Genomic DNA, 72,089 nt, shown 5'->3' with positions numbered 1-72,089 from the left:
TAGGAGCAGAATTAGGCCATTCAGCCCATCAAGTCAACTCCTCCATTCAATCATGGCTGATCTATCACTCTATCCCAACCCCATTCTTCTCCCTATAATCCCTGACACCTGTGCTAATCAAGAATGTATCTATCTCTGCCTTCAAAATGTCCACTGACATGGCCTCCGCAGCCGTCTGTGGCAAAGAATTCCACAGTTTCACCACCCTCGGACTAAAGAAGTTCCTTCTCATCTCCTTCCTAAAGGAGCGTCCTTTAATTCTGAGGCTGTGGCCACTAGCCTACACTCTCCCACTAGTGGAAGCATCCTCTCCACATCCACTCTATCCAATGCTTTCCTTATTCAATACGTTTCAATGAGGTCCCCCTTCATTCTACTGAGACTGCATTTAAGTGTTCTTTTAACTGTGCCTGCATGATTTTTGTTTAAAATTGTTAAATATTTCAGATTGTTTTTTTTAGCTTTAATGGTTCATTTGATTACCGTGAGTTTACGAAATTGTCTGCATGCCGGGGATGTTTAGAAATATTGAAATGGCTTATCCGTTTTGGCACAAGGGACAGCTAAGTCAATGCTGGTCGTCAATGTATTTATAGCCGTGCGTGAACAAGTCTTGACTGGTCCATTCAGATGTCAATAGCTATGTATTGCAGTTGTACAGGGTCTTGGTGAGGTCACACCTGGAGTATTGCGTACAGTTTTGGTCTCCTAATCTGAGGAAAGACATTCTTGCCGTAGAGGGAGTACAGAGAAGGTTCACCACACTGATTCCTGGGATGTCAGGACTTTCATATGAAGAGAGACAGGATAGACTCGGCTTGTACTCGCTAGAATTTAGAAGATTGAGGGGGGATCTTATAGAAACTTACAACATTCTTAAGGGGTTGGACAGGCTAGATGCAGGAAGATTGTTCCCGATGTTAGGGAAGTCCAGAACAAGGGATCACAGTTTAAGGATAAAGGGGAAATCATTTAGGACCGAGATGAGAAAACCATTTTTTGTCTACCTTTGATTTTTCCAGCATTTTTCACACAGAGAGTGGTGAATCTCTGGAATTCTCTGCCACAGAAGGTAGTTGAGGCCAGTTCATTGGCTATATTTAAGATGTGGCCCTTGTGGCTAAAGTGATCAGGGGGTATTGAGAGAAGGCAGGTACAGGATACTGAGTTGGATGATCAGCCGTGATCATATTGAATGGCGGTGCAGGCTCGAAGGGCCGAATGGCCTACTCCTGCACCTATTTTCTATGTTTCTATGCATTGAATGCCCTACCATTTAGGATGTTATTAGAATGGGCAAGTTTAGAACATAGAACATAGAAAACCTGGATCAGAGAAAACCATAGAGAACTTGGATAGTGGAGGAAGGAACTGCAGATGCTGGTTTCCACAGAAGAAAGGCACAAAATGCTGGAGTAACTCCAGCGGGGCAGGCAGTATCCCTGGATATAAGGCATGGCTGTTTGTTCTATGCACCTTTTCATATCTCTCGGGACCCTCTTCCCTGAAGAAAGGTCTCGAGCCGAAACTTCACCCATTCCTACTTTCCAGAGATGCTGCCAGGCCCGCTGGGTTACTCCAGCATTTAGTGTCTATAGTGAACTTGGGATAGGACAGGTTTAGAGGGAAGATAGACACAAAGAGCTGGAGTAAGTGAACGGGCCAGGCAGCACCTCTGGAGAGAAGGAATGGGTGGGACGTTTCTGGTCGAGACCCTCCTTCAGACTGAGAGTCAGGGGAGAGGGAACCGAGAGATATGAAAAGATACATCGAACAAATTAACGAATGATATGCAAAAAGACAGAACAATGATGATCAAGGGAATGTGGAGCCCACAATGGGTAGGAAGCAACTGCAGATGCTGGTTTAAACCGAAGATAGACATAAAATGCTGGAGTAACTCAGGCAGTAAAACAGACCGCATCTCTGGAGAGAAGGAATGGGTGACGTTTCCGATCCAGACCCTTCTTCAGACTGGGAGTCAGGGGGGGAGGGAAACGATGTCCACAATGGTCCATTGTTGTCTGTGAGGATGGTGATAACGAGCAATGCAAATAGTGAAACTCAGTAGGACGACAGTGAAACTAGTACGGCGACTATAGGATGGTGGAGGGGCAGAGAGAGAGGGGATGCAAAGTTCGAGGGACATGAGCCAACGCAGGAAAGAGAGACTAGTGTAGAATGGACATGTCGGTCGGTGTAGGCAAGTAGGTCCGAAGGGCCTGTATCCACACTGTATCACTCCGTGACTCTAAATGCACAGCATAGAAACAGGCCCTTTGGCCCACAATGTCCATGCCGTACATGGTGCCAAGCTAAACTGATCACTTCTGCCATCACATGATCCATGCACGGCACCCCCTCGCCCCCCCCCCCCCCCATATCCACGTGCCTATCTAAAAGCCTCAGGGCAGTGGGCAGGTGCTATAGACCTGCACGGGAAGGTAGGCGCTCCCGCCCCCACGAGTCTCGGGCAGATGGGGCTCGTCAGCCTGGGAAGGCAGTCCATCTAGGAGAGGGAAAACTCTGATTTAAAACCTCCACTGCCTTGTGGCCATATCCAGTCATGGAAAAGGCTCCAGGAGTAAACCTCAAGAAAATCCGGAGTCGGAGCCCCTAAGGCAGTTCGTCGTTGTCTACAACCTCGCTCTGGCAGCTCCTGCGACGGCGCTGGTGCCAAACTGTAACGGCCCTGCTGTTCCTTTGGATCGATCAGCGACGTGGAGAGGGGGGACGTGCTGCATGGGCAACAGCCTGTCCTCCATATGACATCGATCGCCCAGGCTTGCATCCGACCACACATCACCTGCAAACTAGGATGCATCACCCATGGTCAGTCATGACCGAGGGGGGGCCTACTATCTAAAAGCCTCTCAAACACCACTATTGTATCTGCCATCAACATCACCCCTGGCAGACCCAGGGCACCCACCACCACCCCTTGTGTAAAAATACTTGCCCCTCACACCTCCTTTAAACTCTGCCATTTCCACATTACAGATTTTGCCCTCGTTTGGCCCATATCCCTCTAAATCTTTACGATCCATGCACCTGTACAAGAATCTGAAGAAGGGTTCTGACTTGAAACATCACCTATCCGTTTTCTCCAGAGATGCTGCCTGCCCCGCTGAGTTACTCCAGCATTTTGAGTCGATCTTCTTCAGCTGTCGGACAGGCTATCGTATCCCGAACAGCAAATGTATGAAGAAGGGTCTCGACCCAAAACGTCACCTATTCCTTTACTCCGGAGATGCTGCCTGACCCGCTGAGTTACTCCAGCTATTTGGCTCTGTCTTCGGTTTAAACCAGCATCTGCAGTTCCTCCCCGCACGAAATAAGAAAATATCCTCTCAGATGTCTAAATTTTTCATACATGGGCTGCGGTGACACACAACTTCCTGTTACCGTAAAAACATCACTTGTTGCCTGGTGACATGAGGGGAAGATCAAAGGCTGGCCGGCAGGTCACGCTGAGCCTTGAGACTTACTGGAATGAAGTCTATGTCTGATGCGATAAATAAATGAATGTAAAGTGATTCCGTGGAAAAGTTTTGAGAAACTTGGAAGGATTTTGTAATTATCAACTACAGTTTTCTAAGTATAGATTTTGTTTCTCGTGTACACTTATTAAAAATATCTTTGGGTTCATTGGACCTGTTTTGACATTGTTTGCGATAATGATGATACACATTGATTAATACTGGTAACTGATTACTGTTTAAATAGACAGCGTCTCATTTTTCATATCCTCTAGGGTATTAGTGTTAGGCTAAGAATGGTCAGATCAGTCAGTGTACATGCTGTATCAAACAATGGTAACAAGGATTTTTGGAGACAGAGAGCTGGAGTAACTCAGCGGGTCTGGCAGCATCTCTGGAGAAAAGGGATAGGTGACGTCTCGGGTTTAAGAATAATGCCCCTGTCCCACTTAGGAAACCTGAACGGAAACCTCTGGAGACTTTGCGCCCCACCCAAGGTTTCCGTGCGGTTCCCGGAGGTTTTTGTCAGTCTCCCTGCCTGCTTCCACTACCTGCAACCTCCGGCAACCACCTGCAACCTCCGGGAACCGCACGGAAACCTTGGGTGGGGCGCAAAGTCTCCAGAGGTTTCCGTTCAGGTTTCCTAAGTGGGACAGGGGCATTAGGAGTAAGCCATTTAGAACGGAGATGAGGAAACATTTTTTCTCTCAGAGAGTTGTGAGTCTGTGGAATTCTCTGCCTCGGATGGGCAGGGGAGGCCGGTTCTCTGGATACTTTCAAGAGAGAGCTAGATAGGGGTCTTAAAGATAGCGGAGTCAGGTTGATATGGGGAGAAGGCAGGAACGGGGTACTGATTGGGGATGATCAGCCATGAGCACATTGAATGGCGGTGCTGGCTCGAAGGGCCGAATGGCCTACTCCTGCACCTATTGTCTATTGTAAATTGTCTATAGACACAAAATGCAGGAGTAACTCAGCGGGACAGGTCTGAAGAAGGGTCTCAACCTGAAACGTCACCCATTCCTTCTATCCAGAGATGTTGCCTGTCCCGCTGAGTTACTCCAGCGTTTTGTGCCCATCTATACTAACCTCATTTACAAGCACTTGGTCCATGATTTTCCATTCAGGTGTCTTGTTGACTCAGGTATTTGTCCAGATACTAAATGCTGTTGGAATACCAGCCTCAGTAACTTACTGAGACGATGCATTCTAGATTCCAACCACTCCCTGGATGAATGAATTCTTCCTTAGATTCCCTCTAAACCTCTCACCCTTTATCTAAACCTATGCCCTTTAATTTGAAGCACCTCTGCTCTGCAGATGATATTCCTACTATCTACCCAATCTATACCTCTGATAATTTGATATACCTCAATTAGACTCAACCCCCCCCCCCCCCCCAAGCCCCTTCTACCTCAAGAAAAATAAATCCACCTAACCCAGTCTCTGAATAGGTTGGGTTTACCTTGATAAGAAGAAGGGTCCCGAACAGAATGGGTGCCTATCCATGTCCTCAAAGATGCTGCTTAACCTCAGTTTATTAGTTAATTAAATAGGTAACTAATTAACTCATCAGGTCATCAAGCAACTAAACCATCCTATCGAGAATTAGAGAGCAGTCCTGAGCTATCATCTACCTCATTGGAGACCCTCGGACTATCTTTAATCCAGCATGACTGGACTTTATCTTGCACTAAACGTTATTCCCTTTATCATGTATCTGTACACAATGGATGGCTCAATTTTAACCATGCACAGTTATTCTGCTGACTGATTAGCACGCAACAACAATCTTTTTGTTGTACTTCGGTACACATGACAATAAACTAACCCAAACTTAATTTGGAGTGACATGAAATGCTGGAGTAACTCAGCGGGAATGGCAGCATATCTGGAGAAAAGGAATGGGTGACGTTTCAGGTCGAGACCCTTCTTCAGACAGAGAGTTAGAGGAGGGGGAGATGAGAGATATGGTGGGGTAAGGGGTGAAAACGACAGGTCGAGGCATTCGATGATCAAGGAAATGCAGAATGGTTCATTGTTAGCTGGAGGGGGAAGTGAAAGCGAGGCATACAGTCAGTCAGTTATCAGCGAAATGAATTAGGAGGACAGTGAAACTAGTCGGAGAACTAATATGGAGGAAGGACAGAGAGAAAGGGAAAGTAATGCCCCTGTCCCACTTAGGAAACCTGAATGGAAAAATCTGGAGACATTGTGCCCCACCCAAGGTTTCCGTGCGGTTTCCGGATGTTCCCAGAGGTTTTTGTCAGTCTCCCTACCTGCTTCCACTACCTGCAACCTCTGGCAACCACCTGCAACCTCCGGGAACCGCACGGAAACCTTGGGTGGGGCGCAAAGTCTCCAGAGGTTTCCGTTCAGGTTTCCTAAGTGGGACAGGGGCATAAGGGTTACTAGAAGTTAGAGAAATCAATATTCATACTGCTGGGTTGTAAGCTGCCCAAGCGAAATATGAAGGTAGACAAAAATGCTGAAGAAACTCAGCGGGTGAGGCAGCATCTATGGAGCGAAGGAAATAGGCAAAGTTTCGGGCCGAAACCCTTCTTCAGAACGTTGCCTATTTCCTTCGCTCCATAGATGCTGTTGCACCCGCTGAGTTTCTCTAGCATTTTTGTCTACCTTCGATTTTCCAGCATCTGCAGTTCCTTCTTCAACAAGCAAAATATGAGGTACTTTACTTAACTTAACCTAACTAAACTTAACAAAGTGCACAGTTTCAGTAACAAAATCTAAGCTACCATGATCAGACAGCCACAAAAGTTCATGGATAGACGCAAAAAGCTGGAGTAACTCAGCGGGACAGGCAGCATCTCTGGAGAAAAGGAACGGATGATGTTTCGGGTCGAGACCCTACTTCTCCCAAAACGTCGGCTATTCCTTCTCTCCAGAGATGCAGCCCGTCCCGCTGACTTACTCCAGCTTTTTGTGTCTATCTTCGGTTTAAACCAGCATCTGCAGTTCTTTCCCATGCACTAAAGGTCCTGTCCCACGAGCATGCGACTCCACGCGGCAAGCGCGACCTAACGTGGTCGCTTGAGCCGTATGGCCTCGCGGGGCCGGTCCCACTTCGATCGCCAGAGCCGTATGTAGTTGTGCGGAGCTGGTCCCGACATCACTGACTGTGTTCAAATTTTCAGTGCGGCAATGGCCTGCCGGCCTGCAGCCGCCTCGACGCCGTACGTCACGCGCGAACTTCCCGCGGACTTCGCTCGAACTTCATGTCACTCACTCGACCTCCGCGCGGCCCTCGCTTCTGGTTTGGTCGCGCTTGCCGCATGCAGACGCATGCTCGTGGGACAGGCCCTTTAAGTCACGCTTGCCGCATGCAGACGCATGCTCGTGGGACAGGCCCTTTAAGTTCATGGACCAGTTTGAAAACAAATCTAATGGATATTTTAAAGTTGATGATGGAGGTAACCAAGGCCTGGAGAAGGTTGCAGGACAGCATTAGCCATCACTCGATACATCCGATGTTGGAGAGGTGAATGTTGTTATAAGAGTGATATGCAGTGAAGCTCTGTTTGTTTGTACATTCACCGCTCATAAAGACTCTTTGCTAGTAGTGTCAACGTAGCAAAAGTAAGTCTGATGAGTCTTTGATCTGTAATTGAAAGTTAAATATTGGCTGAATGGCATTGGTCTGCAAATTCAATATACTTACTGAAATTGTTGCCACATGTACCGAGATACAATAACAAACGTTTTTAGCGTGCTATCCAGTCAGCAGAAGGACAAAGAAAGACAACACATGATTTTATCATGTATTGATATTGAAATCGATGTATTGAAATTAAATACATATTTTATTTAATCACTGTGATTGGAGGTAACTACAAATCCTGAAACCAGGCAGCCACGTTTCAATTAAACATACAAGGTGTCAGAAAACGGGATGCTGAATCATTTTAAAGCATCTGATTTTTTCCCCCCTCTAAATGCACATGGGAATCAGTCCGCACAGCCATCCTGAAATCCATTTTCTTCTCCCCATTAACACTGGCTGAACTTGGAGCATGTCCTACGATCCTGTCAGGGGTGAGGGGTGGTGGTGGAGGCAGATGTGACAGTGGCATTTAAATGGGTATGCAGGGAGTGGAGAGATATGGTCCACGTCCCAAGATGGCCGCCAACCCAGGCGACTATTTGCCTGCTAGCCACAGAAGCAGATTTACAATCACATATTACAATCGCTCCACACTCTTAAATCTCTACTCCTCCAGCATCATTTCCGGCTCTACCTTGCACTAAACGTTATTCCCGTATCATGTACGTATACACTGTAAAGGCTCGATTGTAATCATGTATTGTCTTTGCGCTGACTGGTTAACACGCAACAAAAGCTGTTCACTGCACCTCGGTACACGTGACAATAAACTAAACTGAAACTGAGATTATGTGCTGGCAGATATGAGTTGGTCTTTGTATCATGTACGGCACAGACATCGTGGGCCGAAGGGCCTGTTCCTGTGCTGTACTGTTCTATGGTACACAGAAATGCTGGAGAAACTCAGCGGGTGCAGCAGCATCTATGGAGCGAAGGAAATAGGCAACGTTTCGGGCCGAAACGTTGCCTATTTCCTTCGCTCCATAGATGCTGCTGCACCCGCTGAGTTTCTCCAGCATTTTTGTGTACCTTCGATTTTCCAGCATCTGCAGTTCCTTCTTAAACACTATACTGTTCTATGTTCTGTAATAATTGACTATACATCCAGGAGAATCTCCACTTAGGACCGAGGGAAGTTTCTGAACAAGTTGGTAAGATTATAATTTAAATGAGGAGAAAGTCATGAGAAATGGTAGGCTTAGAGTCTGTGGCCGTTCAGGTCTGCTCCACCATTCAGCAAGAGCAAAGCTGATCCTGCTTCTCATTCACTTTCCTGTCCAATCTCCTGTTGGTTTTGTAAATCTGTAAATCTATCACTGACTTCGATGGAGTCAAATGTGTAAAAGAGAAAACCGCCAGCCAGCCAATGAGTCTGAAGAAGGGTCCCGAACTGAAACGTCGCCCATCCTTTTTCTCCAGAGATGTTGCCTGGCCCACTGAGTTACTCCAGCACTTTGTATCTATCTTCGATATCACACATGTGTACGATGGAACTGCAGATGGTTTACACTGATGATGGACACAAAATGCTGGAGCAATTCAGTGGGACAGGAAGCATCTCTGGACAGAAGGAATGGGTGACGTTTCGGATCTGAATTTCTGAAGAAGGGTCTGTCCTGCTGAGTTACTTGGATATGCAGTGAACTCCTGTATCACAAATTTCTCTCTCTAGTCTTAAGTGAAAGACCATTCATCTGGCAATGCAGCATTTTTTTCAATATTAGTTTTCACAAGATGTGAGGGTCTTATGAAGAGTTTGAGCTAAGGCTCTGCTGAGGTTCTGGAAGAGGCATTCATGAAAGTTGCGAGGAGTTCCATCACTCGAGATTTGGGGACAGAGACCAAATGCATCTTTCCCAGGAATAATAATGGGAAAAGGGCCCAATCTCTTCCTAAACTGCTGTCAGAAGATGCTTTTAGTCTAAGTATGATCTGTAAAGCAAAACTGTCACAGAATCTTCAGCGTACATCTCATATTTATAAATCAATGAAAACAAAATTCTTCTTATTTTACCAGGAAGGTAAAGCACCTTTTAGAATGACATTTTGCAGAAATAGTCCTACATTCCAAACAGAATAATATTTAAATTGGCCGCATTTATGAATAATGAGCTGTTAAGTTGATTTGCTTAAAAAAGTACATTCACATTACGAAGCTGAGACACGGCATAATCCATCTACTCTGAAGTGTGTATCTACATCCTATCCAGAAGAGAAATGGTGTCTAGGTTTTAAAAACAATTTGTGGTGCAAGTTATCAATCATTAATGGTCAGAAATAGTAAGAGGTTTGACCTGGGATTGGCCATCATGCATTATAGAGTCATAGAGTGATACAGTGTGGAAACAGGCCCTACAGCCCAACATGCCCACACCGGCCAACTTGTCCCTGCTACACTAGTCCCAGCTACCTGCGTTTGGCCCACATCCCTCCAAACCTGCCCTATCCATGTAGAATGGATTAGTCAGAATATTTATCCATGCAATCCAATGCATTAGTTAGAATATTTCAGATATTAGCTGTTCAGTCCAGGGGCGGCACCGATGGCACAGCGGTAGAGTTGGTGCCTTACAGCGCCAGAGACCCAGGTTCGATCCTGACTATGGGTGCTGTCTGTACGGAGTTTGTACGTTCTCTCCATGCTCCGGATGCTCCGGTTTCCTCCCACACTCCAAAAACGTACAGGTTTGTAGGTTAATTGGCTTGGTAAAAGTGTAAATTGTCCCTAGTGTGTGTAGGATAGTGTTAGCGTGCAGGGATTGCTGGTCGGCGCGGACTCGGTGGGCTGAAGGGCCTGTTTCCGCGCTGCGTATCTAAACTAAAAGTAAAAAAAATTACAAAGAGACAATTTACAGAAGCCAATTAGCCTACAAACCTGTACGTCTTTGGAGTGTGGGAGGAAACCGGAGCACCTGCAGAAAACCCACGCGGTCACCGGGTGAACTTACAAACCCCGTACAGACAGCACCCGTAGTCAGGATCGAACCCGGATCTCTGGTGATGAAAGGCAGCAATTATGCCGCTGCCGCCACCGTGTCGGCTTTTTAACGTTACTGCCAATTTTATGGCTTGGCCAAAATTGGAATTGGACAGCCAGATAGCTGAGGAGTTACCTTATTTCCCTTAAACCATCTACTAACCCACAGGACAAACAAACATTTGCAATCCTCTTCCCACAGTTGCTTGAATTAGGCAGATATTATTGTTGAGTTTCGCTCTGGGGTTTTTTTTTGCTCCTGGTCACGTTGTTTCCGCTGGCAGCTCACACTCAGAAACGGATTCTCTTGGAGTCAGTCGGCTCTTTGACCCAGGCCCACCACGGGGTCAGATTCTGTTTTCCACAGACTCAAACGTCCAGTGATGCCAAGACTGGAAACAAGATCCCATCTTTCATGACGGACGATTGACTTTACCATTGCAACACTGTACCCACTAACAATCAAACATCTGTCTGCAGCATTGTACATCTCTGCTGCATCTTAATAACACCAGGTGAGCTAACACAATGCCAGCGACATAGTACTACATACAGCATGTACTAAATCCACAGTTTGTTAAAGGAATCTCTTGATGCAGAGGAAGCATTGATTCTGTTGGTTCCCATAAACTCTATCTCAATTAACTTCAATGAACCAAGTCACTGATTCAGACGTGACAGTCACTAGAATGGAATTTCCGTTTACTTAAATTTCAGTAAGGGCACATTTCAATCTAATAATATCTGTCCTTGCTATCAAACTCCACCATTGTCTCATTACTCACGCTCTCTTCTGCCCACCCCAACTCGATTCCATGTAATTCCCTTATAATGCATATTTCCATAATGCTAATTGGATATAAACACAATTGACAGATCAGAGATCACTATTTGTACTACACTTGCCAAATTGGTCATAATACAATTTCGATCAGTAATTGGAGGATCACTTAATAGTTACTTTGAAAATTGACAAGCAGAAAAAAACCTGCTTTGGGGAAAAAAAATCAATCAAGGGGAAAGAACTGTTCCGTGTAACTTCACTTTAGTAATCAAGTCCCACTGGCTCTGAAGAACATAGTCTGCCAGTTTCACCAAAGGCGGCAACTGAAATTGACCAGCGAATGCTTCTATTGAGACTTGAACAACGATACTCTATTTAACCATTGTAATATGCAGCCTTTAGTATTCTTACCTTGCAGTAACAAACATAATCGAATAGCTAATGAAAGGGACCGTTAATTCTGAAAACCATTTAAAAATAGTTGAAGGTCTCCCCCGACTCTCAGTCTGAAAAAGGGTCTCAACCCGAAACGTCACCTATTTCTTTTCTCCAGAGATGTTGCCTGACCCACTGAGTTACTCCTGCTTTTTGTGTCTGTCTTTGAAGGTCTTTGAATATGGTTTAGTGTTGAGCACATTGAGCTGAGAACAGTTTGTAAAGTGAAGTGACAGGGCCCTCTTGTGATGAGAGGAAATATTTCATGATTGAGTATGCAAGGACTGAAGGAAGAGAATTATTAAAATGCGCGTTGGGTGACGTATCTCTGCGAATATTGTTAAATATTGTAAATTTGCACTACACTCCCTCCAAAGCTGACGTGTTCTTCATGAGCAATGACATCAGGCTTGGTCATGGTGACCCAGATGAGAACCATCCATCTATGGCGTAAGAATCACTCCTTGTTACTCCAATCATAGTTTCGTTTAGGGACACAGCGTGGAAACAGGCCCCTCCGAGTCCATGCTGACCAACGATCACCCCGACAACACTGGGAACAATTTACAGAATCCAATTAACCTACAAACCTGCACGCCTTTGGAGTGCGGGAGGAAACCGGAGCAACGCAGAGAAAACGCACGCGGCCACAGGGAGAACGTACAAACCAGTACTTGTACAATGCAATGATCTAGAATGGTAGCCGGGAGATACAGAGGCAGAGGGCAAGTGTTTGGTGAAATAATTGCCTTGTGTTATATATCATTTTATGCAGGTATCTATAATCTTACACAAGATTATACATTACTGTTTCAATGAAGAGTGGAGGAAGTGTCCTTGGTGTACTGATCAATATATATAGTTCAATCAAAATCACCAAAATAGGTTATCTGGGCGTTATTAGATTTCTGTTTGAGAGATGACACAAAATGCTGGAATATCACAGAGCAACACCCCTGGAGAACATGGATAGGTGACGTTTCACAGAGTGACAATAGACAATAGGTGCAGGAGTAGGCCATTTGGCCCTTCGAGCCAGCACCGCCATTCATTGTTATCATGGCTGATCATCCACAATCAGTACCCCGTCCCTGCTTTCTCCCCATATCCCTTGACTCCGCTATCTTTAAGAGTTCTATTTAACTCTCTCGTGAAAGCATTCAGAGAATTGGCGTCCACTGCCTTCTGAGGCAGAGAATTCCACAGATTCACAACTCTCTGGGTGAAAAAGCTTTTCCTCATCTCCATTATAAATGGCCTACCCCTTATTCTTAAACTGTGGCCCCTGGTTCTGGACTCGCCCAACATCCAATCCCTTAATAATCTTGTATTTTTCAATAAGATGCCCTCTCATCCTTCTAAATTTTAGTGTATACAAGCCCAGTTGCTCCATTCTTTCAATATATGACAATCCTGCCATCCCGGGAACTAACCTCGTGAACCTACGCTGCACTCCCTCAATAGCAAGAATGTCCTTCCTCAGGTTTGGAGACCAAAACTGCACACAATACTCCAGGTATGGTCTCACTAGGGCCCTGTACAACTGCAGAAGCACCTCTTTGCTCCTATACTCAAGTCCTCTTGTAATGATGGCCAATATGCCATTAGCTTTCTTCACTGCCTGCTGTACCTGCAAGCTTACCTTCAGTGACGGATGAACAATGACCAGGGCCGGCCTTAAGCCGATTTGACCGATTGCTCCCAATTGGGCCCCGCGCCTAATGGGGGCCCCGCACTAATGTTCCGTATTTTGTACGAAATACGAATTCTCTTTTCCGGATTTTTTTTAAACGAACATGTATAACAACCGCTGCACGGCCATCAGACACAAACGATTTGTTAACTCGTACTGTTAGCACTTCTTAACATGAAGTAGTTAACAAGTTGTTATACAATGCCATCAATCTGCACCCATCCACATTTCCTCAGTAAATGTTATTGTGTTTTGAATGGGTATTAATGACGTCATGTTCCTTTGAATAAAATTCACGCGGCGTCAATAATACTTGTTTAAAACACAATTACATTTACAGAGATATGTAGATCGATGACACATTGAGAATTTTTTTAAACTCACCATCATGAGTGAGGGCCCCGGACCGCGAGAAGCGGCTTCTTCTTGGTGTGCAGGTTAGTCATTCACCTACCGACCCACGTTGTGTCTCTCTGTGTTTTGCTCTCTCTCTCCCTCCCTCTCTCTCTCCCGCTCCCCGTCTCGTCTCTCTCTAGCTCTCCCACTCCCTCTCTATCACCCTGTTGCCTCAGCATTCCCGGAATCATTGACGTTTAGCGGTAGACAAAAATGCTGGAGAAACACAGCGGGTGAGGCAGCCGCCTTGCCCGCTGAGTTCCTCCAGCACTCTGTGTTTTTTTGTTTGGCTCTGAAGTTGAAGGTGGCTCAGCGGGACGGGCATGGGCTCTGGGGAGAGGGTTGCGTTTCTGGTCGAGACCCTTCTTCAGACAATCACAAGTACTCTCACCGACGAGAGTTCAATTCAGTCTGAAGAAGGGTCTTCTCTCCAGAGTCGCTGCGCTGCCTGTCCTGCTGAGTTACTCCAGCTTTATGTCTAACTTCAATATTAGAGGAATACAATTTCTCACGGGTAGCTTATAACGTCTCTAAACCCCTCTGGGACCCTCTGAACACCCCTAACCCCCCTCAATTCCCCCCTATTTCCCTCTATAACACTTCTGAACACTTCTAACCCCATCTGAAGCCCTCTAAACATCTCTAAACCGTTTAAACCCCTCTAAACTTTGAGGCTACAAGGTGACTTGGATAGGCTGGGTGAGTGGGTAAATGCATGGCAGAAGCAGTATAATGTGGATAAATGTGAGGTTACCCACTTTAGTGGCAAAAACAGGAAAGTAGACTAATATCTGAATGGTGGCCGATTAGGAAAAGGGGAGATGCAACGAGACCTGGGTGTCATGGTACACCAGTCATTGAAAGTAGGCACGCAGGTGCAGCAGGCCGTGAAGAAAGCATTCATAGCAAAAGGATTTGAGTATAGGAGCAGGGAGGTTCTACTGCAGTTGTACAGGGTCTTGGTGAGACCACACCTGGAGTATTGCGTACAGTTTTTGATCTCCAAATCTGAGGAAGGACATTCTTGCCATAGAGGGAGTACAGAGAAGGTTCACCAGACTGATTCCTGGGATGTCAGGACTTTCATATGAAGAAAGACCGGATAGACTCGTCTTGTACTCGCTAGAATTTAGAAGATTGAGGGGGGATCTTATAGAAACGCACACAATCCTTAAGGGTTTGGACAGGCTAGATGCAGGAAGATTGTTCCCAATTTTGGGGAAGTCCAGAACAAGGGTTCACAGTTTAAGGATAAAGGGGAAATCTTTTAGGACTGAGATGAGAAAAAACATTTTTTACACAGTGGTGAATCTGTGGAATTCTCTGCCACAGAAGGTAGTTGAGGCCAGTTCATTGGCTATATTTAAGAGGGAGTTAGATGTGGCCCTTGTGGCTAAATGAATCAGGGGGTATGGAGAGAAGGCAGGGATGGGATACTGAGTTGGATGATCAGCCATGATCATATTGAATGGTGGTGCAGGCTCGAAGGGCCGAATGGCCTACTGCACCTATTTTCTATGTTTCTATGACTGCGTCCAACTGCTGTCTGGTTCGTTGACCGGTTTGCTAGATATGAACTGTTTTGGGAGAGAAAAATGCTCACGGCAGACCAAACGTGTTAAACAGAAATTGGTCAGATATTGAGCTTTACACAGTGAGAAATCATGTGAAATAATCACTGAATTTAATTTTAAATGAATGTACCTGCATGTTATACTAATTAGTTTGGAGTTTGATTGTCCACTGAGTTCGCACCGACCAGCGATTTTTGTTTTCCTATTTGATAATTTTATTTGGCGGCCAATCAAACGCTGTCTCTAAGGGGGTTGCATCCAATCACCAACCAGCTTGCCTTAAAATTCCCGTCCATTCAACAAATAGGTCTCCTCCCGTCCAATCAGCCGCTGTCTCCAAGGGCATTGTGTTCAATCACAAATTGCAGTTTAATGGAAATTAGCTGCTACTGTAAAGGTTGGAAGCCAGCGGAGCTACTGACAGTCAAACGGGAGGGAGCAGGAGAGATTCACACAGTGTAGAATCCATAGCACCTAGTGTACAATTTCATAATATAAACTAAATAACTGGGCTGACAGACCTTGGCTGGGAATCTGGGGTACACCAAAATTGTTCCCAATTGGGCCCCGCACCCCCTAAGGTAAGCCCTGACAATAACACCCAGATCTCGTTGTACTTTCCCTTTACCTAATTTGACACAATTCAGATTATAATCTGCCTTCCTGTTTTTGCCACCAAAGTGGATAACCTCACATTTATCCACATTAAACTGCCCACTCACCCAACCTGTCCAAGTCACCTTGCATCCTCATAGCATCCTCCTCACAGTTCACACTGCCACTCAGCGGGTCAGGCAGCATCTCTGGAGAACATGGACAGGTGACCTTTCGCTGAGTGCTGGAGTAACTCAGCGGGTCAGGCAGCATCTCTGGAGAACATGGATAGGTGACATTTCACAGAATGCTAGAGTAACTCAGCGGGTCAGGCAAAACCCCTGGAGAACATGCATAGGAGGTGTTTTGGGATCAGTCAGAGAGGTCAGTCAGACTCAGTGTGTAGAAGGGGCTCGACCCGAAACGCCACTTACCCTTGTTCTCCAGGGATGCTGCCTGACACGCTGAGTTACTCCAGCACGCTGTGTCTTTTCCTTGGTAAATCAACATCTGCAGTTCCTTGTTTCTATTTCTGTTTGAGGGAGTTTGGTTTGCACAAATGAGTTACTAATCTTCCTACATGACCACACATTAGATGTACTTCACCAGATCTAATGTGCTTGGGGTTTACTGAGCCTGGGAGTAAGGTTTTGATTTATATAGCTTATATAAATCATTTTATATACGCTCAATGCAAACCCTGGAAATTGATTAGACTGCTCTGAAATGAATACACTGCACTGTTCTTGAATAAAAATCAATGAATAGTCCTCTTCAAAACCCTGCAAGTTATTTATTTTAAAGGAACTAATCTTCTTCTGAAAGCATTGATAACTGAGTGAGGGCTACATGTATATATGTATGTAGTCTGTTTTGTTGTGCTATTCTTATAACAAATGTAAAGCACTTTGGCCAATTAGAGTTGTTTTTTAAATGTGCTATATAAATAAATGTGACTTGACTTGACTTGACTAACTCTTTTTTTGTGAGTCACACCAGGCAGTGTTTCCGATTATTGCCACACGTTGGTACAGTGGTGCAATGGTAGAGTTGCCGCCTCACAGCGTCAGAGAACTGGGTTTGATCCTGACTACATACAGGTGCTGCCTGTATGGAGTTTGCACGTTCTCCCTGTGACCACGTGGGTTTTCTCCGGGTACCCCGGTCTCCCCCCACATTCCATCGACGTGCAGGTCTGTAGGTTAATTATCTTCGACAAATTGTCCCTAATGTGTAGGGTAGAACTAGTGTATGGGCGATCGTTGGTCAGCATAGACGAGGTGGGCTGAAGGGCCTGTTTCCATGATGTATCTCTAAGCTAAATTAAAGTTTAAAGATAGAGATACAGCGTGGAAACAGGCCATTCGGCCCATCGCATCGGTGCCGACCAGCGATCCCCGCACACTAATGCCAGTCCGACAGACGCGAGGGACAATTTACAACTGAAGGCAATTAACCTGCAAACCTGTGTGTTATTGGAGTGTGGGAGGAAACTGGAGCACCCAGAGAAAACCCATGCAGGATACAGGGAGAACGTGCAAACTCCATACAGACAGCACCCATAGTCAGGATCGAATCCGGGTCTCTGGTGCTGTAAGGCAGCAACTCTACCGCTGTGCCACCATGATCAAACTAAATTAAACTTCACTAAAATGCATTCAACGTTCATTCTCAGCCTGTGTTACATCAATCCCTTCTGTAATCCCCCACAGCCCCGCAATCCTTTGTAAATCCCGTGATCAGACTATTCCAGACGGAGGGAATTTCCCTTTCACTCCGTTCCAGACTGAGGAATGTTTCGCTATTCAGAAATCTGTGCTTCGGAATTTCCACCTTAAACATCTCTGATCCTCTTCTATTGAGGCACCCCATGACATGTTTTAGACAAAGCTTATGAGTCACACCTTGATCAGGAAACTACAGAGTTCTTGAAAATCTAAGACAAAAACAAAACAAATATGCTGGAAACACTCAGCTGGTCAGGGTTCTCACAAGGAACTGCAGACGCTGGTTTACCAAAAAAGACACAAAGTGCTGGAGTAACTCAACAGGTTAGGCAGCATCTTTAGAGGACATGGATAGGTGACCTTTTTAGGTTGGGACCTTCTTCAGACTGGGAGAAGGAGAAATACTTCGAAATAGGCATAGCTTGAGGAGATTTTGCAATGAAGCAGTCAAGAAATGTAGAAACAAGGAACAGCAGATGCTGGTTTATACACAGAAGGATACAAAGAAGGAAACAGTGACAACTCTTAAGAAGGATCTCGACCTGAAACTTCATCTATCCATGGTCTCCAGAGATGCTGCCTGACCTGCTGAGTTACTCCAGATCTTTGTGTCCTTTTTTTGGTCAGAGGGAATGTTTGTGATGGGGCGGAGATACATAGATACATAGAAAATAGGTGCAGGAGTAGGCCATTCGGCCCTTCGAGCCTGCACCGCCATTCAATGTGATCATGGCTGATCATCCAACTCAGTATCCCGTACCTGCCTTCTCTCCATACCCCCTGATCCCTTTAGCCACAAGGGCCACATCTAACTCCCTCTTAAATATAGCCAATGAACTGGCCTCAACTACCTTCTGTGGCAGAGAGTTCCAGAGATTCACCACTCTCTGTGTGAAAAAGTTTCTTCTCATCTCGGTCCTAAAGGATTTCCCCCTTATCCTTAAGCTGTGACCCCTTGTCCTGGACCTCCCCAACATCGGGAACAATCTTCCTGCATCTAGCCTGTCCAACCCCACAAGAATTTTGTACGTTTCTATAAGATCCCCTCTCAATCTCCTAAATTCTAGCGAGTATAAGCCAAGTCTATCCAGTCTTTCTTCGTATGAAAGTCCTGACATCCCAGGAATCAGTCTGGCGAAATGTCCTGGACCTCCCATGCTTGCTACACTCTCTCCATGAGGGTGTAGAATCTGTGGAGGCCAAGTCAATGGGCAATCTAATGGTGGAGATTGGAATGGCGATTGACAGATTCTTGATGAGTGCAGGTGCCATGGGGTTGTGGGGAGAAGGCAGGAGAATGCGGTTGAGAGGGAAAGATAGATGAGTCATAATTCAATGGCGGAGTAGACCTGATGTGCCGAATCAGGCCTAACTCTGCTCCACAACTTATGCACTGAAATGTTGAAGATATACACAAAATGCTGGAGTAACTCAGCCGGACAGGCGGCATCTCTGGAGAGAAGGAATGGGGTGACGATTCGGGTCGAAAGCCTTCTTCAGACTGAGAGTCAGGGGAGGGACAGACTAGAGATATGGAAGGTTAAGGTGTGGGAATGACAGATCAAAGTAGAGGATGGTCTAGGTAGGAAATGTAGAATGGCTCATTGTTAGCTCAGGGGAAGGGGACTGAGACCTTTGGTTCAAACAGCATCTGCAGTTTCTTCCTGCACACTTCTTCAGCATCTGCAGTTTCTTCCTACACACTTCTTCAGACCTATCCGGAGTCTTCAGAGATGCTGCCTGACCAGCTGAGTTTTTTTCTTTTAATCAAAATATGAGTTCATTTCAGTAACTCTCTTTTCTTGTGTATGAAAGATAGTGAGGGGGGGGGGGCAGACAAAAGGGGATGGAGGAGTTTAATCAACTAATACAACTGTAACTTGAACCCTCCCCTGACTTGTATCAACTTGACCTGAGACTTCGCTGACTGACAATTCCGTTGAGCAATGAAACGCCTCGAGAGAGAGCCCAGCCCAAACCGACGGCCAGTGAGAGGCAGAGAGGAGTTACTAAGAGGGAGAAAAAAAAAGTTTGAAGTATGACCAGGGATCAAAATTCCCCTTCGGCGCCGTGACGCGAGGAGTGATCTCACTGTTTCACCGGCACAGGCGGAAGACGGGAAGGGTTTTCCTTGTTTGTTTGGTTTAGTTAAGTTATCGGCGACGCTTCCTTGTGTGTGTGTGTGCGTGTGGAGCAGCGCTCGGGTGATGGCCAGCTTCAATGGGGCGAGTGCGAGCGGCCAGCAGAGAGCACAGGGCGCCGGTGAGTAGAGCAAGTGTCCTCGGCAGCAGGAGAACTAGCCTGAGCTGTTCCCCCACCCAGCCTTCTACATGGCATTGACCCGGGCGGCCCATTCTGCCTGTGTCTTGAGAGTTGAACCTTTTGTGTATTAACCAGAACTCCCTTCACGAGAGTTGTTCAGAAGTTGGAGCAGAAAGTCTACTCCACCATTCAATCGTGGCTGGTTACCTTTCCCTCCTAACCACATTCTCCCCATTACCCCTGACACCCTTACTAATCGAATCTATCTCTGCCTTAAAAATATCAATTGTCTTGGCCTCCACAGCCTTCTGTGGGTTCTATATCAGATTGCAGAGTATACTGCATCTCTGGGCTTCCCAATCAAGTAAATTTCAACATCTAGATACATTTGGAATTGATTTCAAAGCCAGTGAAGGCAACTCTACCGCTGCGCCACCGTATTCAGCTGTGACATTGTTCCATATTCTATGCTGACCAAGTCTAGGTTATATGTGACAACAGATCAGATAAAGAGGTTCTCTTAAAATGCCCGTACAATATGCAAGCCACAGAGATCAAGAGGTAATTAGGAATAGACAACAAAAGTCGGCTCTGCCAGAGATGACCAGAAACACCAAGGAACTGCAGGTGCTGGAATCCTGTGTAAAACACAAAGTGCTGGAGTAACTCAGCGGATCAGAGGAGTTGAGTTTAGTTTATTGTCACGTGTACCTCAGTACAGTGAAAAGTTTTTGTTATGTGCTAACCAGTCAGCGGAAAGACAATACATGATTACAATCAAGCCGTCCACAGTGTACAGATATATGATAAAGGGGTTAATTATTAAAGCTTTATTTCAGACACAGGTCCAAATAACACATCAAACAGTACAAAGAATTACAAAGATACATTAAAAAATTGCATATTAGCCTAAAATATATATAAGCTATTGCACCAATGCCATCTTAGCCTAGAAGTGAATCTATAGCAGCTTTTCAGAGGGCTGACTAGGGCTTCAATTATATGGTTCTCTGATTTGTCCAGGCGACACATAAAACTAAACATCAGCTGTCTTAAGAGTGCCTCACAGGTTGGCACTCTAGTGGACACAAACAATTGACTGGCACTATGCCACCTAGGGACACGAAGTAGCAACCTTATTGCATCATTGTATGCAACCTTAAGCCTCTGCATAATCTTTTTCTTATAATTAGACCACAATTGAGCAGTATATAACGGTGTGATGTAGGTTCTGAACAGGGAACACTTCACAGAATCAGAGCACATATAAAACTTCCTTATAATATGAATAATAATTATTGCAAAGTAATATCCGATCAATGATTGTCCGAGGGTCTCCAATGAGAGATTGTAGCTCAGGACTGCTCACTAGCTGTGGTAGGATGGTTCAGTTGCCTGACAACAGCGGGGAAGAAACTGTCCATGAATCTGGAGGTGTGTGCTTTCACGTTTCTGTACCTTTTGCCCGATGGGAGAGGGGAGACGGGTGGAGCAGAGTCACAGGGCCGAATTCTCCTCCTATGTCTTATGATAGTACACTGAATAGCCACCAAGTAGACACAGGAGTTGAAGGCAACCTCATCTCCATTAAACAGCTACATCTCTTCACCAGATGAGAGCTGTTCAGGATTTGACCTCCCCAGAGGAGCATGGGTGAAGCTCCACAGACTTGGTACTGGAGTTGGGCGTTTCAATGCCGGAATGTGGAGATGGGGGCTCCATCAGAGCCCAGCCTGTGAATGCGGAGCAGAGCAACAGACAGCCAACCATGTCATCTCTGGGTGCCCGCTCTACCACCCACCAAATGGAGCTCAGGGCCTGGCAGACATTGACGCAGAGATAGGCTGCAACCTGGCTGCCCAACACCCGGCTTCAGATCTAACTATTCCTTTGGTTTATTTACGTTTCATTCGCAAGAAGAAGACGATGATAATCTGATCAAAGGGTAAGGCAGAATAAGAAGTCCGCCCAGCTATGGAAGGGGTGGGGATAGTTGTGGGGGGAGAAAGTGATCAGATGAAAGTACACCTTGTCAATGAAGTGAAACTGAATTACCAGTGACTGTGCAAATATAGTCAGTCCTGGGTAGCACTTAGGCTGTGGGCCGAGGAGCTTTATTCCAGTGTTTCATGCTCAGAGACAACAACCACCACCTTTACTCTTTCCATTGCTATCTCATTGCACTAATAAAAGGCCTGTCTGAGACTGCACCCTGATTATTGTGAAGATAGACACAAAATACTGAAGTAACTCAGCGGGACAGGCAGCGGCGTTGGATAAAAGGAATGGGTGATGTTTTGGGTCGAGACCCTTTACTTTAGTTTCGAGATACAGCTCAGAAACAGGCCATTCGGCCCACTGAGTGCGTGCCAACTAGCAATCCCTACACACTAAAACTATTCTACACACACACACTAGGGACAATTTCATACAGTTTTTGGTCTCATAATCTGAGGATAGACATTGTTGCCATAGAAGGAGTACAGAGAAGGTTCACCAGACTGATTCCTGGGATGTCAGGACTTTCATATGACGAAAGACTGGATAGACTCGGCTTGTACTCGCTAGAATTTAGAAGATTGAGGGGGTATCTTATAGAAACGTACAAAATTCTTAAGGGGTTGGACAGGCTAGATGCAGGAAGATTGTTCCCGATGTTGGGGAAGTCCAGAACAAGGGGTCACAGTTCAAGGATAAGGGGGAAATCTTTTAGGACTGAGATGAGGGGGGGGGGGGGGGGGGGGGGGGGGGGGGTATAAACTGGAGGTGAGAAAAGGCCAGAACAAATCAAAACCGGCAACAAATGACCTCAGGAAAGGTGGAGCCCACAATGGTCCATTGTTGGCTGGGGAAGGTGTGATAACAAGAGGGATACAAGGATGCGACCAGTGGAACTGGCAGGACGACCAGGGTGGGGGAAGGGGGAGAGAGGGGAGGGGGGGAGGGGAGGAGAGCGAATACAGGAATGCTGCCCAGGCGAAATATGAGGTGCTGTTCCACCAATTTGTGTGACAATGGAGGAGAATGTCTATTCCCAATGACCTTGATCTCTGTGGCTTGCTTGCCCATCGTGAAGGCATTTTAAGTCCACTCTGGCAATGGAGGAGGCCCGAGACAGAAAGGTCAATGTGGTAACGGGAAGGGGAGTTAAAATGTATGGCAAAACATTTTGTCTGTGGAATTCTCTGCCTCAGAGGGCGGTGGAGGCCGGTTCTCTGGACACTTTCAAGAGAGAGCTGGATAGGGCTCTTAAAGATAGCGGAGTCAGGGGATATGGGGAGAAGGCAGGAACGGGGTACTGATTGGGGATGATCACATTGAATGGCAGTGCTGGCTCGAAGGGCCGAATGCCTACTCCTGCACCTATTGTCTATTGCAACCGGGAGATTGGGTAGGTACAGGTCTGGTCTCTCCCTGCCCAAGGAACGACAGATGGCACAATGGGCTAAGTGTTCGGCTGGCAACCGGAAGGTAGCTGGTTCGAATCCCGCTTGGAGTGCATACTGTCGTTGTGTCCTTGGGCAAGACACTTCACCCATCTTTGCCTGTGTGTGTCCTTGGGCAAGACACTTCACCCACCTTTGCCTGTGTGTGTGGATGTAATTATGTGAAGCACTTTGGGGTCAATGCAAGTTGACTAAAAATGTGCTATATAAATAAAGAAATTATAAATTATTATAAGGAGGGAGATATACCTATGATGGAGCAATGTTTACCAGGTTGCACTGGGTGGAGCCCGACCCAGGTGGCTAATATTGATTTGTTGACGCTGATTGGAAATATTCCTGGAATTTTGACCACGCTCTATGACTTAATTGTCCGTCATCTGCTCACAGGGCCTCTGTTCAAATAACGTCTGGCTATGCTGCCTACAATTGCTGTTGACGTTACTGTGCCTTAAACATAGAAACATAGAAAATAGGTGCAGGAGTAGGCCATTCGGCCCTTCGAGCCTGCACCACCATTCAATATGATCATGGCTGATCATCCAACTCAGTATCCTGTACCTGCCTTCTCTCCATACCCCCTGATCCCTTTAGCCACAAGGTCCACATCTAACTCCCTCTTAAATATAGCCAATGAACTGGCCTCAACTACCTTCTGTGGCAGAAAATTCCAGAGATTCACCACTCTCTGTGTGAAAAATGTTTTTCTCATCTCGGTCCTAAAAGATTTCCCCCTTATCCTTAAACTGTGACCCCTTGTTCTGGTCTTCCCCAACATTGGGAACAATCTTCCTGCATCTAGCCTGTCCAACCCCATAAGAATTTTGTAAGTTTCTATAAGATCCCCCCTCAATCTTCTAAATTCTAACGAGTACAAGCCGAGTCTATCCAGTCTTTCTTCATATGAAAGTCCTGACATCCCAGGAATCAGTCTGGTGAACCTTCTCTGTACTCCCTCTATGGCAAGAATGTCTATCCTCAGATTTGGAGACCAAAAACTGTACGCAATACTCCAGGTGTGGTCTCACCAAGACCCTGTACAACTGCAGTAGAACCTCCTTGCTCCTATACTCAAATCCTTTTGCTATGAATGCTAACACACCATTCGCTTTCTTCACTGCCTGCTGCACCTGCATGCCTACTTTCAATGACTGGTGTACCATGACACCCAGGTCTAGTTGCATCTCCCCCTTTTCCTAATCGGCCACCATTTAGATAATAGTCTACTTTCTTCTTTTTGCCACCAAAGTGGATAACCTCACATTTATCCACATTATACTGCATCTGCCATGCATTTGCCCACTCACCCAGCCTATCCAAGTCACCTTGCAGCCTCCTAGCATCCTCCTCACAGCTAACACTGCCCCCCAGCTTTGTGTCATCCGCAAACTTGGATGAAAAACCTTGGGCGTCCTGTCATCAAAAGCCTTGGCTTTCTCTCTACTCCCTTGGCCTCTTCCATTTCTTAAATGGCACGGTGGCGCAGCGGTAGAGTTGCTGCCTCATAGTGCCATTAACCCAGGTTTGATCCTGACTGCGGGTGCGGTCCGTACAGAGTCTGTACGTTCTCCCTGTGACCGTGTGGGTTTTTCCGGGTGCTCCAGTTTCGGTAGAGTTGTAAAATTGTCCCCAGTGTGTAGGATAGTGCTGCTGTCTGGGGATCGCTGGGCCGAAGGGCCCGTTTCTGCCACGTATCTCTCAAACAAAACTGAAATCTAAATTTCCCCTCCCTCTGTCTCCTCAACCCAGATTCCCATTTTTTCCTCTCTTAATACCTGGTCTCCATACCCCTCATTACAACGCTAATGTGCAGAAGAGGCTTACCAGAATGCTGAAGAAGGGTTTCGGCCCGAAACGTTGCCTATTTCCATCGCTCCATAGATGCTGCTGCATCCGCTGAGTTTCTCCAGCTTTTTTGTGTACCAGGATGCTGCCTGAATTAGGCGGTTACCAGCTACAGGGAGAGGTTGGACAAACCTAGATTGTCTCTGGAGCGGCGGAGGTCCATGGCAGACTCGACAAAATTATATAAAGTCATGAGAGGTAGAGAAAGGGTAGACATTCAGAACCTTTTTTTCCCAGGATGGAAATGTCAAAGACTCAAGGGCGTAGGTTTAAGATGAGCGGGGCGAAGTTTAAGGGAGATGTGTGGAGCATGTTTGTTTTACATAGATGGATGCCTAGAATGCACTGCCAAGGTTGGTGGTGGAGGCAAATACGACAGTGGCATTTAAGGGGCTGTTATAGAGATACCTGGATATGCAGGATTTCAGGTCAGGTTGGGGTGAGTTCCCCCCGCCACGGGTACCATGTAATCCCGTGCTACCCGCTCCATGGTCGGATAGTCGGCGACTAAAACATCTCCCCCACCTGGTTTGCCAGGTGAGGAGGGGGCTGTGGACCCCCAGCCGGACCAAAAACAAGACCTGTCAATGGGCAGACGAGCTTCTAGCGAGCCAACACTTCAGTAGATGTTGTGCTCACTGTCGTACACAGCATTGTAAGGAACGATGATAAAGCACACACACACCAAAATCCAATACTTCCAGCAGCGGAAGTCGGCAGGAACTGGAGGACAGAGATGTGCGGTGCGTCCGTGACCGTTCCCGTCGGAAACCAGCACCACTGCGTCGCTAATGTTTTCAGCGATGATGATATGCAGGGAATGGTGGGATGTGGATCACGTGCAGGCAGATGGGATTGGTTAATTCTGGTATCATGTTAGCACAGGCATTGTGGGCTGAAGGGCCTGTTCTTGTTCTGTACTGTTCTAAATTCTCATCAATCACTGGTGAACTTGCACATTCTCCCTCTCATCTCTTTCGCTTCAGTTTAGTTTAAACATAGAGCGCGGAAACGGGCCCTTTGACCCGCTGAGTCTGCGCCGACCAGCGATCACTGTGCTCTTGACATTATCCTACACTGACTCTAGGGACAATTTTGAGTCTATACTGAAGCCAATTAAGCTACAAACCCCTTTGTGTTTGAAGTATGGGAGGGAACCAGAGCACCTGGGGGAAACCCACGTGGTCACAGGGAGAACTCCTTCTTGCTATTGAGGGAGTGCAACGCAGGTTCACCAGGTTAATTCCCGGGATGGCGGGACTGACATTTGATGAAAGAATGGGTCGACTGGGCTTGTAATCACTCAAATATAGAAGGATGTGAGGGGATCTTATAGAAACATATATAATTCTTAAGGGATTGGACAGGCTAGATACAAGAAAAAAGTTTAAGAATAAGGGGTAGGCCATTTAGGACCTTTTTCAGTTGTGAATCTGTGGAATTCTCTGCCACAGAAGGCAGTGGAGGCCAATTCACTGGGCGGTTTCAAGATTTAGCTCTTAGGGCTAACGGAATCAAGGGGTATGGGGGAAAAAACAGGAACGGGGTACTGATTTTGGATGGTCAGCCATGATCATATTGAGTGGTGGTGCTGGCTCGAAGGGCCGAATGGCCTATTCCTGCTCCTATTGTCTATATTTTATGTTTCCATACAGACAACCACCCTCAGTCGGGATCGAACCCGGGTCTCTGGTGCCGTGAGGCAGAAGCACGACTGCTATGTCGTTGTTCTATACTTTTCTAAATTCTCATTAATTACTGCTCAATTATCAATTCTTCCTCTCATCCCTTTTACTTCATTCCTTCTTCTCCCTCTCCGTCTCTCTCCCATTGAATGCCTTTAACAATTGTTGAATCTTCTGAATCTGTAGTCGGCAGGGCAGTACACTGCATGTCGCCAACTTGACATAAACCTTGTCATCTAACTGTAGTGTTCTTGCGTGTGTTTATTTTCAGCCTCGACGAGTGAAACTTTAACCAGACAATCAGGAGCAATCGTGCGAAGGTTTGTAGCTTGCTTTATTTTACAATTCAATTTGTATCTGGGGCGGCACGGTGGTGCAGAGGTAAAGTTGCTGCCTTGCAACGCCGGAGACCCGGGTTCGATCCTGACTACGGGCGCTGTCTGTACGGAGTTTGTACGTTCTCCCCGTGCCCTGCGTGGGTTTTCTCTGAGATCTTCGGTTTCCTCCCACACTCCAAAGACGTACAGGTTTAATGTAAATTGTGTGTGTGATAGTGTTGGTGTGCGGGGATCGCTGGTCGGCGTAGACTCGGTGGGCCGAAGGGCCTGTTTCGGCGCTGTATCTCTAAATAAAAAAGTTTGGTGTAAATCTTTGTAATCAGTTAATAAAGAAAATTTACTGGAATCGCATTACTGCTCTCTGCATTCTATTGGAAAATTAAAATGCAGCATAAACAGTAATTATCACGGATCTATAAATCACTTCATAGCATTAACCATCAAATAGGTCGCACCATTATTTTATTGATGTTTATGGTGACTAATATAATGGTCCGTAATCAATAGTCAGATAAAGCACTATTGATCTAGTCACATAAACATTATTTTTTAAACTTTTTTATCTGTGAAAGTTCATAATATGAGAAGCAAAGGCTGTTTTAGGTCTTAGCATAACCATGTGCTGGTATATCTAGAGTCAAGAATGTTTTATTGTCATATGTCCCAGATAGAACAATGAAATTCTTACTTGCAGCAGCACAATAGAATATCTAAACAATATAATAAAAAATTTTAGGACCGAGATGAGGAAAATATTTTTCACACAGAGAGTGGTGAATCTCTGGAATTCTCTGCCACAGAAGGTAGTTGAGGCCAGTTCATTGGCTATATTTAAGAGGGAGTTAGATGTGGCCCTTGTGGCTAAAGGGATCAGGGGGTATGGAGAGAATGCAGGTACAGGATACTGAGTTGGATGATCAGCCATGATCATATTGGATGGCGGTGCAGGCTCGAAGGGCCGAATGGCCTACTCCTGCACCTATTTTCTATGTTTCTATAATACACACACACACACACACACACACACACACACACACACACACACACACACACACACACACACACACACACACACACACACACACACACACACATATATATAGGAACTGCAGAGGTAGACACAAAATGCTGGAGTAACTCAGCTGGTCAGGCTGCATCACTGGAGAGAAGGAATGGGCGACGTTTCGGGTCGAGACCCTTCCACAGACCGATGTCAGGGAAGGGGGGGCGGGACAAAGATAGAATGTAGTTGGAGACAGTAAGACTAGTGGTTTTGTCATTTTGTGTCCACCTTCGATTTAACCCAGCATCAGCAGTTCTTTCATGAACAAGGAACTGCAGAAACTGGTTTAAACCGAAGATAGACACAAAGAAGGGTCTCGACCCGAAACATCACCCATTCCTTCTCTCCAGAAATACTGCCTGTCCCGCTGAGTTACTCCAGCGTTTGGCGTCGACCTTCAATAATAGTGCAACCCCCAGGTCCATGTGGTTCAGAGCTTATTTGCAAGTTGTAGCGTTTATTAATGTTTTGTAGTTGTAGTGACTTGCTGTAAGGAAGCCACTGTCACAATGAGGAAGATGTCAGAGAAAATAATAGCTAGCACCGTGGTCCTGATCAGAGTGTGAAGTACTTCTGAAGTGAACCTGCTCCTCGAATGTCAGAACCATCATGATAAAAACACAAAATATTACAACAATGTATCTTGCAGCAAGCTAAGATGTCCCATTGTTCCTAGAATAGCTGTTGGAATAACATGGGAGAAATGTCTTGACCCTGAAGATCACTTTTCCATATTCTCCAGAGTTGCTGCCTAACCTGCTGAGTTACTCCAGCACTTTGTGTCCTTTTGCGGAATGATATTGGAGATTGGAAAGTGTGGGGCAGCATCCACATCTTGTTGCCTTACAGCGCCATAGACCCGGATCCTGACTACGGGTGCTGTCTCTGCGGGGTTTGCACGTTCTCCCCATGACCGAGTGGGTTTTCTCCAGGTACTCCGGTTGCCTCCCACACTCCAAAGGCGTGCGGTTTCGGAGGTTAATTGGTTTCTGCAAATTGCCCGCAGTGTGTTGGATAGAACTAGTGTACTGTGGGTCGATTCCATTTACTAGTGTAAACCAATATCTGCAGTTCCTTCCTTCACCAAACGTTTACACCCTTGGATCAATACACTAGATCGCTGGTTGGCGCTGACTCGGTCGATGGGCCGAAGGGTCTGTTTCCCTGCTGTAACTCTAAAACTAAAACTTGCTTTCTTCCTTTCTACATTTTTGTGCAGATTTGTTCTGGATACTATCCAGGAGGAGAACCCGGAAGTTGAACTGAGCCCAGAGGATCTTGGTGGAGCCTCGAGTGAGATTAATGAGCCTGACATTAAGGATATATGCAAAAGTTTGAAGAAAATTGGGGATGAATTGAACCGAAATGCTGAACTTCAACAGTACGTAACTGAGCAGTATCTACTTGTGCATTTTCTTTATCTCTGTGTGGTGACTGATTTAAATTAAAAAACATGTAGACTTCATTAGATCATAAGTGATAGGAGTAGAATTAGGCCATTCGGCCCATCAAGTCTGCTCCTCCATTCAATCATAGCTGATCTATCTCACCCTCCTAACCCCATTCTCTTGCTGTGGTGTATATAATGGGAACTGTAACTTTAAGGACTGTGTACCAGAATGGTGTTTAAGAAAGAACTGCAGATGCTGGAAAAATCGAAGGTAGACAAGAATGCTGGAGAAACTCAGCAGGTGAGGCAGCATCTATGGAGCGAAGGAATAGGTAACGTCTCGGGTCAAGACCCTTCTTCAGACGGGTGTGGGGGGGGGGGGGGGGGGGGGGGGAAGAAGAAAGGAATAGGCAGAGACAATATGCTGTGGGAGAGCTGGGGAGGGGAAGGAGGGAGAAAGCAAGGACTACCTGAAATTGGAGGTCAATGTTCACACCGCTGGGGTGTGAATGGTACGATTTATCTGTCATGTGATACATTCAATATCTTATGGTGTCTGGTGAATATGTGTGAGTATGCGCAGTGTACCTTTGTGAAACATTGAAGACCCACACTGGCAACAGCGGGTACTGAAAACCTGTCCTTGTTTCTATCTACATGCTGAAGCCGTGATATCTTACAATGGCGACGAGGATCGGACAGAGTTTGTGAACTCAACCTTTAAATACAGTGCAGGACAGTTTTGCAATATGCAGTTTTGTTTAACATTTTAAAAAGCAAATTGAGGGAGTGCAGCATAGGTTCACAAGGTTAATAATTCCCGGGATGGCGGGACTGTCATATGCTGAGAGAATTGAGCGGCTGGGCTTGTTATGGGCTCTGTAATTTAGAAGGATGAGAAGGAATCTTATTGAAACATATAAGATTATTAAGGGTTTGGCCACGCTAGAGGCAGGAAACATGTTCACGATGTTGGGGGAGTCCAGAACCAGGGGCCACAACTTAAGAATAAGGGCTAAGCCATTTAGAACGGAGATGAGGTAACACTTTTTCCACACAGAGTTGTGAGTGTGGAATTCTCTGCCTCAGAGGGTGGTGGAGGCCGGTTCTTTAGATACTTTCAAGAGAGAGCTAGATAGGGCTCTTAAAGATAGCGGAGTCAGAGGATATGGCAGGAACGGGGTACTGATTGTGGATGATCAGTCATGATCACATTGAATGGTAGTGCTGGCTTGAAGGGCCGAATGGCCTACTCCTGCACCTATTGTCTATTGTCTATTCAATACATTATCAGTCTCGTGAATAAGTGTGAGTATATGCAGTGTACGTTTGTGAAACATAGTAGTCCCACACTGGCAGCCGCGTGTACTGAAAACCTGTGCTTGTTTCTATCTACATGCTGAAGCCGTGATATCTTACACTTGCCTCTCCCCGTAACCTCTGACACCTGTAGGACCTGTCTTGACTGGAGATATTGGACAAATGGTATGCTTCAGGGATCAGTGCCGGGCCCATTGTTGTTTGACACCTACAATATGTCAACGGTTCGGATAAGAATGTACAAAGCATGATTAGCAAGTTTACAGATGACTCTAAAATAGGTGTTATGGTACACACATGGCCATAGACCATGGTGGAGGCCAAATCATATTAAACTCTTTAATTAAAGCTTTAATCAGCTCCCTTCATATTTTGTTTTAAAGTTCTGTATCAAATGTTGTCTGATAATATTATGTGAGTTGATTTGAATGATATAATTGGTTGAAAGTTGTAAATAAGTGAAAATGTTTTAAATTAGATATCAGATGTTATATAAATTATCTCTCTTACACACGCACACACACACACACACACACACACACACACACACACACACACACACACACACACACACATATATATATACACACACACACACACACACATACACACACACACATACACACACACACACACACATACACACACATATATATATACACACACACACACACACATATATATATATACACACACACACACACACACACACACACACATATATATATATACACACACACACACACACACACACACACACACACACACACACACACACACACACACACACACACACACACCACATTGAAGCACTGCAGCAGTAACACCCTGCTGTCTCTGCAAAATCCTCCAAATCCACTGACAGAAACAACAGCCCCAGGCTAACAAGCCCACCATTGAGTCCCTAATTCCACATTGTCAGCTCCATTGACACTGGGCACATCATTTGCACTGGACTCCCAAAATACGCCCGGTATTCCAAGCTCAGCCGTGGTAAGCGCTTACGAGGTAGACACGGGAAAAGATTCAATAATGTTCTTAAAACTTCCTTGTGAGGGGTGGGGAACAGCGATATCCCTGGTTCAATGCTGTGTTTATTGTCACACGTGTGAAAGACACAGTGAAATTACTTTCCTACAAAGGGCCCAGTAGATTATTGCCATACCTAAGCACATCCCCGATTAGCAATGTGTAAGAAATAGTCCACTCGGCCGCATGCGAGAAACGCCATGTTTTGGCGCCATTTTCCAAGTCGAGTCCGCGCTCTAGTTGCTATGAGCGGTGCCCGATCCAGGCGAGCTCCAGGCTGCTGCGGGGCCTCCAGCCGTCACCTTCCTTCGACGTGTAGATCGACTTCAGTCCTGACCCGAAACGTCAACCATCCTTTTTCTCCAGAGATGCTGCCTGTCCCGCTGAGTTACTCCAACAGTTTGTCTCTATCTTTGCTATAAACCAGCATCTGCCATTCTTTGTTTCTACATGTTGATTGACTTTGAAGGGGAAATAAAAATGGAACCAATTATTAATTAGTAAACATAGAAAATAGGTGCCGTTCTGCCCTTTGAGCCAGCACCACCATTCAATATGATCACGGCAGATCATCCAAAATCTGTACCCCGTTCCTGCTTCCTCCCCATATCCCTTCATTCCATTAGCCCTAAGAGCTATATCTAACTCTCTTGAAAACATCCAGTGAATTGGCCTCCACTGCCTTCTGTGGCAGCGAATTCCTCAGATTCACCACTCTCTGGGTGAAAAAGTTTTTCCTTAACTCAGTCCTAAATGGGCTGCCCCTTATTCTTAAACTGTGGCCCCTGGTTCTGGACTCACCCAACATCGGAAACATTTTTCCTGCATCTAGCTAGTCCAAACCTTTAAGAATTTTATATGTTTCTGTAAGATCCCCCCTCATCGTTCTAAATTCCAGTGAATAAAAGCCCAGTCGATCCATTGTTTCATCTTATGACAGTCCCGCCATCCCGGGAATTAACCTGGTGAACCTACGCTGCACTCCCTCAATAGCAAAAATGTTCTTCCTCAAGTTAGGAGACCAAAACTGCACACAATACTCCAGGTGTGGTCTCACCAGACCAAGAATCAGAATGGGCCCTTAGTCTCTCATGCCACACGGGTGTCTGCGTTATGGGGAGAAGGCAGGAGAATGGGGTTGGGGGAGAGATAGATCAGCTATGATTGAATGGCGGAGTAGACTTGATGGGCTGAATGGCCTCATTCTGCTCCTATCACTTAAGACGTTATGACACAGGCTAAGTAAAGTCACGAGGCACAGATAGAGGCCCTTCGACCCATTGATCTTCGAGAACCTATTTGTACTATAATTTTCTAGCTTGTAAGCTTCTCTGCCATGGAGATCATCTGCTCATGCAGATGCTCTTAGAGTCAGGCTTGCACAGAAACACAGGGTGGCACGGGGGCACAGCAGTCCAGCTGCTGCCTCACAGCACCTGAGACCCAGGTTTGATCCTGACCACTGGTGCTGCCTGTATGGAGTTTGTACCTTCTCCCTGTGACCGCGTGGGTTTTCTCCGGGTGCTCCGGTTTCCTCCCACACTCCAAAGGCGTACAAGTTTGTAGGTTAATTGGCTGTGGTTGTAAATTATCACCAGTGTGTGTAGGAGAGTGCTAGTGTGCGGGGATCGCTGGTCGGCGCGGACTCGGTGGGTCGAAGGCTCTGTTTCCGCGCCATATCTCTAAACTAAACTAAACTAAACTAATTTCACCGTGTTTATTGCTTTTATTTAGCAATCCCATTAAGAAATGCGAGGTTCTACCTACAATTTAAGTTCTCTTCAATGTGTCTCTGCTCACAGAGTAATCGATGTAATCTCCGTTGATGACATCCGTGAGGTATTGCACAAAGTGGCCGAGAGGATGTTGGCTTCAGAAGGCTTGAACTGGGGACGAATTGTCACCTTCCTCTACTTTGCTGGCAAACTTGTCTTGAAGGTAAGTTGAAATGTTTTCCAAAATTAATTCCCATTCTCTGTGGCCCTTGAAAAATTCACATTGCTTTACACCAGGGAACGTTGCACGCAAGATCGGCATACATCAGTTTTTAAGTTAGATTTATTTTGTTATTAAGTTTAGAAAATATGTTAATAATAATAATAACTTTATTTATAGAGCACTTTAAAAACAACCACTGTTGCAACAAAGGCTGTACATGACTAATCATGAACAAAAAATTATTACAAGACAATAAACACATTAAAAAAGAGAGTAAAAACAATAAAAAACATTAAAAACACTAAAACAGGAGCAAAGTCTCATGCAGGGTCAAAAGCCAAGGAATAGAAAAGGGTTTTAAGACTGGTTTTAAAGATGGACAGTGAGGCGGCCTGTCTGATGTGCAACGGCAGAGTGTTCCATAATGTCGGAGCAGCAACAGAGAAGGCTCTATCCCCTCTGAGCTTCCGCTTAGACCTCGGTACCTCCAGGAGCAGCTGATCAGCTGACCTGAGGCACCGGGCAGGAGCGTAGGGATGAAGCAGCTCAGAGAGGTAAGGCGGGGCGAGACCATTTAAAGATTTAAAAACAAATAAAAGAATCTTAAAATGAACTCGAAAGTACACCGGGAGCCAGTGGAGGGAGGCCAGAATTAGCGTTATGTGCTCCCTCTTTCGAGTTCCAGTTAAAAGGCGAGCAGCAGCATTCTGAACCAACTGGAGACGAGCCAGGGAAGATCGAGCAACTCCAAAATAGAGTGCGTTACAGTAATCCAGCCTAGACGTGATGAAGGCATGGATTACTGTTTCAAAATGCTGCCGCTCAAGAATGGGCTTCACCTTTGCCAGCTGCCTTAAATGAAAGAAGCTGGACTTTACTACCGCGCCTATTTGATGATCTAATTTAAAATCACTGTCCATCTTAAAACCCAAGTTTAAAACTGTTGGCTTCACATACCGTGCCAGGGGACCCAAGTCAACAGGGGGAGGTTCACGGCAGCCATTGGGACCAAACACTATCACCTCTGTCTTCTTTTCATTAAATCCTAGAAAGTTTAGGGCCATCCAGGATTTAATGTCATCAAGACATAACAGAAGTGATTTGACAGAAAAGGCATCTTCCTTCCTCAGCGGCATATATAGTTGGCTATCATCAGCATAACAATGAAAAGAGATGCCATGCTTTCTAAGAATGGAACCCAGAGGAAGTAAATACAGTGAGAAAAGCAGGGGCCCTAAAATTGAGTCCTGTGGAACCCCATATGACAGAGGAGCGGAGGAGGATTCAAAACCAGCAAGGCTTACACACATAGTTCTGTCTGCCAGATAAGACCTGAACCATTCCAGGGCACTGCCACAAATGCCCACTAGGTGCTGTAACCGAGATACTAAGATACCATGGTCCACTGTATCAAAGGCGGCACTGTATCAAAAGATGTTATTAAATTATAATCATTGCAGGCACTCACCGACTTACATTATCTGTCACTTCAAGTTCAAGTTCAAGTGAGTTTATTGTCATGTGTCCCTGATAAGACAATGACATTCTTGCTTTGCTTCAGCACACAGAACATAGTAGGCATTGACTACAAAACAGATCAGTGTGTCCATATACCATAATATAAATATATACACACATGAATAAATAAACTGATAAAGTGCAAATAACAGATAATGGGTTATTAATAATCAGAATAATCAGAACTTATGTAAACTTCCACTTAACTCAGCAATTCTTTAACCTGTTCAGTGCCACCCCTGGATATACTCGGGTCAGGTGGATACAACAGCATGCGGCCCGTTACCGCAAACCAGTCAGCCTTTATCGTGGATTCTCCCACTCGGTCTCCCACTGGTCCTACTCAATAGTAATCGCCAATAGTCTGACGAAGGGTCTCAACCCGAAATGTCGCCGATTCCTTCGCTCCATAGATGCTGCCTCACCCGCTGAGTTTCTCCAACAATTTTGTCTACATTCAATAGTAAACTTCACCTTTACATCACATTTACACTTTACTTTAGACTTTATAGACGCACAGCGCGCAAATAGGACCTTCGCCCCCTTGACCCCGATCACCCCACTATCCTACACACACTAGGTGAAGATAACAAGGGTCGGCCACGTTGATTCCCCAAGTATGAAAAGATTGTCTCCTAATTAAAAGAGGAAAAAAATAAATTGGTGAATCAATTGTGAGCATTGAGCACGGGGCCAGTTTCTTCCCAGCTGTTATCCAGCAACCGAAGCATCCTACCAACAATCAGTTTAGTTTAGTTTAGAGCTACAGTAGGGAAACGGGCCCTTTGACCAACCGAGCCTGCGCCGAACAGCGATCCCCGCACACTAACACTATCCTGTGCACACTAGGGACAATTTACTATCTTTACCAAAGCCAATTAACCTACAAACCTGTATGCCTTTGGAGTGAGGGAGGAAACCGGAGCACCCGGAGAAAAACCCACGCAGGTCACGGGGAGAACGTACAAACTCCCTACAGACAAGCACCCGTAGTCAGGATCAAATCCGGGTCTCCGGCGCTGTAAGGCAGCGACTCTACCGCTGCGCCACCGTGCCGCCCTCAATTGGGAGATTCGGTCTGGGTGTCATGACCCCCTTAGGTCAAAATAATAACATCCAATAACTGTGTTGCACATGCGGCATAGCATGAGAGAGTTCATAAGTGTAGGAGCAGAATTAGGCCATTCGGCCCATCAAGTCTACTCTGGCATTCAACCATGGCTGATCTATCTTTTCCTCTTAACCCCGTTAGAAACATAGAAACATAGAAAATAGGTGCAGGAGTAGGCCATTCGCCCCTTCGAGCCTGCACCGCCATTCAATATGATCATGGCTGATCATCCAACTCAGTATCCTGTATCTGCCTTCTCTCCATACCCCCTGATACCTTTAGCCACAAGGGCCACATCTAACTCCCTCTTAAATATGGCCAATGAACTGGCCTCAACTACCTTCTGTGGCAGAGAATTCCAGAGATTCACCACTCTCTGTGTGAAAAATGTTTTCCTCATCTCGGTCCTAAAAGATTTCCCCCTTATCCTTAAACTGTGACCCCTTGTTCTGGACTTCCCCAACATCGGGAACAATCTTCCTGCATCTAGCCTGTCCAACCCCTTAAGAATTTTGTAAGTTTCTATAAGATCCCCCCTCAATCTTCTAAATTCTAGCGAGTACAAGCCGAGTCTATCCAGTCTTTCTTCATATGAAAGTACTGACATCCCAGGAATCAGTCTGGTGAACCTTCTCTGTACTCCCTCTATGGCAAGAGTGTCTTTCCTCAGATTTGGAGACCAAAACTATACGCAATACTCCAGGTGTGGTCTCACCAAGACCCTGTACAACTGCAGTAGAACCTCCCTGCTCTTATACTCAAATCCTTTTGCTATGAATGCTAACATACCATTCGCTTTCTTCACTCCCTGCTGCACCTGCATGCCTACTTTCAATGACTGGTGTACCATGACACCCAGGTCTCGCTGCATCTCCCTGTTCTCCTGCCTTCTCCCCATAACCCCTGACACCTGTTGGTTGTAGCTACTGAGCTGTATCCTATCCAACATCAACAGAGAGGAACAGAATAAAAAATCTGAAACAGATAGATAAATTGAAGGATGAACAGATGATGTTGTATTTGGTGACCTTTCCCCTCTTTTGCAGGCCCTAAAAAGTGTGAGATCATTGATCCAACCAATAATAAATTGGTCCTTGGACCTGATTCAAGCCCGTGTTATCCCATGGATTGAGCAGCAAGGTGGATGGGTAAGTTAATGCATTGGCGGCTTCTGTTGGATTATAAGGTGCCCAGGGGAATATGAAGTGCTTTTCCTCCAGGTTGCATGTGGCCCAGCTCTGACAATGGAGTAGGCCCAGGACAGAAAGATCAGTATGGGAATAGGAAGGGGAGTTAAAATGGTTAGTGTCTGGGAGATCTGTAAGGCTTTAGCCGACCAAGCGCAGGTTTAGTTTAGAGATACAGTGCGGAAACAGGTGCCCACCTAGTCCGTGCCAACCAGCGACCACACCAACACTATCCAGCACGCCAGTTTACAATTTTACCGAAGCCAATTAACCTGCAAACCTGCACGTCTTTGGAGTGTGGCAGGAAACCAGAGCACCCGGCGAAAACCCACACAGGTCACGGGGAGAACGTACAAACTCCGCACAGACAGCACCCGTAGTCGGGATTGAACCCGGGTCTCTGGCGCTGTCATGCAGCGACTCTACCGCTGTGCCGCCATGCCGCTGCAAGTGTTTGGTGAAATGGTCGCCGAGTTTACGCTTGGTCTTGCTGATATAAATGAGACCAAATTAGTTTCAGCACATGGGTCAGGAGGCTGGGGACTATTGACTACACAGGGGTCTGCACCAGGTTTGTATGTGTGTGGGGTTGTGGGCTGGAGTTTAAACGGCTGGCAAAATCGAGCAAGACAGAGACCATTATTTGGATTAATTTAGTTTCGAGTCACAGCTTGGAAACAGGCCCTTCGGCCCACCGAGTCCGTGCCGACCAGCGATCCCTGCACACTAACCGTACCCTACACGCACTAGGACAATTTACAATGTATTCAGATATATTCAAGAGAGAGTTAGATTTAGCTCTTAGGGCTAACGGAATGAAGGGATATGGGGAGAAAGCAGGAACGGGGTACTGATTTTGGATGATCAGCCATGATCATATGGCTCGAAGGGCCGAATGGCCTACGACTGCACCTATTTTCTATGTTTCTATGTTTACAATCTTTACTGAAGCCAATTAACCTACAAACCTGTATGTCTTTCTTTGGAATGTGGGAGGAAACCAGAGCAACTGGAGAGAACCCACGCAGGTCATGGGGAGAACGTACAAACTCCGTACAGACAGCACCCGTAGTCAGGATCGAACTCGGGTTGTGCTGTCTGTATAATAAACTTCTTCAAACACCTGTGAACAATCATGAAACTACCAGTGGAAACAAAAGTTTCCTAAAAAAAAACGGATTAATTTAATTTTCATTGTACCGAGGTACAGTGAAAAACGCTTGTTGCGTGCCAACCAGTCAGCAGAAAGATAATACATGATTACAATTGATCTATTTACAGTGTATAGATACATGATAAAGGGAATAACGTTTAGTGCAAGGCAAAGTCTGATCAAAGATAGTCCGAGGGTCTCCAATGAGGTAGATAGTAGCTTAGGACTGCTCGCACGGTGGCGCAGCGGTAGAGTTAATGCCTCACAGCGCCAGAGACCCAGACTCGATCCCGACTACAGGTGTTGTCTGTACAGAGTTTGTACGTTCTCCCCGTGACCCGCGTGGGTTGTCTCCAGGTGCCCCAGTTTCCTCCCACACTCCAAAAGAATGCGGGTTTGTAGGTTAATTGACTTGGTATAATTGTAAATTGTCCCTAGCATGTGTGGAGGATAGTGTTAGTGTGCGGGGATCGTGGACTCGGTTGGGCGAAGGGCCTGTTTCCGCGCTGTATCTCTAAAATTAACTAAACCCGTTTGGGTAGGATGCTTCGGTTGCTGGATAACAGCTGGGATGAATTGATTCACCAATTTTCTTTTTTTCTTCTTTTAATTAGGAGACGATTTTCTCATACTTGGGGAGTTCAACGTGGCCGACCTTTGTTATCTTCTCTGCCGGCGTGATTACTGGCATTCTGGCCTATTTAAAGCTGACCTAACTTCAACGTTCCTTTTTCGATTTTGTCTTTTTGGAAACATGACCCCCAGCCTTCAATGGTTTCATCTCCAGTCCCCTTGCGCCTGAAGGGGCATCTCTGTACAGATGTGTTATACTTGAAATAATTGCTAGTAATGAGCTTGATGAAATTTGGAGGCATTTACATATATCCTTGTTACTTGATTTAACTTTTTTTTTTATTGCAGCCTTTTTAGAATCAGTTTTTTTTCTTTCAAAAAAAACATGTCTGCCTGAATCATTTGTTCCAAGGTGTTTATATTTTGCTGATATTTTAAAACAAAATCTTCAGGGGATACTAGCGTGAGACTCTTCTTAAAACTTGTAAGTGTAAAACAAAACAAAAAAAACAGAAAATGCTGGAAATAATCAGCTGGCCAGCCTTCATCTGTGGAAGGATACATGGAGATGTGGGATTACCTGAGTGTTTACAGAATTATTTGCAGAATCTGCTTTTTTTTTAAACTTTCACTTAAACTGCAGGTTTTTATACTGTCTGTATAATGGGCATCATCATAAAAATGGTAGAACAAAAATGAGACTACCTGTGAAAACCGTAAATTACCTCCAAATTACCCCCCCCTACCCCGGATAATCCCCCCGAAAATGTGGCTCTCAGGCCGGGTGAGGCGACCGATCTTGACCTCATTGGGACTTCCGCGGCCGATCGGCGGGTTGAATTTGCCCCGTGCGGCCGGGGCTCTGGAACTCCGGTCCGGCCGGAGCCGGCAGATCTGTTCCCACAGCCGACTTTGCGGACCGCTATCTCGGCCCCCTGGCGGACGGTTCCGGTACCGCTGGACTCCTCTCTGAGATCCTGACCTCCGTTGGTCGGGCAAAACGGAGAATCCGGCAAGGCTCTGGAACCAAGGGTGCCAGAAAATCAGTGGTGGGCCTGTACTTTAAGAAAAAAAAACCTTTACCTGGACTGAGAGCTGCACCTTCTCTTGTGGCCTTCCCTTGTATTGATTATTTTGGACGCTATTTAGATTCCAAAGCCTATTTTCCACCTTAAATTAGATCTAGGTTGAACTAAATCTAAAATCAACAGTGAGTTTATCCACTGGCTTTGACAATTATAGTTCAACTCTTCAGAAGTGTTGGGGATTTCTACTGCTCATTGTTTGCTGCTTCTATCCATCACTCCTGAGTATTCTAGTCCCAATTTTATGCCAAAAAGTAAAAAGGCAGTATTTACTGGTGACATCCAGAGGTCAGTGAGCACTTTAGTTTAAGAGATACAGCCTGAAAACAGGCCCGTCGTCTCACCAAGTCCGCGCCACCCAGCGATCACCCGTACACTAGTTCTATGTTATTCCAGCTTCGCATCCACTCCCTACGCACTACCAGCAACTTACACGAGACAATGAACCTACAAACCTGCGCGTCTTTGGAGTGTGGGAGGAAACCAGAGCACCCGGAGAAATCAGGAGAGAACGTGCAAACTCCACACAAAAAGGGTGGTGAATCTATGGAATTCTTTGCCACAGAAGGCTGTCGAGGCCAAGTCAGTGGATTTATTTAAGGCAGAGATAGATAGCTTCTTGATTCGTACGGGTGTCGGGGGTTCTGGGGAGAAGGCAGGAGAATGGGGTTAGGACGGAGAGGTAGATCAGCCATGAGTGAATGGTGGAGTAGACTTGATGGGCTGAATGGCCTAATTCTACTCCTATTCCTAGTCAAGATTGAACCCGGGTCTCAGGCGCTGTGAGGCAGCAACTCTCTCAGCTGCGTCACTGTTCTGCGGTACAGGAAAGGGAAAAATCTTAAATGGTTCTTGTTAACATGCTAAATAGCCCCTGCATTTTCTCTTTTTATTTCCAATTTCCAGCACGTTTTTGCCTGTAGATTATCCCATTTTATCCCCCCCCCGTTCTAAACTTTCAACGGCGTAAATGATCACTATCTGTAACATCCAATTGTTTGTGCTATTTAGGATCACTTCTGCATATTCTGTAGTTAATGTTAGTGACACATGGAACTGCAGGTGCTGGGACCTTGTGCAAAGCACAGAGTGCTGGAGTAACTCAGGGTGGTCAGGCAGCATCTGTAGAGGGAATGGACAGGCGATGTCTCGGGTCAGAAGAAGAGACTGTAGAAGGGTCCTGACCGTAAACGTCATCTATCCGTCCTCTCCATAGTTTCCACTGGTCGCATCCTTGTATCCCTCTCGTTAGCACATCCTCCCCAGTCAACAATGGATCATGATGGGCTCCATTCTTCCTGAGGTCATCTGTTACCGGCCCTGATTCGTTCTGGCCTTCTCTCGCCTCCCAACCCCCCCCCACCACCCCCACCTCTATCTTTCAGTCCAAAGAAGGGTTCCGACCTGAAATATCACCTATTCCTTTTCTCCAGAGTTGCTGCCTGACCCGCAGATTCCACCATTTTGTGCTGTGCATCATTTCAGACCTCATGCAATTCAGATGAATCCCACATCTCCCTCCCAAAGACAAAATAACCTTTCTGCCATCTCAAGAACAGAATCATAACTAACTTAACTACCATCACTTCTGTGCATTCTTTCTTTGACTTTAGACTTTAGAGATTCAGCGCTGAAACAGGCCCTTCTGCCCATCGAGCCCGAGTCGATCAGCAATCACCCTTTACACTAAAACATTATCCGACACATTAGGGACAATTTAGCGAGGGCAATGAACCCATAAACATGTACGTCTTTGGAATGTGGGAGGAAACTGGAGCATCCGTAGAAAAAACGCGCGGTCACAGGGAGAACGTACAGACTCCGCACAGACAGCACCCGTAGTCGGGATCGAACCCGGGTCTCTGGCGCTGTGAGGCAGAAACTCTACCGCTGCGCCACCGTGCGCGCCAAAACTACCTGAGTACGCTGGATTGTTGCACACAACTGAAAAGTGGAGTTAAGCCAACCACGTTGCTATAGATATAGTAAGGATCTGTGAATGGGGAATATGTTTGTGTGTGTTGTGTTTGGTGACTTTGAATTGGATGCAGTCAGAGTTGGGAGAGTTTTTTAATTCACTTTTTACTTGGTGGCATTTGGCTGTACGTTCTGCAGAGAAGCGACATTGGGAATCGTGAATGCATTGATTGTAGCGATTTTTACACCAGAATCTGTTATTTGTATTTGCCGATCTCCATACTATCCAGTGTGCCATATTATTGTATGAATGTAGCAGATTCTTAATAAATAGTTGCATTCAATGCAAACTATCATTGGGTCTGTGTATAATTATTCTCCTGCTTCTCTCCCACTGTCTTTTATTTTAATGTTTAGCCTCTAGCTGACAATTGGAGCAATCTTCCATTGATTGCTATTGATTTCTCTAATTTTAAGTAACCCTTGCATTTGCTCTTTCTCTCTCTCCGTCCCTCCCCCGTCCCAGTCATCCTACTAGTATCACTGTCATCCTGCTTAGTTTCACTGTTTGGATCGCCTCATTATCACCTCTTCCACAGCCAACAATGGACCATTGTGGGCTCCACCTTTCCTTGGTCATCCTTGCTGGCCCTGATTTGTTCCTCTCCAACCTTTCGTTCTTTTGCACTTTGTACCTTGTCCACACACCTCTAGTTCCCCTCTCTCCCCTGACTCTCAGTCCGAAGAAGGGTCTCAACCCGAAACGTCGCCTATTCCTTCTCTCCAGAGATGCTGCCTGCCCCGCCGAGTTACTCCAGCCTTTTGTGTCTATCTCCAATTATCACACCCGGCCTTTGTTTAGCAGAGAAGCAACAACAAGTTGGCAAACGTGAGTAGTGTCCGGACGCACACAGTTCAACCCTTGCTCTGCTCGATGGTTGAGGAGTCCTCCATATACAAACTCCACTGTCTCGTTAATTACTGAACAAACCCAGTCTTCAGTCATAGTGTCCGATGTAATGAAATATAAGGCCACCAGAGGGCGGAATAATGCAGCAAATCATTGATCCACACTGGTACTATTCCAGTGAGGCCCAGTGCAAATTGGAGGAACAGCAGGTTAGAACCATAGAAACATAGAAAATAGGTACAGGAGTAGGCCATTCAGCCCTTTGAGCCTGCACCACCATTCAATATGATCATGGCTGATCATCCAACTCAGTATCCCGTACCTGCCTTCTCTCCATACCCCCTGATCCCTTTAGCCACAAGGGCCACATCTAACTCCCTCTTAAATATAGCCAATGAACTGGCCTCAACTACCTTCTGTGGCAGAGAATTCCACAGATTCACCACTCTCTGTGTGTGAAAAAAAATGTTTTTCTCATCTCGGTCCTAAAAGATTTCCCCCTTATCCTTAAACTGTGACCCCTTGTTCTGGACTTCCCCAACATCGGGAACAATCTTCTAAACACTATCTCCCCCTCCCATTCCCACATCATCCTTTCTGTCCTGGACTTCCACCATTATCAGAGTGAGACCCAGTGCAAATTGGAGGAACAGCACCTCATATTTTGGTTGGGTAGCTTACACCTCAGCAGTATGAACATTGACTTCTCTAACTTCAAGTAACCCTCGCTTTCCCAGTTCTCTGACCAGTCGGACGGTCCCCGATTACATTTCATCTGTTTGCTTTGTTGTTACCTTCTCTGAGCTAACAATATCTATTCTCCATTTTCCTTGAGCTGCATCGCTTTTGATGTCTCTTTTTCACACCTTACACTTCCTTATCTCTGTGCCTCCCTCTCCCCTTCTTCTTTCGTGTCCATCCTCCATGTTTCAAATGCCCGTCCTGAAAAGGACGCAAGCAACAATCAGTGGGAGCCATCACTTGTTGCAATAGATGATGGTGGTATCAGAATTAGCTCGGGATACTTCCAGTTTCCAGCCCTGCGACGTGGACGCTTCTGCTATGGGACCTCCCTCTGGTGGTGAAGGGTCTCGACCCGCAATGTCACCCATTCCTACTCTCCAGAGACGTTGCCTGTCCCGCTGAGTTACTCCAGCATTTTGTATCTATCTCAAAGTATTATTCAAACTTTTTTTTCAGGCAACCAACTTTAATCCAATTGTCACCCTCTTGACCCAGTAGGTAACTAACTATAACTCTAATCGCATGTTCAATCAAACTACTTCCATTGAAAATACTGAAGAATTCAAACAGTCATCATTTCTGGAAATCACAAGGTACAGCTATGATGTTACAACTCTTGTCTCTTATTTCCAGGGGTTGAGGCATTAGTAATATTAATTTTGGCAACAAGTTTTAATTTGGAAAGATTTAATAAGAACCTGAGGGCATCTTTTCCACACAGGAAATGGAACGAGCTGCCAGAGGTGATAGTTGAAGCAGGTATGAAAGCAACATTTAAAAGACATTTGGGCAGGTACATGGCTAGGATAGGTTTAGAGGGATTTGAGCCAAATGCGGGCTGGCGGGACTAGTCTAGATGGGTCATCCTGGTCAGCATAGGCAAGTTGGGCTGAAGGGCCTGTTTCCACGCTGTATGACTATGACCCTTATCATATGACCCACCCAAAGTTTTCAACTCCAACTTTGAAGACCATTTATCAGCACCAGTCCAGACAGGGGTGTTTAATTAAGGGGGCAGTATTTCTGCCTTTGACACATTCGTGCAATGGGCTGCAAATGACAGCAAAGTTGGCTCTGAATTGGTTACAGTTCAAGTTAATCTTGCGTGATCGATTGAATTCCTGTTAGTTACTGTTACACAGTTAGTCAAGGCCTGTCCCACTTGCCGATTTTTTTCGGTGACTGCCGACGTCATAGCAGTGTTGCCAAAAGATTTTGAACATTCCAAAATCCAGCGGCGACAAAAAAAATGTTGCGACACTTGAAAAAACACCGTGCGTCAATACCTCGTCACGCCGCGTCAAACAGCATCAGGCCGCAAACTTTTCGCTGTGACCCAATACGTCAGTCAATTATGCCGGCAGTCGCCGAAAAAACCGCCAAGTGGGACAGGCCCTTTAGGGTAACAGAATGCAATTCCTCACCCTTTAGATTTTATTTTGTTTAAAGAATCCTAACTTAATCCATGTTTATGAATACAGGCTAAAGCGGGTTAAAATAGAGAAAAGAGAATGATAAAAGAGAATCATGTCCACAAGAAAGAATAACGAATACATTACTGGAATTGATTTGAAAATTCTAGAATGAATCTTATACAAATTTTACTGGGATTTAAAACATTCAGATTCTTACGGGTCTGTCCCACTTACGTGTCCTTGGCATGCAAATTACGCGACCTCGTGGTCGCGTTGAGGCGTACGGGCATCGTATGGCCGCGCGGGGCCGGTCCCACTGAGAAGCGCGGAGGGGTATGCAGTTGTGCGCGACATCGCGCGGGGCTCCGAAATTTTTGGAGCGAACAAAATCTTTGCGCGCCAACGGCCTGTCGCGGAACTGACGGCCAAAGTGGGACAGGCCCAAGACCCTGGCGCGATGCAACGTCCCACCTTTAACAGCAGCAGAAGCAGGCAAACAATCGCCGAACTCGGCCTGGGACACACGGCCATTCCACTTCTACTCCCAGTACGGGGCCAAGAAAATTGAAGATAGGCACAAAATGTTGGAGTAACTCAGCGGGACCGGCAGCATCTCTGGAGAGGAGCAATGGGTGACGTTTCGGGTCAAGACCCTTCTTTCAGACTGAAGAAGAGTTTTGAATAAAGAAGCTTTCTCGAAACTCCTTCTGCATGGGACATGTTGAAGATTTTAGACTTTAGAGATACAGCACGGAAACAGGCCCTTCGGCCCATCGAGTCCCCGCTGACCAGCGATCCCCCCCGTATACTAAAACTATCCTGCACACTAGGGACAATTTACAATTTTACCGAAGCCAATTAACCTACAAACCTCTAGGGTGAAACCTGGAGCAGCTGGAGAAAGCCCACGTGGTTACAAGGAGAACGTGCAAACTCCGTACAGACAGCACCTGTGGTCAGGATCAAACCCGTGTCTCTGGTGTTTTGAGGTAGCAACTCTCCCAGCTGTGCCTCTGTGCCACCTTTATTAGTGGTGTTTCTTAGACAAGTGTTTTTATTAATTAACCAGATCAACATATCACTTGGAACGATGGGAATGCTACCGATGTTAACTTGGAAACTGGGAGCTGGGAGCTGCGAGCGGCCACAACTGTAATATATCACCTTGACCACTAGATGGCATCCCAAGCACAAAGAAGACAATAGTTTGTGAGGTTGTTGAACTATTGGAACAAATAACCAAAACTTATCTCCCTACAGTTATTGCCCCAATGTAATTTATTACAGTACAGAGTGGCGCAGAAGTGGAGTTGCTGCCTTTACAGCGCCAGAGACCCGGGAAGAGACAGCACCAGAGATCCTGACTCTGTACGGAGTTTGTACGTTCTCCCCGTGACTGCGTGGGTTTTCTCTGGGTACTCCGGTTACCTCCCACGCGCCAAAGACATATGAGCATCTCAGACACAGTACCAGTAGTACGCTGAGACTGTATGTCTTCAGTGATAGCTGACAGAGAAGGAAATATGTGGGGACGAAACACAAAACCTCGACACCGGGACAAATGTTCTTTAGTGACCAATGACAAAAATTGAATGATGCTTGATTTTAGGTGACATTTCTACACTCGTATATAATTGATCTTGGTAAAGATTGTAAATTGTTCCTAGTGTGTAGGATAGTGTTAGTGTACGGGGCGATCGCTGGTCGGCACGGACTTGGTGGGCCGAAGGGCCTGTTTCCATACTGTTTCTTTAAACTAAACTAAACTAAACTAAACTAAAGCAGCATAAATAGACACAAAATGCTGGAGTAACTCAGCTGGTCAGGCAGCGTCTCTGGAGAGAAGGAATAAGTGACATTCAGCCTGAAGAAGGGTCTCGACACGAAACGTCACCCATTCATTGTCTCCAGAGATGCAGCCTGTCCTGCTAAGTTACTCCAGCATTTTGTGTCTATCTTCGGTGTAAACCAGCATCTGCAGTTCCTTCCTGCAAAACATTCACACTGTGTTCGGTTGTCGTCAGCCTGTGGTAAGAAGGATGTCATTCAGCTGGGAAAAGAGTGCAGAGAAGATTTACAAGGATGTTGCCAGGATTTGAGGGACTGAGCTACAGTGAGAAGATGGGCTGTTGAGGACTTTATTCCTTGGAGCGCAGGAGGCTGAGGTGTGATCTTACAGAGGAGTGTAAAGTCATGAGGGGGAATAGATGGAGTCTTTTACCCAGTGGGGGAATCAAATACAGGAGAACGTACGGGTAAATCCTTGTCAATACATTGATCTAATTATAGTCCTGCATTTTGTGTTTATCTTTGGTGTAAACCAGCATCTGCAGTTCCTTCCTACACAATCTAAGTTTGCCTGGTCTAACCCAGCATCTGCAGTTCCTACACACTAAACATCATAATCTTGACTAGCACAGCCATCTGTTGCAAAGCATTAAAATGACCCCCCAACGAGTGGACAAGTTTCACTTGAAATCAAGCAAATTCAGTTTTTATCGTTGGTTACTAAACAACATGTGTCTTGCTGTCGATGTTTGTGTTTCTTCCCCACAGTTTTCCTTTTATGTCTACAATCACTAAAGGCAAATTAGCATAGCCATACTACGACCATACACTTGTGTTGTATCTAAGATGCTTATCTAAGATACTTCTCTAAGATGTATCGAAGTGCTTCTGTGCAATGATACTTGCAGTGAACAGTACACAAGAACTAATTTCGCTCTAGCTCAGTATATAAGTGATAGGAGTGGAATTAGGCCATTCGGCCCATCAAGTCTACCCCGCCATTCAATCATGGCTGAACTATCTCTCTCTCCTAAACCATTTTCCTGCCTTCTCCCGATAATCCATTCTCCTCATTAGGGACAACAAAACACCAGAGGCGGTAGTGTTGCTGCCTTACACTGCCACAGATCCTGTAAGAGCTGCCTGTAATGGATCTGTCACTTTTAGGCGACTGTCATAGGCGTAGCAGGTCGTCGAAAAACTGGTGATTGGACCCCCCTTCAACATAAAATTTGAAATAAAGTAATTACTTTAACAACAATAAAAAGACAAAGTCAGCACCGGCAACAACCTACGTGAACCTGGCGACAACAACGACAGCGCCCACGTCAGGAGAAGTCAAGCTACGCTCATTGGCATCAAACCCACTGTCGCCGACTGTCTCCAAAAACTTTTCAACATGTTGGAAATCCAGCGGCGACCAGAAAGACGCTACGACTCTTTGGGCGACTGAGGAGACGACTCACGACCGTACAGGCGACACCCCAGCGACCATGTGGCGACAGCCTAGTCGCCTGTAGGCCCCTAAAAAATCACCTAAATGGGACAGGCCCTTAATGAGTTTGTACTTAGGAGATCTTCGGTTTCGTTCCACACTCCAAAGAGGTACAGGTTTGTAGGTTACTTGGCTTCGGTATAAAAAAGCAAAAAAATTGTCCCTGGCGTGTAGGATAAGCGTTAATGTGCGGGGATCGCTGGTCGGCGCGGACTCCGTGGGCCGAAGGGCCTGTTTCCGAGCTGTATCTCGAAACTAACCTAAGAACATGACTATTGAACATAAGGTTGAATGTACCACGGGCGGTTGCTCAAAGGGCATTAGGCCCTGCAGTATCTGGACACACTTTGGTTGATTCGTGATAATAAGGATGGGAAACTGAAACAACACCTTCCAGGCAGCCTGCACTTTCATCGGGAATTTTACAAGTAAATTGCAATGAGGCGCACTGCTCTGAGGCAATGTGTGTTTTAGGAAAGGTGAATGAACTTTAATTGGCAAGCCCATTAATAGTGTTATCAATGAGTTTACGCAAACAAAGTAAAGCAAGTGATGCGGGCGGGGGGGGGGGGGGGGGGGGGGGGCTTGGCGTGGAAAATATACCTGATGTGAAATGGGTTTTTGAGTGGGAGTGTGACACCTTTAACATTGCACCTAGATAAAGGATGAGCTGTCCTTAACATAAGATCAATGAACTACAACACCAGTACAAACCCCTGTGAACAGGCCAAATCCTCCTTTGACTAACAGGCTTTAGTCATTTATACCGGAATGGTTGAGATAAGATGGGAAACCCGGATTCCTGTTATCATGTTCGTAACTGATAAGCGATTCCTCACAGGGTATGATACATAGTCGGTGAGGATTATTCTTTTATTTCCCAATATTCCCGTCCTTATGAACGTATTGCCAAACTTACAACTTGCTTCACAATTTTGACACAAAGCGTTGGAGTAACTCAGCAGGTCAGGCAGCATCTCTGGAGAAAAGGAATAGGTGACATTTCGGGTCAAGACCCTTTCGTCAGACTGAGTCTCAGAATTAAAGGACGTTCTTTTAGGAAGGAGATGAGGACAAAATTTATTCATTCAGAGGGTGGTGAATCTGTGGAATTCTTTGCCACCGAAGGCTGTAGAGGGCAAGTCAGTGAGTATTTTTAAGGCAGAGATAGACAGATTTTCCCGTAGTCAGGATCGAACCCTGGTCTCTGGCACTGGTGTGAGTCTGAAGCAGGGTCCTCACCCGAAACGTCATCAATCCATATTCCCTAGAGATGCTGCCTGACCCGCTGAGTTACATCAGCACTTTTCGTCTATCTGTGACAATAATTTGTTACTATGCATTTACAGATTCGGTTGCAATAACTTGAGACTTAGGACAAGGAAGCTAAGATTGAGTTAAAACTGAGCAGCTGCCCCCCTTGGTTATTTGATAGTAAGACTCCCCACACTGCTATTGTACTGTCAGTGTTGCTGCTATGGCCATGAACACTGTTGATTTGTTGCTTATTTCCAGGAAGCCCGCTGCCCTGTTGCTTGATACATTGGCTGTATTATCCCAGTTGTATATGTTCTCTACTGAGGTTGCTTCCATCCAGTAATAATGCCCTTGTCCCACTTAGGAAACCTGAACGGAAACCTCTGGAGACTTTGCGGCCCACCCAAGGTTTCCGTGCGGTTCCCGGAGGTTGCAGGTGGTTGCCGGAGGTTGCAGGTAGTGGAAGCAGGTAGGCAGACTGACAAAAACCTCCGGGAACCGCACGGAAACCTTGGGTGGGGCGCAAAGTCTCCAGAGGTTTCCGTTCAGGTTTTCCTAAGTGGGACAGGGGCATAATGGGTTAACCTGTCTCACTGACATACATCTATGTGCCTTTCTGTGTGACTAGAGGCACATCACATTGATAACTTGAGCAGATTACATACAACATTATGCCGCACAAAACGCTAAAGATAAGGACAATACCTAAAATTTAAATTTTAGTTTTTAGGTTTATTATTGTCCCGAGTACCACGGAGCAGTGAAAAGCTTTGTTTTGCACGCTATATGATCAAATAAGACAATACAACACGTCATTCGGCACGGTGGCGCACCGGTAGAGTTGCTGCCTTACAGCGCCAGAGACCGGGATTCGATCTCCAATACGGGCGCTGTCTGTACGGAGTTTGTACGTTCTCCTCGTGACCACGTGGGCTTTCTCCGAGATCTTCGGTTTCCTCCCACACTCCAAAGGCGTACAAGAATTGTAATTGTGATCTCAGGATATTCAAAAGCTGTGCCCATGTCAGCGCAGTAGGTGGTCGTTATTTGTGATTGGGTATGCGAGCAAAGAATTTCACTGTGCCTTGTCACATGTGACAAGAAAGTATTCCATCCCATTCCAATGCCACTGCAGGGGCAGTGAAGGGGGAGAGGGGAATGAGAACCACTCTACTAGCGGTTAGAGTTGCTGCCTTTACAGCACATGCAGCGCCGGAGGCCCAGGTTCGATCCCGACTACGGGTGCTGTCCGTACGGAGTTTGTATGTTCTCCCCGTGACCGCGTGGGTTTTCTCCGCGATCTTCGGTTTCCTCCCACACTCCAAAGACGTGCAGGTTTGTAGGTAAATTGCCCCCCTAGTGTGTGTAGGATGGTGTTAATGTGTAGGATCGCTGGTCGGCACGGACCCAGTGGGCCGAAGGGCCTTTTTCCCGTTGTATCTCTAAATTAAACTAAACTAAACCAAAACTAAAATATAAATTTAAACTAATAAATAACATAGAGAAATTATTTAATAACTCATTCATGATGTGCTCGACAAAGAAATATATGGGTTATTTTGGGGGGTCTTGGTAATTCTCTGAATAAGATGCGTGTTTTTATAGTGAGGTCAAGCAAGTGATAGCAGGAAGATCTTATACTTCAGTGACTGGCACCTGGAAGTCAAGATAAAAAACATGTTGTAACAAGTTGCAATAAATCATGTGGGGTGCCGTTTGTCAGTAAACCATTGGAGCGAGTCGGCAAGTGTACATTACACTATATACAGTGCTCGATGGCCTGGGTTCATTTGGCACAAGAACCTCACAGGCAGGGGAAACAAAAGTGCTTCACATCTGAGGTAAAATTGCTGCGCAGTAGCTCAGTGTGTGAATGGTTGGGATGCGAGCGTCTTCTTAAGTGAAGCACGTGGCGATTGTATAGCGCGGAGTGAACATGCGAGGGGTTTTCCACTTGTGAAGGGGGGGATTAAGTGTGTAAATTGATCCTGACATCTTTTCGTCAGTAACAAGTCATCTGCCTCCAGTGGAGCACGCACACACACACACACTCACACGCACACACACTCGCACGCACACACACACACTCGCACACACACACTCGCACGCACACACACACTCGCACGCACGCACACACTCGCACACACACACACTCACACGCACACACACACTCGCACACACACACTCGCACGCACACACACACACTCGCACACACACACTCGCACACACACACTCGCACACACACACACTCACACTCGCACACACACACTCGCACACGCACACACACACACATGCACACCCGCACACGCACACACACACACACTCGCACACACACACTCGCACACACACACACTCACACGAACACACACACACTCGCACACGCACACACACACACTCACACTCACACACTCGCACACACACACACACTCGCACACACACACTCGCACACACACACACTCACACGAACACACACACACACTCGCACACGCACACACACACACATGCACACCCGCACACGCACACACTCACACGCACACACATGCACACACACACACGCACACCCACACACACATACACACTCACACGCACACACATGCACACACACACATGCACACCCACACACACATACACACTCACACACACGCAGGCACACACCCACACATGTACGCACTCGCATGTACAAGCACACATACACACCCTCACACACACACACACACACACACACACACACACACACACACACACACACACACACACACACACACACACACACACACACACACACTCACACACACACACACACACACACACACACACACACACACACACACACACACACACACACACACACACGAACACACACACACACGAACACACGCACACACACACACATGCACACCCGCACACGCACACACTCACACGCACACACATGCACACACACACACGCACACCCACACACACATACACACTCACACGCACACACATGCACACACACACATGCACACCCACACACACATACACACTCACACACACGCAGGCACACACCCACACATGTACGCACTCGCATGTACAAGCACACATACACACCCTCACACACACACACACACACACACACACACACACACACACACACACACACACACACACACTCACACACACACACACACACACACACACACACACACACACACACACACACACACACACACACACACACACACACACACACACACACACACACACACACACACACACACACACACACACAAGGGGCCTTGTAGCCTAATGTCAGCCCGGGCTAAAGATAGTGGTAACTCCATGCAGAGTTTCGACCAGTTTTTCCATGCACCTCAGATGAGTGATGACGGTTACATGAGGTGTCTCCCCCACTCCTCTACCTCAGCCTGTCTACCCCATGTGGCCCAATGATTCCATGATTCAATCATTCATTCATTCAATGCTACATTATTGTCACGTGTACCTAGGTGCAGCAACATTCTCTTTTTGGTGCATACAACCCCAGGTAGAATCACAGAGCAGAAGTCACCTGGGCAGGATAGTGTTAGTGTGCAGGGATCGCTGGTCAGCATGGACTCGGTTCGCATGAAGAGTTGCCATGTTTCTAATGCCAACAAAGTTACAAGAAGTTCATCGGACAGTCTTATAATCGGCCCACCGAGTCCGCGCCGCCCAGCGATCCCCGCACACTTACACCATCCTTCACACACCAGGGACAATTGACATTTTTACCTGCACGTCTTTGGAGTGTGGGAGGAAACTGGAGCAGCCGGGGAAAACCCAGGCAGGTCACGGGGAGAACTTACACGCAGGATCGAACCCGGGTCCCTGGCGCTGTAAGGCAGCAACTCTACCGCTGCGCCACCGTGCTGCACGAATTATTGAAGTGATTCAACGGAGACATCACGGATGCTATTTCTTCGACTCTAAAAGTTTCACATTTTTCCTTCAAGAGTAAATTTGACTCGTGGCAATCTTTCAACATGTTGAAAACTTTTCACGAGTTAGCAAGTTTCCCCGAGTACCTGCCGTTAGCGTTACGCGTCGCTAAGTTACGTCCACGAGTTCCGACGTTCCCGCTACGTTAATTCTACGTAATTACCACGAGTTTGATTTGTTTTTAACTCGGGGTCGCTCGTGGGCGGACTCGCACCGTGGGACAGGGGTTTAAGGAAGGAGAATCTAATCTGCACATTTTTCCCTCCCCCCCCCCCCTCTTCCCCACTACCCTAAAGAATAAGTATTTTTACTACAGTGAATTAGCTGCGGTATGTCTTGAATAAGCATTAGGTTACTGACTATGGGCTTGATTTACTGGAGAGCTGTCTTTGTATTTTCAGTTATTTATAGTCACATTTACACTCGAGCCACAGATGTATATGAAGGCATTTCACTCCTAAGGACATGGAAACCAGTTTATTTTAGCTGAGTTTAGTTTAGTTTAGTTTATTGTCAAGTGTACCGAGGTACGATGAAAAGCTTTTTTGTCCGTGTGCTATCCAGCCAGGGAAAAGAGGGCACACATGATTACAATCGAACTATCCACAGTGTCCAGACTCCAGATAAAATTCATCATGTTTTTTGCAAGACAAAGTCCAGCAAAGATAACCTGAGGGTCTCCAATGAGGTAGATGGTAGCTCAGGAGGACCGCTCACTAGTTGTTGAGAGGATGGTCCAGAACAAGGGGTCACAGTTTAAGGATAAGGGGGAAATCTTTTAGGACCGAGATGAGAAAAACATTTTTCACACAGAGAGTGGTGAATCTCTGGAATTTTCTGCCACAGAAGGTAGTTGAGGTCAGTTCATTGGCTATATTTAAGAGGGAGTTAGATGTGGCCCCTTGTGGCTAAAGGGATCAGGGGGTATGGAGAGAAGGCAGGTACAGGATACTGGGTTGGATGATCAGCCATGATCATATTGAATGGCGGTGCAGGCTCGAAGGGCCGAATGGCCTACTCCTGCACCTATTTTCTATGTTTCTATGTTTCTATGTTGCCTGATGACAGCCGGGAAGAAACTGTCCCTGAATCTGGCGGTGTGCATTTTCACACCCCTGTAACTTCTTTCACTATAAATTGAAAATCAAGGCAACATAATGGTTTATAGTGGAAGAGAATGCAAATTACAGCATGAAGGAAATCAAGGGGCAATCATTAATTGAGATGTAATTGATGACTTAATTCAATTGATTGTATTTATGCCTATTTACAGTAAGTGGTTAGAGATTATCTCTGCTGTACGAAGAACCACTTGGTCGCCGCCAATCTACTCGAAGAATTTATATTTAGATGTGGGGGTGAAGAGAAGGAGAAAGCATGACATCATCCCCACAGCAACTTGCTTCTGATGGTGTGTGTTGAGCAAAATCTAAAATACAGGGGGGGATTTCGGGGTCGGGACCATTCTTCTTCAGAAAGTCGAAAGGTATTTAGTTTGCAAAGAAATTGTTTTAGATTAAAAAAAAATTTTTAGAACCTGCCGGTTATTTAACCCTGCAGGGACTACAGATACTGGAACCTTGTCAAGAAGGGAAAGAGTTGAGCGGCAACGGTGGCACAGCGGTAGAGTCGCTGCCTTGCAGCGCCAGGGTCCCCGGTTCGATCCTGACTGTGGGTGCTGTCTGTGCGGAGTTTTGTACGTTCTCCCCATGACCGTGTACGTTTTCCCCGGGTTCTCCGGTTTCCTCCAACACACCAAAGACGTACAGGTTTGCAGGTTAATTTGGCTTCTGTACATTGTAAATTGTCCCTAGTGTGTGTGTGTGTGTGGGTAGGATTGTGTTAATGTACGGGCATCATTGGTCGGTGCAGAGAACGTGGGCCGAAGGGTCTGTTTCTGCGCATCTCTAAACTAAACTGCACTAAAATTGAGAATACAGGAAGGGGGAGTTGGGTCAAGGGGGAACGCATGACATGCATTTGTACGTTCTCCCTGTGTCTGGATGGGTTTATTCTGGGTTCCCCCCCCCAAATTCCTATGTAAATATATATATGTGTGAGTGTGTGTATGTAATTGAATGTACATTCGTTAGACATAGACACAATAATGCTGGAGTAACTCAACAGGACAGGCAGCATCTCTGGATAGAAGGAATGGGTGACGGGTTGAGACCTATCTTCAGACTGAGAGTCAGTGGAGAGGGAGACACAGAGATAGGGAACATTAAGGTGTGAAAACGAGACATCAAAGGGATGATCAGGGTGACAACCTGACCCGAAATGTCACCCATTCCTTCTCTCCAGAGATGCTGCCTTTCCCGCTGAGTTACTCCAACATTTTGTGTCTATCTTCAGTGCAAACCAGCATCTGTATATATGTGTATGCATGTGTCCATTTGTGTCTATATACACACTGCTGGTGCAGTTGAAGCAGACACATTCTTTGCATTTAAAATACTTTTCGATAGGTATATGGATATGGTTTATGTGCAAGTAGATAAGTGATGGTTTCAGCATCATGACCGGCACAGACATAGTGGGCCGAAGGGCCTGTTTTTGTGCTGTACTGTTCTGGTCAATGTTCTAAAGAACGGATATTGTGAATAAAAAGTGTTCTAGTTGGACAGGGATGTGGACTGGGAAGGTTAAGAGAGACGTGGAATTGGAATTGTGTCTGTGGGATTCTCTGCCACACAAGGTCGTGGAGGCCAATTCACTGGATGTTTTCAAGAAAGACTTAGATGTATCTCTTAGGGCTAATGGAATCAAGGGATATGGGGAGAAAGCAGGAACGGCGTACTGATTTTGGATGATCAGCCGTGATCATATGGAATGGCGGTGCTGGTACAAAGGACCGAATGGCCTACTACTGCACCCATTTTCTATGTTTCTATGTGGGCCATACACAGGCAAATGGGATTTGCTTCAATAGGGCATGATGGTTGGTACGGATGATTCAAGCCAAAGGGCCCACTTTCTAGTTTAGTTTAGTATAGAGATACAGCGCGTAAACAGGCCCTTCGGCCCAATGTGTCCGCACCGACCAGCGATCCACGCACACTCTAGGGACAATTTGACATTTATAGCGAGCCAATTAACCTCCAAACCTGTACGTCTTTGGAGCATGGGAGGAAGCCGGAGACCCCGGAGAAAACCCGCGCAGGTCACGGGGAGAACGTACAAACTCCGTACAGACAGCGTCCGCAGTCAGGATCGAACCCGGGTCTCCGGCGCTGTCAGTAAGGCAGCAACTCTACCGCTGCACCGCGGTGCCTCCCAAGCAGGCCTGTATCTCGATGACTCTGTGAATGTGGTTTCAGAAAAGGTGGATCAGCAGACCAGCAAGCGGGAAGCATGAATTTCAAGTCGGCAGAATGATTTGGAGCACGGAGATGATCTAAACCCTCGCTCACTTGCACGGAACACACAAGAATTAGCAGCTGTGCCTTTCCCTTTGCATCTGACATCCTGCTCCATTGACAGGTAGCATGTGACAAATATATTAAGCAATGTCTGCAGCCAGTGGAAACTTTACCAGATGCCTGCACCTTATTGACAGGTTCTTCAGGCATTGAAGAAAGCGCATGGCATGTTGGCCTTTATAACAAGAGGAGGTTGTGGCTAAAGGGATCAGGGGGTATGGAGAGAAGGCAGGTACAGGATACTGAGTTGGATGATCAGCCATGGTCATATTGAATGGCGGTGCTGGCTCGAAGGGTCGAATGGCCTACTCCTGCACCTATTTTCTATGTTTCTATGTTTCTATGATCCCTTTAGCCACAAGGGCCACATCTAACTCCCTCTTAAATATAGCCAATGAACTGGCCTCAACTACCTTCTGTGGCAGAAAATTCCACAGATTCACTTTCCTCTTATCCTTAAACTGTGACCCCTTGTCCTGGACTTCCCCAACATCGGGAACAATCTTCCTGCATCTAGCCTGTCCAACCCCCTAAGAATTTTGTACGTTTCTATAAGATCTATAAAATTCTAGCGAGTACAAGCCGAGTCTATCCAGTCTTTCTTCATACGAAAGTCCTGCCATCCCAGGAATCAGTCTGGTGAACCTTCTCTGTACTCCCTCTATGGCAAGAATGTCTTTCCTCAGATTAGGAAACATCTTGTGTTACTAAATCCTGAGAAAGGTTTGTGTTCTGATGTAATCGCATATTGTTTTTACTTTCATTTATCGTTCCTTTTCATTTGTTCAGACCTCCCTTCCCGGATTTTGCCTTGCCCCACACCTTCTTCAGATATTTTTATTAATCTCCTTTGAGGTTTGGGGAATATGAAATGACGCACAGAGTTGTAATAAAAGTTCTATCAAGCCAATTAAGGTGCAGGATCCCATTATTTGTTCATGAACTGGGAAATGTTTACCAATTTGCTGTCATAATCATAGAGATTCATAGCGTGATACAGTGTGGAGCCCAACTTGCCCACACCGGCAAACATGTCCCAGCTACACTAGTCCCACCTGCCTGCGCCTGGTCCATATCCCTCCAAACCTGTCCTATCCATGTAGCTGTCTAACTGCTTCTTAAATGTTGGGATAGTCCCAGCCTCAACTACCTCCTCTGGCAGCTTGTTCCATGCACCCACCACCGTTTGAGTGAAAAAGTTACCCCTCAGATTCCTATTAAATCTTTTCCTATCAGGCAACTGAACCATCCTACCACAACTAGAGAGCAGAGCTGAACTACTATCTACCTCATTGGTGACCCTCGGACTATCCTTGATCGGACTTTGCTGGCTTTACCTTGCACTAAACGTTGCTCCCTTATCATGTTTCTATACATTGAAAATGGCTCGATTGTAATCATGTATTGTCTTTCCACTGACTGGTTAGCGCGCAACAAAAGCTTTTCACTGTACCTCGGTACACGTGACAATCCACTAAGCTGAACTGAACTGAGCTCATGTTAGACGGCTTGACATCATGTCAGAAAACATCTCAAAGAGATGAAGAAAGGTCTGAAGAAGGGTCTCGATCCAAAACATCACCTATTCCATCTCTCCAGAGATACTGCCTGTCCCGCTGAGTTACTCCAGCACTTTGTGTCTATCTTTGGTGTAAACTACCACCTGCAGTTCCTTCCTATGTGTACCGAGGTATATCTCAAAGACGTGCAGGGTTGTAGGTTAATCGGCCTCTTGTACAAAATTGCCTCTAGTATGTAGGGTTTCGGTGAGAAAGTGGGATAACATGGAACTAGTGGGAATGGGTGATCGATGATTGGCATGGACTCGGTGATGGGTGGCATTTCGGGTTGAGACCTTTCTTCAAACTGTTTCCATGCTGCATTGTTCAATCAATTAATCAATCTGATACCAGACTCATCCAATTAAAGGTAATTGGTCAGTAATCTGCATGAGAAAGGTTTGAAGAATGTCGGAGTGAGTATAGTGGGCTGATGGACCTGTTTCAATGTGACATCTTTCAATCAATCCTTTCCCTGGCCTATCGATCAATAGACAATAGACAATAGGTGCAGGAGTAGGCCATTCGGCCCTTCGAGCCAGCACTACCATTCAATGTGATCATGGCTGATCATCCACAATCAGTACCCCTCATCGACAATCACCTTTCATTTCTCACTCACCCTCCAGCAGGCTGTTTGCAACCTCAGAAGAATTAAACCGTTTAAAATAATTTCTGTCGTGTCTCCCAATGCCAGAAGAATTTCAGATGAGGGTTTTTAGTTTAGTTTATTGTCACATGTACTGAGTTACATAGGAAAGTTTTTGTCACATGCTAACCAGTCAGCGGAATGACAACACATGATGCATTGATAAAGGGAATAAAGTGAATAGCGTTTAGTGCAAGTAAAGTCCGATCAAAGATAGTCCGAGGGTCTCCAATGAGGAAGATAGTCGTTCAGCACTACTCTCTCTCCAGTTGTTGGTAGGATGATTTAGTTGCCTGATAACAACTCGGAAGAAACTGTCCCTGAATCTGGAGGTGTGCGTTTTCACACTTCTTTTCCTTTCGACCGATGGGAGAAGGGAGAAGAGGGAGTGGTCCTTGATTATGTCACTTATGCTTGATCATTCGTCCTTGAGGGTTGAGGTCCCGACCACGGGGGAAAATGTAGGCGAACTGGCCAAATTTTGTGCCTTCCACCACAGTGATGAATGCTGTGGTGGGTGTTTGTGTTAAATTATTATTATTATTTTGCATTGTGTGTTCTTTTTTATTGTAGGGCTGCTGGCAAATTCATTTCACTTGCACTTTATGTGCAAGTGACGAATAACACTTGACTTGACTTGACTTGATTATGCTGCTGGCCTTGCCGAGGCAGCGTGAGGTATAAATGGAGTCAATGGAATTCACTTCTAGTTTTAAGGACTTTTAAGGTTTTAAGGACTAAACCATTAATAATATCGACACTACTGTACACATAGAAAAATAGGTGCAGGAGTAGGCCATTCGGCCCTTCGAGCCTGCATCGACATTCAATATGATCATGGCTGATCATCCAACTCAGTATCCCATACCTGCCTTCTCCCCATACCCTCTGATCCCTTTAGCCACAAGGGCCACATCTAACTCCCTCTTAAATATAGCCAATGGACTGGCCTTGACTACCTTCTGTGGCAGAGAATTCCACAGATTCACCACTCTCTGTGTAAAAAATGATTTTCTCATCTCTGTCCTAAAAGGCTTCCCTCTTATCCTTAAACTGTGACCCCTTGTTCTGGACTTCCTCAACATTCCTCAACATAAGGGGTTGGACAGGCTAGTTGCAGGAAGATTGTTCCCGATGTTGGGGATGTCCAGAACAAGGGGTCACAGTTTAAGGATAAAGGGGAAATCTTTTAGGACCGAGATGAGAAAAACATTTTTCACACAGAGAGTGGTGAATCTCAGGAACTCTCTGCCACAGAAGGTAGTTGAGGCCAGTTCATTGGCTATATTTAAGAGGGAGTTAGATGTGGCCCTTGTGGCTAAAGGGATCAGGGGGTATGGAGAGAAGGCAGGGACGGGATACTGAGTTGGATGATCAGCCATGATCATATTGAATGTCGATGCAGGCTCGAAGGGCCGAATGGCCTACTCCTGCACCTATTTTCTATGTTTCTATATTTCTATGTTTAATAATACACGAGTTAATGTTTAATTATTACATTTGGATATCAAGTTCTATGAACTCAGCTTCATTTTGTTTTCTGTGGGACGGCTATATTTGGTTCATTAACCTAAGCTTTCAAAAATACTTCTGTGCAATCATTAGGTAATGTTAATAGTATGGTAAATCCATGGTAAAGCAAAGTCTGAACTCCACATAGCAGATGGTGACGCACACTTTGTTTATTCCCAGGTCAGCTCTTCCACCGTTGAACTCTCATTGCACTGACAGATCTCAGCAAGAGTTTATCCAACCGAGAGCTCTTGTGATAAGACTCAAAGTCTATTGTCTCTGGAGAGAGTCATGGAGTCTATCCTATCCATGGACCTGTCTAACTGTTTCTTAAACAGTGGGATAGTCCGTGCCTCAACTACCTGCTCCGGCAGCTTGTTCCATACACCCACCACTCTTTGTGTGAAAAAGTTATCCCTCAGATTCCTATTAAATCTTTTCCTCTTCACCTTAAACCCAAGTCCTCTGGTCCTCAATTCACCTACTCTGGGCAGGAGACTCCGTGCATCTACCTGATCTATTCCTCTCATGATTTTATACACCTCTATAGGATCACCCCTCAGGCTCCTGCGCTCCAAGGAATAGAGTCCCAACCTCCTCAACCTCTCCCTATAGCTCAGACCCTCAATAGTAATGTAAACATTGTCCCCAGTGTGTGTAGGACAGTGTTAATGAGCGGGGATTGCAGGTCGGTGCGGACTCGGTGGGCCGAAGGGCCTGTTTCCTGTGGCCTTTTCTCTAAACTAGTTGAGGGCGGTACCGTGGTGCTGCGGTAGAGTTGCTGCCTTACAGCGCTAGCAGCGCCGGAGACCCGGGTTCAATCCCGACTATGGGTGCTGTCTGTACGGAGTTTGAACGTTCTCCTCCAACACTCCAACACAGGTTTGTAGGTAAATTGGCTTGGAATAACTGCAAATTGCCCCTAATGTGTGTAGCGTAGAGTTAATGTACGGGGATCGCTGGTCGGTTCAGACTCAGTGGGCCAAAGGGCCTGTTTCTGTGCTGTATCTCTAAACTAAACTAAACTAAAGTTGAGAAGTATTATTATTAATGACAAGTTGAGGAGTTAACTATCAAAAACTGCACCTAGGCAATTGCATCCTGAAGAAGGGACAGTTTTATTCCAACTGTTATAGATCTAAATGCATTAATACTTCTGAATATTGTACTGAATTCTCACGACTGAGATTAATGCACTGCACCTAACATTTATGACTTGTTCAGTTCCAAGTTATTCTTGTAGTAAACTGATCACAAGATGCATAACTTGAAGAGGCAGGTTAAAAACATTTTATTTAAAAAATATATATATATCTGGAAGCGATTATCTTGTTATGGAGGTCACTAAAGAAGACTATAAAAGCCAACACATCGTTCTATTTACTGCAGGTTTGTATTTTGACTGTAGTCCAATAATGCAAAACAGCTCATATTTGTTTTATTCAATAAAGATAAAATTATTTTGAATTACTGTCTCTTATCAGAAGATAGCTGCACAGTTGTTAATATAATGAGCGTGCTACTAATATTTTGCAATGTTCACTACACTGTCCTTATGGAATAACATAGTGAAGCTTTAATAAGAACACGATGTGCAACTTTTTCACGCAGGGGCTGGTGGGCTCATGGTCGAGCTACCAGATGAAGTAATTGAGGCAGGTTCCATAACAGAATTTTAAGGACACTTGGTCGGGTACATGAATAGGAAAGGCTCAGAGGGATATGGGCCAAATACAGGTAGAGCATAAGGTCATTAGTGGTAGGGGCAGAATTAGGCCATTCGGCCCATCAAGTCTACTCCGCCATTCAATCATGGCTGATCTATCTCATCCTCCTGACCCCATTCTCCTGCCTTCTCCCCATAACCCCTGACACCCGTACCAATCAAGAATCTGTCTATCTCAGCTTTAAAAATATCCATTGACTTGACCTCCACAGCCTTCTGTGACAAATAATTCCACAGATTCACCACAAACTCTCTTTCCTCCTCATCTTCTTCCTGAAGGAACGTCCTTTAATTCTGAGGCTATGACCTCTAGTCCTAGACTCTTTCACGAGTGGAAAGATCCTCTCCACATCCACTCTATCCGAGCCCGGTGGGACTGGTGTAGATAGGGCACCTTGGTCAGCATAGGCAAGTTGGGCTGAAGGGCCTGTTTTGTGCTGTATTACTCTCTGACTATATATCAAATAATATTATACATTAATACAGTATGGAACAAGCTTTCAGATGAAGTCGTTGAGGCAATCACAATAACAACATTTAAAGGACACTTGGATCGGTCCATATGTAAGAACTTTTGAATGGACATGTGTCAAGCATGGGGAAATGGGACGAGCTTGGTTGGGGCATCTTTGTAGACATGGGTGGGTTGGGCTGAGGGAGCCTGTTTCATTGCTGCAGGACTCTACGATACTATGAAGGCTTTAATTGTATGGTTTCAAAACATAGAAACATAGAAATTAGGTGCAGGAGTAGGCCATTCGGCCCTTCAAGCCTGCACCGCCATTCAATATGATCATGGCTGATCATCCAACTCAGTATCCCATACCTGCCTTCTCTCCATACCCCCTGATACCTTTAGCCACAAGGGCCACATCTAACTCCCTCTTAAATATAGCCAATGAACTGGCCTCAACTACCCTCTGTGGCAGAGAGTTCCAGAGATTCACCACTCTCTGTGTGACAACACAACATTGTTGAGATATGGTCAGGATTGGCTTGAAACTGGTTTAAGCATTTATTCTTATAAATATGCATCCAACTGAAATCCGTGTGACGACAAACAGTTTAAAAAAATCTATGGAAAGGGACAGTCCCACACAATTTGTTGCATTGATTGATACCTTTGGGAATGTCACTAGCATTAGACAGAGATCTAGATTGGGACCAATCACATTAAATGCAGGTGGAAACAAGGAATGGCACGGTGGCGCAGCGGTAGAGTTGCTGCCTTACAGCGCTTGCAGCGCCGGAGACCCGGGTTCAATCCCGACTACAGGTGCTGTCTGTACGGAGTTTGTACATTCTCCCCGTGACCTGCGTGGGTTTTCTCCGAGATCTTCGGTTTCTTCCCACACTCCAAAGACGTGCAGGTTTGTAGGTTAATTGGCTTGGTGTAAATGTAAAAATTGTCCCTGGTGGGTGTAGGACAGTGTGTTAACATGCGGGTATCACTGGTCGGCGCGGACCCAGTGGGCCGACGGGCCTGTTTCCGTGCTGTATCTCTAAACCAAACTCCAAAGACGTACAGGTCTGTAGGTTAATTGGCTTTGTGTATGTGCAAATTGTCCCTAGAGTGTGTGTAGGATAGTGTTAACGTGCGGGGAATGCTGGTCAGTGTAGGCTCGGTGGGCCGAAGGGCCTGTTTCCGTGCTCTATCTCAAAACTAAACTAAACTGCAGATGATGGTTTATACCTAAGAGAGACACAACTCACACAAAGGTAGTTGGATGTACAGAACAAGCTGCCAGAGGAGGTAGTTGAGGCAGGGACTATCCCAACATTTAAGAGCAGTTATGCAGGCACATGGATAGGGCAGGTTTGGAGGGAAATGGACCAAATGCTTGCAAGTGGGACTAGTGTAGCTGGGACATGTTGGACGGTATGGGCAAGCTGGGCCGAAAGGTCAGTTTCCACACTCTGGAGAAAAAGGATTGGTGACGTTTCGGGCCTTGACCCTTCTTCAGTCCCTACCCAAAATGTAATGTATCCATGTTCTCCAGAGATGCCACCTGACCCACTCAGTTACTCCAGCACTTTGTGTCGATTTGTATTAAATACTGGCGCGGAACTCGCCGGAGTTTAGAAGGATGAGGGGATATCTCATTGAAACCAACCAAATGATGAAAGACCAAGATAGAGTAGAGGTGTTTCCAGTATTGGGAGAGTCTAGGACTAGAGGGTACAGCCTCAGAATTAAAGGACGTACCTTTAGAATGAAGAAAAGGAGAAATATCTTGAGCCAGAATCTGTAGAATTAAATGCCACATATGGTGGTGGAGGCCAAGTCATCGGGTATATTTAAAGGTGAGATTGATAGGATATTGATTAATAAGGACATCAAAGATTATGAGAAGAAGGCAGATGAATGGGGTTGATCAGCCACGATTGAATGGCAGAGCAAACTCGATGGGCCGAATGGCCTAATTCTGCCCCTATGTCTCATGGTCTTATCAAGATATGAAAGTAACATTGTCCAGCCTTGGTTTTGCAACAGAGTGCTGGCTCTGAACACGATTTCACTATGAAGTAATCAGCATTCAAAGCACAGGGCCTAATATTAATAGTGTATAAACTTCAACCATAATGCTCCTTTGTCAAAGTATTATTGCAGCTGTTCAATCACCTGCAATAAACAAGTTAGTTCATAAATCCATAAATCTGTGCTTGGTGGTGAAAGGCAAAAAGATGCCAAATTCATTTAATCAGCGGAAAAGATTACAATTAGACTCGAGTAACCTTTTACATTTTACTCTTGGATTACTTTTATCTGGCCATCAGTAGTTACGTTGAATTTGTGGAAAAAATAACTTATGGAAGCATTTTTCGACCTAACGTGGTTGAACACTGCATCTGACACTTGCAGGGATATTTCATTGATTTTTTTCCCTTATTCCATGACTATGGCGCAGCGGTAGAGTTGCTGCCTTGCAGCGCCAGAGACCCGGGTTCGATCCTGACAACGGGTGCTGTCTGTGTGGAGTTTGTACATTTTCCCTGGGACCCCGTGGGTTTTCTCCGGGTTCTCCGGTTTCCTCCCACATTCCAAAGACGTGCAGGTTTGTAGGTCGATTGGCTTCTGTAAATGGTCCCCTAATGTGCAAGATACAAAACTGGTCTAACCTAGAGTCAGTGTATAGGTAATCGTTGGTCGGCGATGAATCGGTGGGCCGAAGGGCCTGTTTCCATGCTGTATCTCTAAACTGAACCAAAATAACATCAATACAATAACTTTCATTTATATAATTCTTATAATGTCATGAAAATATCCCAAGGTCACATTACATAAGGCATTTGATAATGAGCAGCACAGCGATATATTGGAACAGGAGCATTAATGTTTGATCGGAGAGGTCAATGTCAAGGAGTATCTTAAAGGAGGAAGAAGAGAAAGAGGCAGTGATGTTCAGGGATAGAAACATAGAACATAGGTGCAAGAGCAGGCCATTCGGCCCTTCGGGACAGCACCGCCATTCAATATGATCATGGCTGAACATCCTAAATCAGTACCCCGTTCCTGCTTTCTCCCCATAGCCTGTGATTCCGTTAGCCCTCAGAGCTGGATGGTGCTCCAGAGATTAGATCTTTGATAGCTGGAAACTTACCGAATAATGAAAGGACTGGATAGAGTAGACGAGGAGAAGATGTTTCCAGAAGTGGGAGAGTCTAGGACCAGAGGGCACAGCCTCAGAATAAACAGATGTACCTTTAGAAAGGAGATTAGGAGAAATGTCTTTAGTGACAGGGTGGTGAATCTGAGGGAATCATTGCCACAGATGAATGTGGAGGCTGCCAATGCATATTTTAAGGCAGAGATTGATACATTCTTGATTGGTATGAGTGTCAGATGTTATGGGGAGAAGGCAGGAGAATGGAGTTGAGAGGGAAAGATAGATCAGCCATGATTGAATGGCAGACTTGATGGGCTGAATGGCCTAATTCTGCTCCTATCACTTATGAATTTATGGACTGTTGCTCAAAGACACATTTAATTTCTTCACCTTTGACATCCGTCACTTCAAGTGCCTTTGGACAGAAACTCTGCAATTCCTTCTTTGCCTTTCCTTCTCTTGTCATCTATTAAGTTGCTCCTTCAAATCCCTCTCCTTAAGCTTTTAGCTGAAAACTACCACCTCTTAATGTTTGCAGTCAAGTTTTATTTAAATCAATGAAATTGACCCTAGTGTGTAGGATGTGAAAGTTAGTTAACATGCAATTAGTGTATGGATGGCAGATGGTCAAGGTGGACTCGGTGGGCCGAAGGGCCTGTTTCCACTGAAAGCTTAAACTGAAACTAAAATAGGGGCAATTTACAGAAGCCAATTAACATACAAATCCCCACGTCTTCTTAGGAGTGTGGGAGGAAGCTGCAGATCCCGGAGAAAACCCACGCGGTCACAGGGAGAACGTGCAAACTCCCTACAGACAGCACCCGTAGTCAGGATCGAACCCGGTTCTCTGGCGGTGTAAAGCTGCAACTCTACCGCTGCGCCACCGTACCGCCCTTAAGAGCGAATTCCATGAACGAGGGACTTTAGTAACTCAGAGAGATCAGAGAAGCCAGCATTGTTCTTTCAGGGGCAGGTCCGGGGAGTTACATGCTCCGAAACTTCACCTCACCATGTTTTAGCCTCCATCTGTTCTGGTATTTTATTTAATTCACATGTTTAATCGCTGTTTTTTTATTATTAATGTTTAATGTTTTACGTGTTAATTCCTAACTGTCACTGTATGTCATGTTGTCACTTGCGGGCGGAGCACCAAGGCAAATTCCTTGTATGTGAATACTTGGCCAATAAACTTATTCATTAATTAATTCATTTCTTGAGATGCTCGGGGCGGCACGGTGGCGCAGCGGTCGAGTTGCTGCCTTACAGCACCAGAGACCCGGGTTCGATCCCGACTATGGGTGCTGTCTGTACGGAGTTTGCACGTTATCCCTGTGACCGCGAGGGTTTTCTCCGGGATCTTTGGTTTCATCTCCACACTCCAAAGACGTACAGGTTTGTAGGTTAATTGGCTTGGAATAAATGTAAATTGTCCCTAGTGTGTGCAGGATAGTGTTAATGTGCTGGGAATCGCTGGCCGGTGCGGACATACATGGTGGGCCGAAGGGCCTGTTCCCGCGCGCTGTTTCTCTAAACTAAACAATACTGCCAGCAGTTTACTCCAGCTCTTTGTATCCTTTCTTGTTCTTTAAGGCAAAAAGGAGAAGAGATTTGACTGAAATCCTTAAAATCTTGAAGAGCTTCGGCAGACCAAATTAAAAGAAAGTGTCACCGTTAGTTGAATAATTAGTGGGGGGGGGGGGGGGGGGGGGAGGTGACATGCAAAAACGCCAGAGGCAACAGCAGCAACATCTATTTACTACAATGAGTGATCATGCTCAGGAATGCACATTGTGAAAGGCTGGAGACCACAGCTTACAACAGGGGCTTACAACAAAGAATCAGAGGGATACTTGCAGGAGAAAGAATTGCAGGATTTTGGAGGAAATGGATTGATTGATGGTGAAGGTGTGGTGCAGACACACAGCCTCCTCCTGTGCCATGCTGTCCACGCTGACTGAGGCACCGTTTGCCTTCTCAGATGCATCAAGTGCTTCCCTGAAGAACAGTTAGTTGTATAGCACGCTGGGATGTCCTGATGTAAAGGACTGAGTGATGTAAAGGCAACCCAGTGTCGCTGCCAGGAAAACAGGCCTTTCAAGCCAAGATAACACTCTACGTTTAAGAAGTTGAAACATGAAGGGCGTAAGATGGTACCAAAGCACACGGCGGCTCTTTGTTTACTGTCGTGGTGAAGTCTAGTTTAGTTTGGTTTAGAGATACAGCACGGAAACAGGCCCTGCGGCCCACCCGAGTCCGCGCCGACCAGCGACCCCCAAACACTAACACTATCCTAAACAAGCGAGGGACAATTTTAAAATTATACCGAGCCAATTAACATACAAACCTGTACGTCTTTGGCGTGTGGGAGGAAACCGCAGATTCCGTAAGAAACCCACGGGGAGAACGTACAAACTCCGTACAGACAGCACCCGTGGTCAGGATCGAACCCGGGTCTCTGGCGCTGTGAGGCAGCAACTCTACCGCCTTGCTGCCCTATTTTCACTATTCTTGCTATAACACCACGTACATATTTCTAATGTTGCGTACGCATCGAACTATTTTACTGAATTGTTCGCAAAACGAAGGATCTGATCTTTTACGTCTGTGTGACGGAACAAATGGACAGTGGTTAAAATATCCTGCAACATCGCAGCAGGTTCAGAGATTATGATCAACAGAGGGTTGAATGATGCACTACAATAGACGGAACTGATGCGCTACAATGCTGTGAACTATTTTCTGCACTCCTCTATCTATTGTACTTGAGACTGGCTCGATTGCCTTTACGTACAGTATTAATGGATCTGTTTGGACAGCCTGCAAAATAAAGCTTGTCATTACACTGTGGTGCACGTGCTTATAATAAACTTAAACCTAACCCATGAAAGCCTGTAATAAAAGTCAGAAAATGTTAAAAAAAAAAAAAAATCTCAGCAGGTCAGAAGCCGTGCGATTTGCCCAGTTTTCCCCCCAATATTTTCTTTTGCACATTTAGCAATCCAGATAAACACAGAATGGTGCGGGCGACACGGTGGCGCAGCGGTAGAGTTGCCGCCTTCCAGCGCTTACAGCGCCAGAGATCCGGGTTCGATCCCGACTACTGCCGAGTACAGAGAAGGTTCACCAGACTGATTCCTGGGATGTCAGGACTTTCATATGAAGAAAGACTGGATAGACTCGGCTTGTACTCGCTAGAATTTAGAAGATTGAGGGGGGGATCTTATAGAAACGTACAAAATTCTTAAGGGGTTGGACAGGCTAGATGCAGGAAGATTGTTCCCGATGTTGGGGAAGTCCAGGACAAGGGGTCACAGTTTAAGGATAAGGGGGAAATCTTTTAGGACCGAGATGAGAAAAACATTTTACTGAATCTGTGGAATCTGAATTCTGAATTCTGCGGAATTCTCTGCCACAGAAGGTAGTTGAGGCCAGTTCATTGGCTATATTTAAGAAGGAGTTAGATGTGGCCCTTGTGGCTAAAGGGATCAGGGGGTATGGAGAGAAGGCAGGTACAGGATACTGAGTTGGATGATCAGCAATGATCATATTGAATGGCGATGCAGGCTCGAAGGGCCGAATGGCCTACTCCTGCACCTATTTTCTATGTTTCTATGTTTCTACTGGTGCTTGTCTGTATGGAGTTCTCCCCGTGACCGTGTGGGTTTTCTCCGAGAGTTTCGGTTTCCTCCCAGACTCCAAAGATGTACAGGTCTGTGGGTCAATTGGCTTGGTGTAAGTAATTGTAAAAACTGTGTGTGTAGGATAGTGTTGATGTGCAGGGATCGCGGGTCGGTGCGGACTCTTGGGCCGAAGGGCCTGTTTCTGCTCTGTATCTCGAAACTAAACGAAACAGCCTTTGATATTAGTGACTCATTTACTCCTACACAATGCTTGCAGCATGACTGCTTGGTGCTCTGACCTGTACACTGTTCTGGTATGCTTGCCTAGGCATTTCTTCACAATGCAATGCAGGAAGCTTAAGGCTATGGCCATCGGTACCACATGCTGAAATCAGTCACTTCTACAGCCGTGTGTGAAGGTTGGTGCCTCCTTGTTAGTCTTTTGACTGAGGTTCTGATGCACACTTTAATCACGAGCGTTACTCACACGTTTTCCTGATAACGTTTCCGTCTGGTTTCCCTACATCTGGAAATTGGTTTGATTTATATATTTTTGGCACTTTGTGAAATATCATCGGTTCCTGTGTAATTCAGGCCTACTGGCTCTGCAGAATGTCAGCGCAGCCACTCAGAAACACTGAGTCATTCAAAGAAGTCTGAAGAAGGGTCTCGACCCGGAGATGCTGCCTGACCCGCTGAGTTACTCCAGTGTCTATCTTCTATTCAGAGGTACCTGTTTGGTTCATTGTAACAATCTATTGTGAGGGGCGGCACACTGGCACAGTGGTGGAGCTGCTGCCTTACAGCGCCAGAGACCCGGGTTTGATCCTGACTACAACCTAGGAATGGGGCAATGAACACAATGGCCTCTATGATCAATGATCAATAACACAATGATCTGTATGATCAATAATCAATATCACAACGATGTGTGTGATCAATAAAATCATATCACAATGACTTCTATGATCAATGATCAATATCACAATGTATGATCAATAATCAAGATCACAATGATCTATATGATCTATATGGGACGACAGATGGCACAATGGGCTAAGTGTTCGGCTGGCGACCGGAAGGTAGCCGGTTCGAATCCCGCTTGGAGTGCATATTGTCGTTGTGTCCTTGGGCAAGACACTTCACCCACCTTTGCCTGTGTGTGAATGTGTGTGAGTGATTGGTGGTGGTCGGAGGGGCCGTAGGCGCAGATTAGCAGCCACGCTTCCGTCAGTCTGCCCCAGGGCAGCTGTGGCTACAGAAGTAGCTTACCACCACCGAGTGTGACTGAGGAGTGAATGCATAATGTGATGTAAAGCGCCTTGAGTATTCTAGAAAGGCGCTATATAAATCCCATCCATTATTATTATAATACGATGAATCCCTTTGTTGTGGCGAGTGGCTTGCGTTACTTATGAAAGCACTCACAATGCCGCAGTGACAGAGTTGCTGCCTCACAGTGCCAGAGACCCGGATTTAATCCTTACTATGGGTGCTGTCTCTTCGGAGTTTGCACGTTCTCCCGCTGTCACCTCGTGGGCGTTCAACGGGCGCTCCGGTTTCCTCCCACATTCCAAAGTCGTGCGGATTTGTAGGTTAATTGGCTTCTGTAAATGTTCCCTGGGGTGTAGGATAGAGCTAGCGTACGGGGTGATTGTTGGTCGGTGTAGGCTCTTTGGGCCGAAGGGCCTGTTTCCACGCTGTATCTCACAACTAAACTAAACACACAAAAAGGATGTGTATACATATATAAACACACAAGCACAGACACACACACACGTGTGGTCTTCCCCTGGTAATTCTCATTGTGATCCACAGATGTGGCTTCATCCACTGTGGATGGCTATATTCGCCTCAAACCTCAGTGTTGGTGATGGTATTGACTCCATCTATGCTTCACGCTGCCTCGGCAAGGCCACCAACATAATCAAGGACCTGTCTCACCCTGGTCACTCCCTCTCCTCCCCTCTCCCATCAGGCAAGAGGAACAGAAGTGTGAAAACGCACACCTCCAGATTCAGGGATAGTTTCTTCCCAGCTGTTATCAGGCAACTAAACCATCCTCTCACCAACTAGAGTGGTCCTGAGCTACTATCCACCTCATTGGAGACCCTCAAACTATCTTTGATCAGAGTTTACTGGACTTCATATTGCACTAAACCTTATTCGCGTTATTTCTTTGTCATGTACCTGTACACTGTAAATGGCTCGATTGTAATCATGTACTGTCTTTCCGCTGACTGGTTAGCACGCAACAAAAGCTTTTCACTGTACCTCGGTACACGT

At 45.8% G+C, this 72,089-nt stretch overlaps 1 protein-coding gene and 1 long non-coding RNA gene across 2 annotated transcripts; both read left to right on the top strand.

Annotated features, from left to right (window-relative positions):
* Window positions 1-19,302: 19,302 nt before the first annotated feature.
* Window positions 19,303-39,758, top strand: LOC116984543 (apoptosis regulator BAX-like). Its single transcript, XM_033038709.1, has 6 exons — window positions 19,303-19,543; window positions 26,791-26,839; window positions 29,140-29,301; window positions 33,462-33,597; window positions 37,273-37,374; window positions 39,181-39,758. The coding sequence occupies exons 1-6, from the start codon at window positions 19,489-19,491 to the stop codon at window positions 39,280-39,282; spliced, it is 606 nt and encodes a 201-aa protein (XP_032894600.1). The 5' UTR covers window positions 19,303-19,488; the 3' UTR covers window positions 39,283-39,758.
* Window positions 39,759-41,556: 1,798 nt separating this feature from the next.
* On the top strand, window positions 41,557-42,494 carry LOC116984542. Its single transcript, XR_004415058.1, has 2 exons — window positions 41,557-41,658; window positions 41,726-42,494. It is a non-coding gene; the product is annotated as an uncharacterized LOC116984542 (long non-coding RNA).
* The last annotated feature ends 29,595 nt before the right edge of the window (window positions 42,495-72,089 follow it).

The sequence above is a fragment of the Amblyraja radiata genome, chromosome 20 (genome assembly GCF_010909765.2).
Source record: "Amblyraja radiata isolate CabotCenter1 chromosome 20, sAmbRad1.1.pri, whole genome shotgun sequence".
Classification (NCBI taxonomy): Eukaryota; Metazoa; Chordata; class Chondrichthyes; order Rajiformes; family Rajidae; genus Amblyraja; species Amblyraja radiata.
Note: the sequence above shows the minus strand (reverse complement) of the source record. Positions and strands in the feature narration are given on the sequence as shown.

Coding starts and splice junctions, on each gene's coding strand:
- LOC116984543 (XM_033038709.1), top strand. CDS start 19,489: ATGGCCAGCTTCAATGGGGCGAGTGCGAGCGGCCAGCAGAGAGCACAG. Junction 29,302..33,461: donor CGAAATGCTGAACTTCAACA/GTACGTAACTGA, acceptor CTCTGCTCACAG/AGTAATCGATGTAATCTCCG. Junction 37,375..39,180: donor TTGAGCAGCAAGGTGGATGG/GTAAGTTAATGC, acceptor TCTTTTAATTAG/GAGACGATTTTCTCATACTT.